Source organism: Sipha flava, unplaced genomic scaffold (assembly GCF_003268045.1).
Source record: "Sipha flava isolate LNK unplaced genomic scaffold, YSA_version1 522_pilon_pilon, whole genome shotgun sequence".
Classification (NCBI taxonomy): domain Eukaryota; kingdom Metazoa; phylum Arthropoda; class Insecta; order Hemiptera; family Aphididae; genus Sipha; species Sipha flava.
The window spans coordinates 539,484-611,572 of record NW_020273480.1 but is presented as its reverse complement, the minus strand read 5'-3'; the positions used below and the strand labels follow the sequence as shown (position 1 = coordinate 611,572).

The window sequence follows — 72,089 nt, the reverse complement described above, 5'->3', positions numbered from 1 at the left end:
TTTTTAGAGAGGGAGATACTTTGCGAGTAGCTATTCACTGAGTGATTCACAGACAACATATAGTTGCGAAAAACCTGAGCGACTGTTCGCATCAATCATTACTATTATCGGTCTGGCCCATCCGGGTCTAAATATACTTTAGTACTTAATTATTTTTCTGCATTAAATTAAAATATGTTATTCTTATCTTAATCTTGAATTATTGTTGACGTGATTTAATAGATGTTTGAGCGAGGTCCTGAATCCAAAATTGGTCGGAGTGATCACGCTTCAACTGGTGCCGGATATAAAATATCAAGAACAAAAAGTTGACTGTATTAAATTATATAACTGTTATTATAATCAATACGCGGCAACCACCAACATACATAAAAAATTACTAACAAATGTGACTTACGCGGAAACAACCAGCGTATACATAATAAACCCGAACATGACAGTAATAATATAATCGCACAACGGATTAAAATAAACTGTGTCTACCTGATGATGATGGCGTGAATTTATAGTCGGTCATTACCGGGTTAGAAGACAGGTAGAACGATAGGTCAGTTCTAGAATATTCGAGACTATACCTATGATAGATAAAAAGACGCACCTGTCCGTCTCAAATATTCTAGAAAATTTGAGACTATTCTCGTCAATTATCAAACTGTACCCAACAATAGATCTAGGTATAACCACTATAATTTATACATTTTTGTTCTTTTGACCAAAATCAAACAAATTCTTTAAAAATTAAGATTAGTTTTGTCAACGATTACATACATGAACACAATAATAATTCGATAGTATTGGTTTTGGTCTACGTGTATCGTCGTCTAAAATTAACGCATAAACCAGGGATGAGAAACTCAAAGTAAATGTTTGATGAAAAACTGTCAATATTTGAACACATACGTTTTATACAGTTAAATTTCATAATAAATGCATAATTTGAGCCCAAAAATGAAATGAGCATACTTAAAATATCATCTTCTATAAAGTTGATTGAATGATACATTCAGCAATAGGCATATTACATTGATAAAAACCTCGCAATGTTCTTCGCATAACGATACGTCATTCGATCCATTTTCTGGTTCTATGAATTAAAATAAAAATACCCGTACGGATGCGATATAAAATAAAATAGGCCGTTATGGTGATTTATTTATTTTCCATTTCGCCGTTGACGTGTCGGACATTAAAACCCAAAATAAAATTGCGATGCAGTCGGTTACACCGGATTTGCTCGGGATTTATGTGCATTCAAAATAGCATTGGTCTAGCAATTCGAATCGTTCATGTCTGTTCCATTCACAAACCATATAAAATATATTATATACATTATATACATATATTCGTATAAATGACCGTTTTTAAATTTCTTGTACTGTGATGATAAAAAATACCCCTCGCATTATAACTCAAATTTCATATTTTTCCAATATGCTTCCAACAAAAAATAATACATCATAAATAGATCAGTGTTTCAATAATATTGTGAAAAGTATCATTTTATAACCGAAATTTAAAAGATAAAAAAAAAACCACTAGTTACACGTCATTATCGTTGGTATAAATGTGTAAACAATAATATTTTGAAGTTATCGTTTAAATTAATGGACTGAAACTATTCAATAACTCGTAATGATTTGTGGCGATTTATCAAGTCGACGTAAAAAAATTCAAACTTTCGGACGAAAAAGTCGTTGAAATATAAATCGCAAGAATTCCATAGTGGTTCGGTACACTTTTCATCGTACATAATTTAATTCAAAATTTCAATAAACGTCGTAAAAACAATACTATTTTCACACGTAACAACAGTAACATGGTAAGTGGCGTAGACAGGATTAAAAAATGAATCATTCAATTTATTTCACTTATAACAACATTTGTATTTTTTTTGGCTTACTTGCTAATTTATATTGATAGCAGATATGTGAATGTGATAAGAATTAAAACAACTAACATTATTATACAATTTAAATATTAATCAAAATAAAGTGTGGAGGAGGTTGAACCCTAACCCCCCCCCCCCCGTGTCTATGCCTTTAAACATAACCAATCTTTGCGATACATTGAATGTGATCAAAAATTTAATAATATATGGTGCAAAAATATAAACTGCAGTGTTCGGTTGATTCTTGGCACAATAACACACCTATTCAAAAACCATTTTGTATGGATAGGGTGATTATGAGCGAAAAGAAACGGAATTAGTCCCTCGTGGATCAGAAACATGACTATCCATTTAGCGATCGTTTGTTCGCATATTATACTAAACGTGTGCATAAAACAGAACGAGTATGCATAGGTAGACGCATTACTCCACGGTCATCTAATATGCGATATTTCTACCGTCTAGTATTCAATACAAAAATGGATAAAATGATTGTCGTTCATATGAATGTACAAATACATAGTTTTATGATGCACTTTTAAAAAGCATCTTCGAATAAAGACAACATTTTAGAGAATCAAAAATTGACATTTTTCCCCCTTTAGTTCTATTGTTTTAACTTCATATCATCTAATTAACTTAATACCAATGCATAAGTATATATATCTTACTAAGAGTTTGCTTTTTTGCACTAATTAAATTAAATAAATACTTTGAAACCAACTGAATAATCAAAATTTACCTGGTCTTAACAATTGAACAATAAGGAAATCTTATGAATGGGTGTATAATATGTATAATATTACATTTGTATACGATTTATTTCAATGACATTAAATGTTTTGGTTGGTTATAAAAACAATTATAAAAATACATAAAATTAATGTTTTTTTTAATAAATGTAAATACATAAATTTATACTAAAAACCAACAATAATTTGTTATAACTATCGCCACCAGTGTTGTGAATTATTTAGATAATTTTATCCAGATGATTTATCTAGATAAAAACATTTAGCTTTTTATCTTATCTAAGTAATAATAATTTGAAGTATCTTTTTATCCATATTTTTAAATAAAATGGTTATCTAAGATAAATTATCTAGATTAAAAATATAAAAGATATTTTTTTTTTTTGTGGGAAATGAGGAATAATAAACACTTGGTATTACCGTATATACGTTTTAAATTTTAAATATACATATTCTATAAACGAAGAAAAGGTATTGAATAATTATTTACACAGAAAACATAAAAATGAATGTATTTCAAATAATACCATTCAATTTTATAACGATTAACTTTTTTTTCCTCTATATTATCGACGACTGGGCGATACCCGCTGCCCAATGTTTACGCCTGGAATTTAATAGACGTTTACCTAATAGCTAATATTATACTTATATAATAATAATATACACGATAATTGTGTTAACACATGGACATAAAACGTCAATTTTTGGCTGGAACGTTCCATAAATAACAATGTAGAAACTAAGATTAAAGTAATTAATAATAATAAAGCCCCCCAGTTACCATTGAATGGTGACCACGGCTAAATAGTATAGTTTATATATGTTAGTGTTAGTGTATACTGAGAATAGCAGCATGGTAACAATAATCACTAATTAGTTATTGGTAAATACGTACGGTTAAATAAAATAAATATACTGATTTATATGGAATAGTTTTAAAATTATGATATATTTAATCAAACTTGAGTTTCATAAATATAATATACATACATACATACATACATACATATATATATATATATATATACATTAAAAAAGATAAATTGTCCATCAGAGACCAGTATTAATAACATTAATAATACTATTTTTAGTATCCTACATTCATACTTTGCTACCTTAACGTTCCATCAACCATCATTGTTATTAGTTATTTTCGGCTGTTCGACATTAGTAACTATTTGTCCTTATATCTTAATTTAACATGGATAAATTTATCTCTCGAGAAAAGAAACGGATTCATGAAGATGATTCTGACATTTCTGATACAACAGATAACCCCAGGCTTGGGCAACTTGAGTCATCTAAAAAAATGGTTCTTGAAACGGCTGGATATATAATTACAACTAAAGAAAATATCATCATTGACGAAACATATAACTATCTGTTAGACGGAAAATTGTATAAAATCGTTTCAGTCAAAGAATCAAAAATGGTTGTTTCGTGTCAACACTGCCAAAACCAAATTGTCACTCATATATTTATATCATAATAGGCTTATTGATATACATTTTTACAAGATTCTTTGTTCATCTACAGTATGTAATCCCACAAAATTAATTAAGATTATTTTAAACCAATTAAATTATAATTAATAGGTAGTTAATTTTTTTATTCGTAGAAAAATAACCATTTTACAAATGTAAGTTCTGAATGATGAAACTGTTTAAAATTATGTTTTTATCTAGATAAATGTAGTTATCTTTTATCTATTATTCAGATACATTTTTAAATATTTATCTGTTATCTTATCTAAATGAATTTTTAATGTATTATCCGTTATCTTATCTAGATAATATTTTGGTTATCTTTGTACAACACTGATCGCCATTATAGTTTTTTCTATGTTTTGTCCAACCATGGTATTCAGAAGTTTGCAACAACGTATGTTATATGTTATTAAGATCACGAAGGCAATGATAGTTGAAGCTACGATTTTGTCGATTTCAAAATCCACTTTTATAAACATAAATAGTAATAAAACATAAATAATAGTATTATAATAATAAACATAGTAATAAACATAAAAAGTAGGAAATAATTTCCTCTTCCATTTTTAAAAATCAACCTACATACATAAGCCCGTATTATAAGAACACTGGTACACATGATCAATATTATAAAACATACTCGCCTAAAAAAATATAAAGCACCAATAACACCGCGATCAAAAACCTTTGTATGTGCAAATGAAACGCGATATCGTGAGTTATAATAATTTTGAATTATCGCTTGGTGACATAAATTCTTAACTTAAAATCGATAAAAACAAAATGAATGTAAAATGTTGTTTAAATCATTGATACGAGCTCTTACATATTACCATATGTACATTACACCATTGCACCTTTGTTTTTAAACTCAGACACAACCAAAGAGCTATTGTATTATATTGTAATACTTATTCACATTCAAATACTGTCAATTTATATCAAAACATGAATGTAAAATACGTCAATGCTTAATTTGAAACGAATAAATGACAAGCATATAACACATGTTTAGTCTTCGTTACAAATATATTTTGTACAAAGTATATTTTTCTATTGTAACAACTCAATACCTAACAGGATTCAATAAACTACCATGCATTGAAATTTAAATTATTTATGACTATTGACACGATAAGCATTATTTTATAACTGTATGTTTACTATTATATTAATGTTATTAATAATTATTATTATTGTTATTACCGTTATTTATGTTATTAATAATTAATTACATGATTACATTCAATTTTAAATAATTGTTTTTTTTTTTCTATGTGTATATATATTATAGTAATAATAATTGAATTCAAAATATTTAAACTGATAAATTAAGTCACATTGTCTACAATATGTAGACGTATATCAGACGTTTACAATAAATAGTTTACTGAAACAAGTGTAAGCACATTTTTTTTACTTAGGTTTACTTAAATTAAACATACCATTATTACTATCACTTTTACTATTCACGTTAATATAAACAATTATCTTATTTGTATTGAAATTTATTAAATCCAAATAAATTAAATAAAGTTAAAAGTAAACATTTCAAATTATTGTACAAATGGAGACATATTTTTCTTGTGGAATCGGGATATTCTGAAGATAAATTTTACAATAAAATTATTGATCGAAATCATAATACAAGTATCAAAAAACGACAAATATCCCGTAGATAATTTATTAACACGTGTGTTGGAAACAGAAAGCGTGTTCTGAAAGAATATGTAGATTGTTAAATAAAAGATAAATTTATAAAAAAAAATATAAATAAATAAATAAATAAATAAATAATAAATAAATAAATAATAAATAAATAAATAATATATTGTTAAATATTAAATAGCGTGCTCGAGAAGTAACTAAATCCCTACATCATGAAAAACATTATTATTATGGCAGATTAACGGAGTAGTCCCAAATCTTAGAATGAAAATGTTAAAATTATGTTCTTTCATTCAAAGCTTATTATATGTGAATAAATCACAAAACAGTTCATATTTTATGCATGGATAATTATTTATACCATAAATCGTTTTGAAATTTGTCTATATTTCAAGCTAAATGATAATTTTTATTCAGAACTAAGGTTTAGAAAAACTAATATTAAAATAAAAAATTAAAAGTAAGTTTATATTTTATTATAGCCGAACGAGTTTAATTTTTAGTATAAATTATTTACTCAAAATATAGATAAATGCCTAATATAATATATATTATATAGAATAACTGAGATTCAGGAAAACTCGATGTAAGAAGTTCATACTAACTTCACGATCAAAAATATATGGACTAGTTTGTATTTCAAATGAACTTTTCAATGTTCGATTTTAGAATCCATACAGATTTACGATCGTAAATACCTCGTATGTTGTGATTTGACGACTACAATATCAATATTATCGTAATAATAATTTGTTTTACATCTGGTCGAAACACTGATTTATAGGTTTCTTTTATCATGGGTTCGTATGATATATGTAAAAGATTAAAAAAAAAAAAAAATAGAGAGTAAAGAATATTTAGGACACCAAAAGTTCAAAAAACCTGTCATTACGATAATTATTATTTTACGGATGATTATGAAAATATGTCACATTAGGTATTATATGTAACGTTTTGTCGGTATAACATTGTACGAGTACTCGGCTAAATTATATTATTATACTCAACGAGTTCACAAAGTCTATAGCGTTATAGGCCACCCGGGCGGTAACAGTGGTAGCGGGCGGGCGACGAGTGCAGATACTTCGGAATGCATTTATCGACCCGGTTCTGGACAAGCTGACTGTAGCAAAAATACCTCTCCCCTGGATCCAGGGGCTGGTGGTTGCACTTTATCATCCCTTCTCTCGCAATTTCATATTTAACCACCACCGCCACCGCCATAATGTGCAGCTAAAAAAAAAGTCACAAGCGCAATGCACGTACACGTCTGGAGTTATTAGAACCGTATTGAAATAATACGTCGAGCTACAATATTATACGAGACGTATTCAGAACGTGACCGCAGGGCATACGAGGGGCTAACCTCATAATTTTATACGACCGATAACAAATGAAACGGTTAAATCGTGTACAACTAAAATATTATTACAATGACTTCTCGATAAATGAGTAATTTTTACTTTCACGAAAAATTCGTATGACGTATGATTCCTTTTTTTTTATTTCGTTCGCATTAGTAGGCACTGTTTATAATAAAGCTGTAAGGACAAGTTTGCTTTCCTATTAAATAATTCAAATAACGTAATGTATACTGCAAATAATGGAACTACTCTGGAAAGGAAAAACAAAATAGAATTTGAAAAAACGAGTTCGTTTGTATTTTTTGTTTTTACGCAAAATAATTCGTAATATTATTATGACAATGGACGAACACATTAAAGTAAAATTATGATCGAAAACGGGTGCTTACATAGTATGCATAAACATTATAAGGAGTGGTATAATAATAATTTCTGTATATTAACTATTTTTCGTTGTTATTTGCTCTAGAAAATCTAGAAAAGATACTTACTATTTCCATATTATGATTTCGTACTCAACAACTCGCCAAAATTTGTCTATCGTTTGAGTAATTATAGCTGAACATTTCTTTTATTCTATGTTTGTTTACGCGCATTCAAATAGTACAGAAAAACAAATAATTTTATTACTTCTTTGAGCAAGTACATTAATACAGATCAAACTGATGAGTATGGAGGACATAATAGTTTAAATGATAAATTAACGTTTAATACTAATATTGAAATTCAACCTTGATTAAACGAATGAATGTGAATATCGGGTATAAAACAAGTACTATAAATCTATGGTAACACAAAATTAACGCTATAATTATCGATTTACAACCATTCTATAATCTCTATTTTGACAATAATATGATGTACTCGTATGCTATAAGTATACTTGGAAACGAGGCATCCCTTTTTTCTAAAAAATATATTTTATTCCTAACCTGTCAAAGTTATAGGATGGTATGGAGTGCTAAATTAATTAAATACCAATACATTTTTTGGTCAAAAATAAATATTACCAAAAAATAACTATCTTCCTATCTTATTCATTATCCCTAATACTAACGATCGAATTCAAACACAATTATCTTCCGATTAGAGCTCAGTATCTACTGCAAAATTCGACAAGTGTTTGGACTATTTTTATCTTCCACCCCAAAAGTAATAACTATGAATGTCAATGTCTGACGTTCATAAATTTTTGTCCCGTAAACGAATAATTTTTAGTTTCTAACTTATCCTGATACTTAATTTTACATAGATCAAGTATGAAAAGGTTATGTAAGATTACTTATATAAATATTTATATTACATTTTCAGGATTTTGTCTTCTAAAATCAAAATTACGTTGACTGACGCAAGAGCAAGTACTTTGATATTTTAACAGTTATAAACTTTCGTAAAATAGAATACGTTTAGTGTGAATTCTATACTTTGCCGGTATAAAGAGAAAAGTACGCCAAATATAATGGGAGTTTAAAAGTAGGTCTTCATAGTATATAATGCCTCTCTGTGTTTTCAGTCGTATAATTTAAAGGTTTTTTATTTTACTTTCGATCGTCTTACAGTACATTTTATCTTTACCGTTTCAATATTTATGACCAGCTCACATAACTACAGTTTTAAAACTATGAAAACCCAACATTTGGTTGAACAATGAATATACTACACTAACTACAAATATATCTAAGGACATTTGAGTAAATAGAAATACTCGCTAATTCTACTATAACTATTGTTTTTCATAGATATCTGTGACTTTGTTTTGATTATTTTCACTTTCTTGTAATTTAAATAATTTTTAATAATCTAATTTCTTATTTACTTTTGTATATTATTGTTGAACCAATTACAATGATACATTAAAAACTCTATTTAAATTATGAATCTTATTCTTTACATCAAAAAAAAAAATCATAAATACATAAAATACAGTACATAAGTTAATAAAAAGTAAAAAAAAACATTTAGATTATTTTTTAAGCAAATTAAATATATATACATTAAATAATATAGAACTTTTTACTCTCTTTTAACTCTTTTTACTATGACAATAACTTTTTTTAAAGAAACCACCCCATGGTGCTAATTATTTTCTTAGTTTTTAGTTTTCTTCTCTTTATACGCCACAAACTTATTTCGGTTTATTTACACAATTCAGTTAAAAAGTTTTCTGCTTAATTCAATTTCCGAAAGCCCCGTGTAATTGGTGCGACTAAAAAGCGAAAAAAGGTACAAATTGGTCGCATTTGACTTGTGTCGGATTCTTTAATTAACGGCGAACTTGTCTCTGCTGGAATCTCAAAAGGAAACATTTAAAACGGAAACTTCATCGGAAACTTAGAACTCGACTCTCGTTAGAGGCGTAATTTGATTTCCAATTTTAAAATTAAAACAGAATTTATGTGAAATAATACTTTTAAAACAATCAAGTATTTTGAATTATAAATAAACTTATGTATTAACTAAAGAAGATAATTTCTGCCCAAAGATTAATTCTTACTAAATAACTTGACATGAACATCTAGATATGAATTCGTTTTGAAACATAACATCTATGTTGATATATGATGTAAATATTTAGATATGATAAACTATAATTACGGAAATAATATATAATTATGAAAAATTTTACTTTTCAGATTTTGATACATTTATTTCACAGATTTCATACAGACCTTGAATCTACATTTTTTCACGTCATTCTAACCGGGGTAGGTGTAATATTCCGTCCATACCCTCATAATGAGTAAAGAATTTCACGATAACGTGTTTGTATATGAATTTATTATTTCTGTGTATCATAACCCTATGAGTGCTTAAGGCGCGCGGGTACGTGCGTGTATGTTACTCGTTTCTTATAATTTTCGGCGGTTGTTCGTGTTTTTATCAGCTCACCTGTCGATTATGTGAAGCGAACTTATAAGACAATTTTGGCCACAGCGTCTAATGTCCGATTCGACCGATAATCAAAAACCTATATTCTATGACTCTATAAATAACAGTAAATTATATAGATTTTTATACGGTTCGTGAACCATTGACATCGATACGTTTTTGGCAGTCACTACAGTTTAGAAATGTATAAACTGCAATAATAATAATTGAACCGGGGATAACACCAGGAATTTAAACAGGAGAAAAAGAGCAAAATAAATACTTATATGTTAAAAGTGATCGTAAATCTAAAAATACAACTATTTGCACTGTTTGCAAATTTAATGATTCAAAATATACTAGGTATAATAAACATACATTTCGATAACAGTCATCTTGTTATTTTCAGTACAATGTTAAGAAAATTCTTACTACATTATTCAACAGTGTTTGAATATTAAATCGTTTTATTTTTTTTTAGTGTGTTTTGACTTTAAACAAAAAGAGACAATAACACGTGTATATTAACATAATATAATATATTAAATGTTACATAAATATATTTATTTATTATATATAATCTTATTCAACATAGCGGTTCTTGAAGTACTTGAGTTGTTCAAGTAGACGTTTAATTTACACTAAATGTTGTATATATATATATTAATAAAATTCATAAACCTCCTACTCACTCATTGAATAGTATACAGTCAAAACTATCATTCCTATTCTATTTAATATCCATGGAAATATAATTGTTATTATGCATAGGTGTATTGAAAAATAATTTTTATTAAATCGCATTTTCCAGTGTCCAAACGATTTCGGGTTCTGGAATAGTTGAATAAAAATTTTTAGTTTTTTGTCACCCAAGAAATATTTTTTATCTTTTAATTTATTTATTTTAAATATAAGCGACTGGATTTAATTAATATTGGATGGATAAATCAAAATAAATATGATTAATGTAAGTTTTTCAAAATAATATTATTTTTTTTTTTTTATATAGAAATAATAATTACCACAATCCACAATGGTTCTACATTGTACTATTAATAATAATTGTTTTCATTATTTTCTTCACTTATTGTATTATTATTTTATCATTTTAAACCAATTTAACCACACTTTGTCATATTATAATACTATTAAACATTTAATAATTATGCCTAAATTTAATACAAATATAATACTATTAATTTTATTTATTGTTAACAATAATATTATGAATAATATTTCCAGAATTAAAAACTGTGAAAAGCTTTAATGATTCATTTCAATTAATTGCAGAATTTGCACTTAATTTTTATAATTCTATTAATAAACAATTAATTTGTCACTTTGAAATATATGCATAAATGATACTTAAATGTTTATCTTTAAGCGAATTGTTTTATTTAAACATACACTAACTGCTGTAATAAGTCAACCATAATAGGGTAATATATATTTTTCAGATTAATTCCTGTTTATTAATTACACACTTTGAAATGGGATTATTCCTTATCGTATTTTCCATTTCGAGATAAATATTTATTTACCAAGAAAGTTGATTTTTGTTGCTAATTTAATTTCTTAATTAGTTTAATGACAATCTATATTGCGTGAACTTAGTCACGCACTGGTGTTTCCTTAACTACATTTTACCAAAAAAAAAGTTTTAATACACTTGTGTGATTATGAATTATTAAAGAAAAGAAAAAATTACAAGAAAAAACGATGAAATAAATTAATGAAACAACCCGCGAAATATTTAGAAAATACTGAAAAACCTATGTCAACAGCAAACGGATAAATCTATTTAACGTAGCTGAGTGATAAGGGATGGCGGCAGATGTAAATAATGTTTATGGCTGAACCGAAACTAAACCAGTATGGGTAACGGGACAAGAGGACGGGCAGTCGTAAATCAAGGATAACAGAAAAGATACTGAGGGAGAAGGGGTAACGAATAAATTTTCCAAAACTTCTCTGCTTCAGAGGTCTAAAGGGTCTGATGGAGATTTGTACTTAAAAACTTCTATAGACAACTTTATTGCTATATAGAGCTATTATGGATGTATTCATTAAATATTTTTTTAAATGCCTTAAGTTATATGTACAATGCATATTTAATCGAATTGAAATGAATAATATAATTCTATTTTTATACAGATTGATAAGCACGTTTATAACCGTGGCACTGACGCTATAGTGTTTCATTAGTGTACGAAAAGTGCATTTTTGTAGAACCAACAAGTAAATAATCTAAATACTTAAATATTTTAAATTAAATAAGAAATTTTTGAAAATTATTCCTGTAACACAATATCTAACCGACATCTCAAACAGATGAAAAAATATTTCAGTTCTACCTTTATGATATATTTTTTATTTTATTTTTACTTGGCTATAAAAAATTTATACTCTTACATTTTTGTTTTATTATAGTTACTCGATACGTGATTAATGTTTTTTCCGGATCTATAAAAGCATTTGGTATAAAAAGTTATCATATTCTCCTGAAATCATTCGAATTGTTTTACACAATTTATGATACAACCGTTTTTACAAAATGTAAAAAGTATTGTTCCTATGGCCAAGATGAGTACAACGCAGTTATAAATATATGACTAGCTATAACTTTTTCCAATAAGAATTATTTATAATTGTCCATGACACGGTGTAAAGAAGAAAAAAGTAAAAGATAACTAAATTGAAAGAATGTTTTCTGCTTATTTCGAATATAAATTAATTGAGCTTATATTTATTTCACAGAAATCAAATTATGTTTTAATGAAAGAACAATGATAATTATGAAGTTCTAAGGTTATTTGGAAATTTGGGCTTAGTTACCTACTATTTTTATTTAAAAAAAAAAATGATGTCCCAACGGTTTGGTTATGAATTTAAAACTCCGTGTAAAATAGGTACAAAAATTAAATTTAGTCTAAATTTTGATTTTTAAGTAAAACCTACAAACACTAGTACTGCATTCTAAAGACGATACTGATCTCGAATAAACTTCTACTATATTATACAGAATTATTTTAAAAATCATTACAGTGAAGTATTTTCAAATAAATTTAATTTAAAATAAAACGAAAACAATTTTACTTCACCAATGTTTTCATCATCTCTTAGGGCTCGAATGAAATATTTTATTCTGAAAAAAATTGGACGATAAATTATATATGTTCATCTTATTCATCTTTTTTATTGACAATCAAAGTTTATCAACATGATCTATGTATTTACCTTGATTTACCCTGAGTTGAAAACATGGTTTTGCATCCCACTTGTACGTACATACTATTTGACGAAATATAAAAAGAACAAAAATAGAAATAACAATCGTATAATACTTTATCCAATCCATACATTAATTTTCACAATTTAAAATGTACACACTTTATCACGTACTAAAAATCATGTACCTTCGTTTATTATCCAAAAATAAAATATTGTTTTAGAATCTAAATCAGACTAATGCTAACCTTTCATATATGGATAGAGTCCACAAGTTTAATATACTACCAATATCTCCCATAATGGTAGACAAATAATTTATGCATATAATACGATAATTTTCCATATACAATTAACATATAGATAGATACCACTATATTATTCAAAACGAATTTTTACATTTCAGGTATATTCCTATCCGATTGTAAGCTCGTAGAAAATAAATTATTGTGCACGACGATTCACGTACTTGGAAATTATAAGGTATCGACAATTTTAAGGAATTAAAATGCCAAACGTTAAATCAAATATCATGAGAGGATTAAATGACAGCAATACGAAAATTATATATTATTAGCTGAATCGTCCCCTCCCCCAAGAACAAGAGTGGAAAAAAATAGAACGTTATAAACAAGTGTGATTACAGTTAAGCTTAAATATACTTAAGTTGACGTTGAATTCGAACAGTGTCTAAATGTAAGATTGTACATAACTTAGGACTGGAAAGAATCCATATCCATGTATTTTTTTTTTTTTTAATTTCCAAAGAAATTTTAAACTCGGGCGACGAGCTGTGCTCGAGGTGAGCACAAAAAAGAAAAAAAAACAAAAATTCCGTGCAATATCAACAATGACTGCGAAAACCGCGTTCAGGGAAGGGTCCGTAAACCTCAGTTACGTTGTCGAGGAGTTCGAAGGTGGGCGCTGCGGCGTTGCGCAATATTATAACCGCTACCCCACGGCCAGGTTTCCGGCGTGCATTTAGCGAAAGGGGGTAGGGGGAAGGGCAGGTGAGAATATCGTGGTCATTTAGTGCTCGACTTACGGTGCAAAAGTTTGGCAGTCAAAACAAAGCGCGTAAACACGGGGGTGTGGGACGACTGGAAGGGACGGAGAGGGCGGAGGAGCAGGGGAGAAAAAAATCTCCGCGGTGAATATTAAAAACAACACGCCGGCTCGGTGCTCCGGGACGGTTGATAAACGCGGGAGCGCATCAGACGGAATGTGATTTCATCTGGGTAAAAGTCCTCGGTTTTTTTTTTTGTTTATTTCACGTGAGTGAGGGGACCAACTGCGTTCATCTTTCCCGGTTCACGCGGTTTTTCGTCTGGTTTATCAAACGACTGACGACAACATATTGGGACCTTGCACATTTTCGTCCATTAACATGTTCGACATCGATAAAATAATAGCGCGGCGGCCTGCGTTCAAATGTATTGAAATCGCCAAGCGAACTTGACCGCATCCCGATTAGAATACGCGTTACATTCGTAACTTAACAGGCGCCTCGACGTTCGCATTTTAATGACATACACCAAGTATTCTGTGAATCACGCACTAGCTATTGATTGCAATGACGTGCGTACGCTGAACATGGTGGAGCCAATATTCGTTGGTATACGTGCGTAGGTGGTGCGCGGATCGATGACGTAGGTTGCATAAAGTGCGTGTGGGTTGATAGTGATCTCGTGCTCACGAATTTATTTTCCTTGAACAAACTGAATTTGTGAATTGTGAAAATAAAACCCCGTATATGTACAACCAGTACTGCGCGTTCTATTTTTTAAACTAAATGGTAAGAAACATACACGATTGGTACATAATTTTCATTTTCACATTTTCATTGAGTAAGCCTTTGCTCCGTTTTTATATTAGTAAGTTTACTAATTCGAACACGCGAAATTCGAGTGATAAAATAACAAAATAAATGTAATCCTATTTTTACAATTCCCCTAGAGTGAAACAATTAAAGGAGAAAGTGAGTACCTGTACTAGTTCTTATACGGGTGTCTAACTGGATTATATTCAATAGCCTCACTGCAATATTTAAGAACACTCAAGTTACACGTAACGTTCAGTAGTAGTTCTTATCTTACACCATATTCACATTTCGGATTTATTCTTGTAAAGTGCTATAAAAATTGTTCAAGTGGCTTGCAAATGATAAAAATAAGATAAAACTCATGAGCATCTTCAAAAAACAAAAAAAAAAAAAACTGTAAATTGACATCATTTTAAAGGTTCTTATATAACTTATAAATATGAAAAAATATCGAACTAGACCGTGAAATTTCGTGGTAAAGTTAACAAACTAAATCTCTTTACACAATATTTGAATATAAATTAAATAATTTTGTATTTGTATTAAAGTTCAAACTTGTAAAAAAAAATGTTCTAAATCATAATAAATTATTATCATATTATTCGTTAATTTTAAGATAAATTTTAAACATGATTTTAAAAAAGTAATTTAAGAAATAATTTATTATTAATACAACAAAAACACAAATATTTTATACATAAAAATGATTTAGGTTTTTTATTACAGGTGTGATACAATATTTGTTACTTTAGTTTGTTTTGCATTTTTAAGTATTTGACCATTTATACTTAAAATATAAAGCTGATATAAAAATATTCCAATATACGTATAAGTAAAAATTTGAATTAGCAAAAAAAGTTTGGTGCATATTATTTTCCTTTACTATATAAAACTATCAAAAATGTTACCACATGCGACGAGAAATTACAAATATTAGTATTTTTATTATTATTATTTTTTTTTTTTAAATTTAAAAAAAATATCTTCATTTATAAAATAATAAGTATTTGTGTGAGTTAAAAAAAATAAGGTTTTATTAATAGAATAAATAACTAAATTAGTTAAGCATGATATGACAATAACTGTAATATATGACTTCGAAAACCTTCAAAAAATATTATAGTTATTAAACTTTTATGTTTTCATAATTAACATTCAAAATTTTCATTTTTAATAATAAATAAGAGAAATAATTTACATAAATCACAAAGTTCAATAAAAAAGAAAAATATGATAATTATATTTTTTATGTACTCGTAAACTGAATATTTAAAATACATTTTAAATTATGTTATCATTAAGTTATATTTTCAGATAAGTGAAGAAAATATTTGTTTTATAATTACCAAGGCACCATTTTGGCTATTTTTGTAACCACATATTTTAGGTAATAAAGCTTCATAATGTTTACATTTTTGTCCATAATTTTTTATTTTTTTTTGTATAATTCATACATTCAAAAATATTGTTTATTTTTATCATAAAACCATTTGAAAAATAACAATATGACTAACAATACTGCCGACAAAATATTGCATTAATGAAATTTTTTAATAACTAGAATATTTAGAATAGTTCAAAAACTTAAAATTTCGTAAAAGTTATATCTATTTTGTGTTTGATTTGGTCAAAAATAATAATTGTTAGAGTCTCGATCTATCTATTTTATTTTAGTAATAGTATATAAGCTATATCAGTTATATTATTATTTTGGCAAAAGTATGATGAAATCGATAAGTAATCATAATATATACTTGTTATAATATTTTTTAAACGGTTTCATTATGTTTTTAACGCAACGTTTACAAAAAATAATTAAAATGTATTTTAATTGCGCCATCATTGGCAACATAGAAATGAATCGTGGCTCTCGTTAAAATTGTATTTAAATTATATATTATACCAAAACTCAAGTATCATTTTTTTTTTTTTTTTTTTTTGTTTATCATTGCTAAGCTGTAACTTAGCTCTGAATGGTTTTCAAATAATGACTAAATAACTAACAATCTGTAGTTTATTCTTATAATACAATGTAAGCAAGACTTTTTTAAACTAATGTAAATATATTAAATATTAACCAAAATCGTAATTTTAAAAAGAGTGAGGTGATTTATTTCTTTATCTGTTAAAAAGATCCTTGGTTTAGTAAAACTTAAGAATTTATGGAGTAAAATTGTATATATATATATTTATATTAAAAATGTATATTTATTATTTTCAATAGATACTTACAATACATTTTTCTGTCATTCATAGTATACATTATTCTTTAACCCATTTATAAAAATTTAATTAATCTTATATTTTTTAAATATTAACTGAAAGTCTTTATTCTTATTTTAGAAAAGATTATTTTTCTAGAAAATTTGTTGTGTTACGTAAGGTTATGTTACGTTTTACATTAGAATAATGGTTTATTGATTAAACTAATTAAAAGTATGGAGGTTAGATAGGAACCACGGAATTATTATTTAACCTATGTTGTTTAAGATTATTTTTCACATAAGTAATAGTTTGTTATACTAAAATTAAATCATCTAATAATTAAAAAATTTAAAAAATCATAAACCAACGATTTTTTTTAAAACTTTTGAAGTTTAAATTTTGGAGAAGTTGATTAATTTTATAAGTTTATAACTTATTATATTTTGTAATTAAAAGTGTAATTTTGGTTTGTTAGTCTTAGCGTTTTATAAAAAAGATAAGTCATGTAATTTTTAACTATGAAAAGTTATCTCAAAACCATAAAAAATATTTTTTTTTGCGAAACGGTTAAAATAATAACTATAATGATTATTTTTAGTCGGTCAAAAATATTAATTGATAATTACTTTTAATATTTCTAAAAATGGTGGCCTCAAAATTTCAAATTTTATGGCAATATTTTCATGCAGATCGATTCATGCGTGAACGAAATATCTCAAAAAAGATAGCTAAGTAACATTTTTTTATGACCTAATCTAATCCTTTGGTGCCTCATCATTGTTCTCAAACATAAAGGAATATACCCTCAATGCGTCATTCACTCAACCTCTGTAATACCTAGTTGTAATTTTAGTATTTATTTACCCGCAATCATCTAAAACATACAGTTATAGTACATGATATAAAATATTATCACACATGGTTAATTTTGAAATTTTTTTTAATTTCGCACATGAAATGGACAATGCCAAAACGAAATTTTATACTGTATATTTTGTTCTCAGCTAAATTTACTATATAAATTCACACAGTATCCTTTGAGACCTGTGAATGCCCAATTAGTATTGGTAACTAAGGATGTGTTTTTTTTTTGTCTGCTCCGCGAGGAATTCTAAGTGGTATTATACCGCTTCAATGATAACAGCGACTGTTCATTCGAATTAGGTCACCACTTTATGAGTCTAGGCGTAAATTTATAACCATAAACCGTAAGATCGTTCGGCCGACCACTTCGAACTTCAAAAAATACCCACGGGGAATGCAATTCGTTACATGGCGTGCTGTTTTTATATTTATTGCAAACGTGCAATTTGTTGGTTTTCTGTCAGGCGAGGACATGAATACTTTAATATAACTGGCGAAAAATTATTAAAAATAAATACTTTTCCCACAAACATAATAGTATAAATAATATTTTATTTCCTATGTGTAGCATAACGTTATGTGCACAGCATGATACATAAATGATCTAATAGTTTTAAAAGTACTGATGTAAGAGCAAATTGAAAAAAAACACAATAATTCGCAAAGAGTATTTATTAGAATTATCCTAAACTAAAATTTAGTTTAAAAAAATATTAATTATTGATTTATTTCAATACCAAACCATCTGGAGTGACCGAAGTCAACTTACGTAAGTGATTAAGAAATAAGTTTTTTAATCCTACAAACAGCCATTACTCGATCATAACGATTCTTAAGCTTACATTTTAATTATTATAAAACATGTAATCAAGTTGCAGTATTATTTAAATCCTACTGAAACGAATTTACAAAGAAACAATCAAAGCCGTAAAAAACAAAGAAAAATATAAAAGTCTATACGGGAAATTTAACCGCAACAATCTTTCAGTGATATGTTTTCCTCGTTATATTATTTAATATTACGAATACAAATACAAGGCTATACGTATTATGTTTTATAATACAGTACTATATCATAAATGTTTGTATTAATATCAAAATTACCAGTAAGATTCTGGTTCCATTTATCAATTATAAATATACCATGTTTCTTTGTGTGCACTTAAAATCAATGATAAATTATCACAAAAAAAAAAAAAAAAAACACTTGATTTTACAATTTGACTTTAACAAAAGAAAAAACGATTGCAGTACAAAATTCAACATTTTTTCCAATTATTTTTGTGAAATTATCTGTATCATACGAATATTCTCAAATTAATTTCTCTATCAATTTTCATACATAAAAAGTTCGGTGCATGAAAATATTATTATAAATATACTACTGAAAAAAAATTGTATCATTGTACTTCAATCGGATTTAGCATCAAATATTTTATTAACTATAAATAAAAAATACAATTTTTTTTAAAAATATTGTTAAACTATTTCGATTTTCTGTTTAAATTTAAAATTCACAAGTATTTAACTATTATACAACTATTTATATTTGAATCTTATATTACGTACAATTTTGGAAAAAATAATTAAATAAATTTGTAAATTAACTATGCATAATAGACAAAATTCAATTGCTTAGGAAAAATTAATGTTTAAAGTTAAGATTTTATTTTGAATTTATGCATTTAGTTTTTAGAACACATGAGGTTCAATTTAAATAAAATTTAATTTTACTAAAAAAATCAATTATCATCAAAGTTTTAAAAATATTATTAAATATATAATACTTATATAATAAATAAATTTATATTATAATTTTAAATTGTAATTGAATCATTAAACTTATTATAATTAAATTAATTAAAATAAAGATTATTTAATGGATATAGCTGTTATTATTTACTCAAATTTTATTATTTTTTATTCAAAATGTATTGTATTGTTACAACTAAAAACATTGTTTAAAGAAAACAACTTTAAGCAACATTGCATTTACCCTAAAATCGATAATTCTTCTTGCTTAGATGTAAAATAAATGTGTTTCGTGGGATTTAAATGTGGGATAAAAAAATGAATAATTTAAGAAATAGGATTAATATTTCACTAAAAACACAACTTTACATAAAATATTATCAATTTGACTAATTATATTCATATATATAACTATGTATAACTAAACTAATATAAATTATTATTATTATATCGTATATATAAATGTATTAATTCATATACACTCTTTTTTCATCAACTTTCAAACCAATGTTGTTGTAGCTTTAATAATATAAATGATTAAATATTTATGAAATAATATTTATATATTATATATTTATTATGGTAATAAGAATTTCCTATTAACATGAAATTTCCAATAGGATTTTCTTAATAATTTGAATTGGTATAGATATGCACCCATTCGTGATTATTAATACATTTATTTATGTTATTACATTGAAAATAATTATAACTATACTTGAATAAATAAAACTTAAAATATTAGATTAAATCGATATAAATGAATATTGTTTATTGACGTTCATGTACGCTCTTTCTAACGCTCGTTTACGCAATAAACAATATTATATAACTTATGAATTATGATTTAGTTGGTGACCTAAAGGTTAGAATGTTTTTTTTTTATTTTTCAATTAAAAACTTAACTGACAAAGTTTGTTAATTTTAAGTTTTGTATCGATTATTGAGTAATCAACAGGAGATGAACATATGTCCAGCACATGTAAATTGTAATTTAATCAAAAGAGCAATTCACTAATACATATACTCTTAGCATTGGGTAGACAAGTTGTTGAAAAAAAATTTAATAATTTTGTAATTATAAAACATTTTTTTAGAACAATTCCATGACTGCAAATCTTATTCTATAAGATGAATATTATAAAAATCGGTTCTTATTTATTTTTCTATATATGTTTTTTAACTTTGCTTTAAAAATAATACGTTAAAAATAATCAATTAATACACTACGTAGTATCATTAACTTTACTCAAAAACTGATAAACAATACTAATAATGGTTAACAAAACTATATTTAAAAAGTTAACAGTAAAATATTTGAACACATCCGTGTCGAAGTTTTTGTCCAAAATTAAAATAAAAACACACGTTGTTACCTGTGTAATCAACATTTTGCTTACATAATATTATTATTTTATTTTTTACATCATATTTATAACATATAAATTAAATCAATTAAAAACTACCTTTCCTCTTTATAATTAATCAACTTGCACGTAATATAGATTGATTTATAACTGTTCGAAAATAGTTTTGTCTAGAATATTCTCTGGGTAGTTCGCGGGCACGTGTTTCTGGGAAAAAACCGGTTTGCGGGCGGCACAGCCGCGTAATTTCTAGAATTTTTAAGTTACCGTGCGCTACGGATATAAAAGGCCGACATGACCCAGACTCAACACAATTTTTTCAGTTACACAATCAATTAGTTGTTGTTGTAAACTATACAATTCATAAGTAGTGATCGCTAGGATCACTTTTTTTATAATATTTTTATATCGCGTATTGTCGCATTTTTATCGGCATCGGGCCGAACATTGTCATTTCGCGCACTGTTACATTTCTACCGGCATCGGTACTGTACGGTTTAAAGTTGAAATTTGTGAAAAATAGTTGATCCGGGTGCTGGTGTAACGTTACCGCAGCACCCGTAAAATGAAATTGAATTTCGGGGATGTTCGGGGGTTGTACAAAATTTAATTTTGGTTGTACAAAATTGTACAAAATAAAGTACATAATACTGCTTGATTAAAATTCATGATTTCGAAAGTGCGGGTGCTGGGTTAACGCACCTATTTTTTTGTGGTTTCGTAGAATATAAAGACGTATAAGAAAAATCATGATCTGCTAATGTTATTTGATTTTCAAATAGTTTTAAATTATGTAAATCCAACATAAGCTTTACGGTCTTAGTTAGAATTTGCAGCATTTCTGGAAGTCTTATATTCAAGCTTAATCTGGTTATAGCGAAGAGAAGAAAATTTAATAGTGAATAGACGTACAGTTATAATTGTTTTGTATATAATTTTAAATAAAACAACACAATAAATATTATAAAAAAATATGATATATAAATTAAATTGGCACATAGTATTTAATAAAGCTGTTGAGAATACGATTGTCAACAAAATTTAAAAATTTCAAACGTCCAATAGGAAACTGGACTTTAAATTGCTTTAAAATTATCTAAATAAAGTATTTTTATAAGTGCATTAAAAAAAACAAATCAATCTTTAAAAATACGAGAGAATAAAAAACATAAATAAATAAACAAATAATATGTAACTATAATATTTCGTTTTTATATTTGAATATCACGTGTTTAAATTGATGGTTTATAATTTTATTAAAAGTTCTTTAACACTTACTTGTTTAATTTTCGTTGTTGAAAAAATATTCTTCGACGTGTAAAAGTTCTTATGAATACTTCTCATCTGCAACGTAATTTTCCAGTGCGGTATGCTCGAGTAGCACTAAGAGAGATACCACATTGATGAATAATCTAGGTTGTAATCTTTCAACTCATCCCAACGCAATGCTCAAAGTACGATCGGTATGGCATGGTAATGAAAATAATAAATATTAATTTTAATATTTATAATTATTATAGTAATATAATTGAGAGATATTAGTATAGAAATAAGGAGTAAAATTAGTGGACTAATGAAGAATAGGAATTTAAGGAGAAGGTATTGAAAACAGAAACAGATATTTTTATGCTGTTGTTAATTAAAGTAGTTATGTTTGATAACAATTTTAAAATAATCGAGAAATTTGAAAAACAAGTTTTCAGGGGTAGCTGATAGTGGTTTGTTGAGATTTTTTTTCTGAGATTTGCGATGAGTTTTTATATTCAAGACATAATTTATAGAACGCTGTGTGTGGCTTTGCATATAAAACGCACTTGGCAGATTTTAATGAAGATTTTGTGTAATCTATAATGTAATTATTATTTCTACTGTTATTACATTTAACTATTATTTTTGGCAACTTTTAAATCAATTCAATATAAAGCAATGGATATTTTTTGATACTATGTATAATATATATATATATATATATATATTTTGGATGGATTGATAAAATGAAGTTATAATATTTTGAGTATGGTTAATTTGTACCCTTTAATTTTATAAAAGAAGATACAATTGAAAAATGTGTAGTTGAAAAAGATTTCACGCTGATGAGTATGTTAGAATTGAAATGGTTCAGGGACAGAAGGACGGTTAGAATGATGCGAATGGGTGGGAAGAGTTTAAACACCAGCTCCTGATGAAAACCAACGTCTTCGGAGAGAAAGGCATAGAGATTTAGTGTAATGAACACTTTATTTTTACTTTTTGTTTTCACTGATTTTGATGAAGATAATGATAATGATGATGAATTGCGTTTAGAAGAATCCCGAAACATGATCGGATTTACGAGCTATTAGTGGAATAAAACAATAATAGACGAACACAATAAACGTTTTTTCTTGTTGAATAACTACTGTGTACTGAACTTTGTTTTTAATTACACGGATAACACGATTTAGGCTTAGTATACTTTCAATACGTCTATTCATCATTTTAAAAATCATTAAATATTTAATCACTTAACAACAAAATATTAGTGAACAATATAATAATATGTATATAATATTCATATAATATTCAAATAATAATATTTTTAATAAATATTATGTATTACTACATAGTATATAATAATTATAACAACTGTTTTCTAATATGGACTTCAGAATATATAAATTATCTTTCAGAGGCATTGAAAATCAAATAAAATTAACAATTTAGTAGTTTTTATAATATAAACACAATATAATGTCCGATATCTTAATGTATGTGCTTAATCAAATCTATAACTACAACATTGAATTTGTATTATTAATATAATACTATGACTACAATTACAATATGTTATCATATGATAAAATGCTAAAGGCATACGTATAAGTAGCTAACAGATGAGTTTCAATTTATTACATTTTACTATTATTATTATCATATTATTAAACATTATAATAAAGAACTTGAGGAACTGTTCCAAAGACCGAACATCGTAAAGGAAATTAAAAAAAAGTGTTTTTTTTAGTGTTTGCATTTATTTCTTTAGGTAGAATAAATTAACTTGAACATTCATAAAACTAAAATACTATAATGTTCTGCGTCAAAGGCCTAAAAAAAATAAAATACATATTACAGTACCTAAACCATAATCTATAAATTCAATAAGATCATTAGATTTATACACACAAAATGTATTATCTGGATAAAGTCGATTAACGCTATAAATTCGACGTGACCAGCATACTCGCAATCTGTGCTTGTAATGTTAATGTTCGTAATCATTATAATTATAAATAGGTAATTTATACGAAAGATCACCAACTACAAGTGTTTTATACATTTCCCAATTATTTATCACTAAGTTAACAAATCTTACTCGAATATTTCGATATTTTTCTTTTGTACCATATATTACATATCCCTCAGAACGAAATAAATAATTTCCATTACCTAATATGAGAATTAATTGATATTCCATTTTTTTTGTTTTCTGTTGTCAGTGCTGTACGTGAAATGACGAAATCGGAAATATAATGTTTATAATACATAGAATCAGAAATAGAAATGCCCGATGCTACTCTAAATCTAAAATTAACTATAGTAAAACTAACTAATAATAACTTTTACTAACTAATTTTCGGACTTTTTTTATTAGATTGTTCACCTGAACACCAAGTACTTGAATTTGAAAAAAAAAAACACGAAACTCGGTCAAGTAGAACTTCAGATATAGCTGTCCAAAGAAATCGCCTCACGTTTTAATAATATATACGAGTATATATATAAAGATAATTTGATGCATTTATTGTCCAAGGTTACCATTTTAAAATCGAAAGTTACTGATACTATTTTAAAATCGATGACGGAGATAAAATATGTCGGGTATAAGACCATGGAATATTATTGAGCGAAAGATGTCTAATAATAATAAAACACACATCACTCATATTTTCTTAGATTTTTATCGATGATTATCGCATTAAACGTATCACTGCTCTGTGCATGTGCTTAATATCAAATGAAATGTTAACGTCGAAACCTCCATCACTTTCAATGAAAGTCCACATTTGATCCAAGCCGGAGCTGTCTGTCAGCAAAGCTTTACAATCCGGAATCACTTGTACTGCCTTTATGTTGTTCTATAGCATATATACGTAAACTAACGGCTATTACACTATGTATGAATATATTACGTTTTTATGCACTCAATATATACGTCTAAAGAATGAATCAAACAACATCCCCAGAAAACATGTGCTTCAGAATTTCGTGATTCAGCTTGTAATGATTGACCTTTGTATCGATACTTATGATTAAGTCTTATTTTGATGTCATGTATATGTATATATTACACATGATATAATTTTCGGTGTAAATAGTTAAATCGAAATGATAATATTTGTGTTAATTTGGAAACATTTTGAGGGAAAGAGGTGAAACAAGTAAAATGTATTATATTAGACTCTAATATAATGTACTTTACTTGTTTCTATAATTATATATAATATACAGGAGAGGAGCACTGACTACAACTGCTTCGGACACAAACATTTTGTGGTCAGAAATTTGCTCACTTGTGAATTATTGGACTTTTAAAATTATTATTTTTTTTTTTTTTAATAACAGTATCATAAATTAATGTTAATGTAATCAATATATTAATATATATTATTAATGTATTTATAGCAATACAGCTATCGACGATCCAGAATATTATTAATATACCTAATATTTGTTGTGATAATGTCAATAAACATTAGCTATTTATAATAACACGGCGTATTATGTTATCGCGTACAGCGTGCAGTGGCATGCCTACTATACAAAAATAGAATTGATTTTAGAATATCTAAAAGGTTTATAAGGATCTATTTCCTATATTTTCGGTGGGCAGGCCCTCCAGAGGGGCGCCAATTTTTTTTTTTTTGCGCCGGGGTGCAAAATTTCTAAATACTGATAGTATATAAGTATATAATTACATACTTGTAACTGTAATAATTAGAGTGCAGAGTACTCTGCAGACCAATTGCATTTGAACGGTTAACACGAAAAACCAATAATTGTATATATATAAATATATATATATCTTTACGTAAACAGAGTTCACATAGAAATATCAACAAAACAGAGTCGGGGGTAACATAAACAATAATCACTTCAGCGGAAGCCAAAATATTATCGTTTCATTTTTTGCAGAAGTTCAACAAAACAAACAAAACACAAAAATGTTGTGTGTACACCGAGAAATCCACCATGAACCACTTATATTCATTTTTTTCACACGTGGTTAAACATTCACGGATGGTCTGCAGGTTCAGAACTATACTCATAATACTCCGAAAATAAACTGTTCTCTACATTCTTATCTATTTTTTCTCTTCTCGAAAATATTGTATAAATATACATATATGTCGTATGTGTGGAAATAAAAACATTGAAAAAATTATGTTTGCTGAGTACATAGTCCGAAGTGTATCACAAGACGTACAAGGATATGTAAACGATAAAAAAAAAACCGGAAGAACGACTAAGAATATAAATATTAATTCATATTTACTAACGCTACATAACGTATCGATAATGCATGGTTACCGTTAAATATGTTGGTTTTGTATGTTTTCAATCCCGTAAGAAAATATTCGACTATATTGGTCTATAAAAATTTCAAATTGAATTTAAGTATGAACTGATCGGAAACCATATTGAATTTATTGTGTTACACGTCTTATGGTTTTACCCGTTTGTAATATGTACATAATAGAATAATCAAATTTTCGTCTACATTTCGTATACGTCGGTACTTCTCCCTCCCCCGTATTTTGGAAATTATTTTCTTCGCTTGCCAGTTCTTAGTGCAGCTGTACACACAGTTAGCAGTTATGAACCAGTGTACATAATAGTATTAGAAATTAGTAATCAGGGGCGTATTTATAGGGGGGCGTAGGGGCCCGGGCCCCCTCCGAAATGAATAACTCCATTGTTAAAGATTGTTATTTTTAACATGTATATGTCTTAATGCTGGGGGTTTCCGAAAATTTGTCGCGACACTGAGAATGTTGCTTATGCGATACCTAATTTAAAATTTTATATTTATAAAATAGGTATGTTTATTCTTTTAAGAAAATATGTAGTGAATTTTGAGTGACTCTAATAAAAAATTTGTTTATCACAGTAGTTTTTATACTTTTAAAAAATAATAAATTATTAAAAAAATTGAGTTTCTTATTTCTCTGATGGTGTAAAGACAGTCGAGAAGTCTTATAGTGTTAAAGTAATTTGTTTTGTAATAGTGTGCTTCCTCCTTCCCTTTCACTCAAAAATCAAATACATAATCACCCCCCCCCCCCCCCCCCGAAATGAAAACCTATATACGCCACTGTTAGTAATCAATTGTATACATAAAAATACAAATTTCGCTCAAAAAACAAATTATTCGTACTTATAATTTAAAACTTAACATCATATGATAATCAGTGTTCGAATTGAGAAAAATTAAGTAGAGGAACTCAGTCCAACGATTCGATAACTGTGTTCCACGTGTGCAATTATTTAATACAGACCCGTAGGTGGCTTCGTCCCTCACCCCTACCCACCGCCAACCTTACATATATTTTGAATACCACATTTCAGCTAAACAAATATTTTAATTCCAAATATAATATATATATTGATAGCAATACCAACATCCTATATGTTACAATAGAAAATAAAAATAAAATAATAATTAACATAATTGTAGGCGATCAGGCAGTTTCGTGAATCGAATGATATAATCATATATTTGGTTTTTATTTTCATCTATTTTTACTCTTTAGTGCGAGCCATGGCCGAAGATTAGTCGTAGTGCGGGCATTTATTTTTTTCCGAAATGCCGATATCGTCGATCGCCAATATTAATAACAAACCGTACAATGTATAAAGTATAATACACCAAATTCACAGACATTGCTATTTATATTTTTCCAGAAATGACGACGTTGTCATATTATCATAACCATCATATAATCTTTAATTATGAAAATAGTTTTGATATTATAAATCGTAAAATTCGTTTTAAAATTGACGTAAATTGAAATTCACATAAAAATTATTTTGGACATCAATTAGGATGAACGTGGCGTCCCCCCCGTTCCGGTGAAAAAATATAGTTGGGTACGCAAAAAAAAAAAATAGTAGAGAAGCTCCGTCCCCCTGCGCACCCCTCCAATTCAAGTACTGACAATGAGTGAGATGAACTGTTTCAATTAGCACAAATAAATAAAGTTGTGTGTATTTTGATGTACATTTTGTTAAAAGTTAATTATATTATTTCACAAATAGTTATAAAATCTCTAAAATCTCTACTACCAACTAGCAGCGCTGACGTAGCATATAAACGAATACATAATACTTGTAAACATATTTGTATTGTATAACGGTAAGCTAAAGTGAATCTACGTTTGATATACTGCATTTAGTTTTTTTCCCCGCTTTACGTTCCATCGAGGAACTTACCGCCAAAACTATCTCCTTAAATTTCTCTCTATCATATGCTGATATGATATATGGACATCTCAGTGCTATATTTTGCAAATATGTTTCAACGTTTTGGGCTATCTCATTCCATGTATAATTTATGCTGTCTATTCATCTTTTTCGCGGTCTACCGATCTACGTAGTTAGTAAAATAAAACTATAATAACTGAAGCATTCGAGAAAACTTGAAAGTGTAATGCTTTCTACGCAAATTTAGAATAATTCTTATGGTTAAAATCTTAAGTTTTGGTTTTATCGTTATCGAAAGCCGAAATAAATAATTTGCCATAGTGTCATTGTTGTATATACAGGTGGCATTAACACATATTTACAGCGGCATTTACTAATTGGGTACCGAAGACCCTAATTTAGTCTACTTAGGTTTCAGTATTTTGCAGGTAGTACACTAGTTGGGTCCCACGATTTTACAAGTACTACTCTAGTTGGATCCATACAAAAAAAATGTCGCTTCTCATTTATTCAGATTTAGAGGACTGTCAATTACCTATAAATTAGAATAGAGGTATCATTTTTTTCATTTTGAAATTAGAATACTGGAATATGGTAAATAAATAAAAAAAATTATTAAAAAATTTAAAAAATTACATGATTGGCAAAAATTTAAATGATACAGTCAGTCATATATATATCATCATATATCAATAGACTCAAATCTATTAATTTTTTAATATTATCAAGTGTATCAATACTTTTAAGTATACATTTTATTGTTGTAGTGGTCGGGCCGAACTTGTATGTTATGAATTTTATAGTCGGACCGAACTCATATGTTATCAATTATTTGTTTACCTTTATTATAAATATTGTCTGAGACCGAACTCGGATACGCCCATTTTATTAACTTTGTATACCTGATGATTAAGTTTTAATTTGAAACCGGTCGTACTTTACAAATATAATAATACTCCAGAATAAGTTTTATTTATTTATTTGTTAATTTATTTATATATTATAATATTCACTGTGGTAAACATATATTTAAATACTTATAAAATTATAGGTGCTCAAAATCGTTAAAATTTTATTTTTTAATTTAATTTTTTTTTTTTTTGTTAATATCAAGAAGCATTTCTGTATACTTGTTTGAGCGAGTGCGTGATATCACTCTCAACCAAAGTTTTTGAACTTATATTCGTAAAATATTTAATCGTATAGTTTGTTTAAGCAACTGTCATTGTATATTAATTAATAACTATACGGGATAAAATGTTATTAATGTTCTTTAAATTAAAATTATGTTAGCTTAAAATTATATCAATCTCATAGTTAAATATTCACGTTTAACTTTCATTATTGTTTTTTAAAGATCTATAAAGTATATACTCATATTGAAAACAATATTTGTAAAGTGAAATTGATTTGAAAATAATATTTTAATGTTATAATAATGTGATATTCGCTTGAATATATGTTAATAATATGAAAAATATTTTTATATATAATTTGAAAATTATATTTTGAAATTTTATTTTATTTTAAAAGCAAATTCGGCAAGATAAATTGATAAATTGATTTAACATAAAAAACAAAAATTTATGAAATTTGATAGTTATTGTTGGCGACTATATCCGGGTTTAAGATTTGCGGGTGTATAGAACACCGTGAGAGACTGGTCAGGTAATAATAATGTCGATAAAACACTGAACCAACACAATTTTATGAACTAAAAAGTGGATCTATTTTAATATATTATGTACTTTATTTTGTACAATTTTGTACGATCCCCGAACCTCCCCGAAATTCAATTTCATTTTACGGGTGCTGCGGTAACGTTACACCAGCACCCGGATCAACTATTTTTCACAAATTTCAACTTTAAACCGTACAGTATTATGTACTTTATTTTGTACAATTCTCAAACCAGAGGCGCCTCGTGGGGTTCATAGAAATTCGAGTACATAAATTCAAATATTTCCCCTTTATCCATTATCATAGTTTACCACCTTCAACTTCTGTTGGTAATTCATTTAACTCAATTCTTTATGATGTACTAAATTATTTTCCGTTTTTTATAGGTTAATTCTATATTCTAGAACATCTATGTTAATACTTTTTATTAAACTTTTAGATTCTTAACGAAGTGATGAACGTGTTTATTTTACAATGATGTATGCTTTTTTTTATTTTATTTTTTTCTTGTGTCTGTCATCACGTTTTGGATGGACACGGACATTTCGGCGCGACCGTTTCGGCGCGAGGTATGTTTTGGCACTGGATTACACTAATCTACATAATACACAAATTTACTTCTATAAAATTAATATTATAATTCACTTTTATAGATATTGTCAAAAAATTTACAATTTTAATAAAATATCAATATGTCCTGTTTAATAAATAAAAAATATAAAATAAATAATAAAATAGGTCTGTTATGTTAAATGTAGTTATGACAATGTCGTACTTAATAAATAATAAATATAAAATTAATAATACAATATCAATATGTCACTCTAATAATAAAATAAATATGTAGTATATTAATGTTTTATGCTTAAATTATGAGCAATACTTCTTAAAAATGTTAATATGTCCCTATTATTATAATTGCTAACTATTTTAAAGATTCGCTTATCAACATCCAAACATTTTTTTTGTTTTTTCGGTGGGCTTTTACCAGCTTCTAACTGGCAATAAAAAGTATCCCGACCACTCTGTATTTTTCTTAAGCAAGATATAAAAGCCCATAGTGTTGGATTAGTAACCCTCATTTGAACATTAAGTCATCTATTAGTGGCTTCGGCATAATTATTAGTTCTATCATTTTTATTTAAAACTCGTTCGTGGACATTCCACAGATTTGGAGGAAAACGTGCATTTCGACGTCGATTTCTATGAACTCTACCGATATAATTTTCTTCAAACCAGTCTAACAAGGGTAAGATTTCTTTTGGTAATTCATCCAACAGAATGTCCATAATAACATCTGGCGCCGAAATGTCCTAGATCGCGTTTTGGAGTAGTAATAGTGCTTTGATTTTTAACTTCAGCCCCTCTTTAAAAAGGAAATTTAATCTAGTTTATACTTTGGTTGGTTAATAGTAAAAAACTAATATAAAATACCCTGAAAAAGTAACGGAAAAACAGGAATTTACGTATAACTACTTAACTACTTTTCGACTAAATCGATTTTTTGATTTTGCTGTAACTCAAAAGCGAATCATTGTAAAGACTTGAAATTTTAACCAAATGTTTATATTAGCATTATATATTTATGATTAAATTTTCAAAATATTTATAGACCATTGAAATTTTCGATTTTTCTAATTTTTTTTTTTCTTGAAATACCGATAAAAAAAATTTGGCTCCTAAAAAAATCTTTAAAATTTAATATAAGATGTTTAAGATATACTGCCCCACTGCAACTCAACGAATCATTAGGTATTGTATTTTATAACCAATTATTTCTGTTTATAGTATTTTCCGTTTATAATGTTATCGGGAATTTTATTGACAATTATTTCTGAAAACTGTTTCTTTTCATTTTAAAATTAATATCATACAGTACAACAAATAACAATCTGGCTAATAATACAATCATTGTTTATAATTTAAAAGTAATAATTATTTTCGTTATATTTAGTTTTGGTAATCCAGTTGCAGTTGTGTGTCGACTATCGAGTTGTTAGTGCGTTAAATATTTACGTAAATAAATATCAAATATAATAAATATTGTGTCCGGAAAAAATAAGACAAAATGTGTGATTATTATGATATTACCATGTAGGTGGACAGTACTGCTATAGCAGTGGTCAAATCACTACTGCTATAGTATTAATATTTAATTGCGTTTCTGAAGGTTCTTAAGAAAAAAAAACCAAAATTCAGAATGCCCATCAATGTGTTAACAATAATATTGTAGATCAAATTTGCATAAAATAAATTTTAAATCCAAAATAAACATATTATATTTTTTGGGAATTACAAAATATACCTAATAAAAAACAAAATTATCATGGATACAACTCTATTTCATTTTATATTTTTATTTTTTATAAGTCATATATTGACTATTTTTAGACTATTTTCTAAAAGAAGAAATCTTTTGCTTGTGTACATAAAATCAATTTAATTAATTTAATTGTAGTAGGTAGTAGGTACCTATTATAGGTAATTGATAAGTTTAAAATGTAGATCCTACACATTTAAAATGATTGAATAGATACTTACTTTAATGTATTAAAGCTGCAGGTATGTTGAACCATACATTGCATATATGTATATATGCATATATTTATATTATTTAGATACCTTTATTAAAACATTAATACTATAGCCATCCAAAGTAATTTGATCTTTTAAATTTAAAATTTCATCATCAATATTTTCATTTAAATTATTTGGTTTTCTTTCTCTATTATCGTTTGCCATCACTTATTAGAGTCATACACAAAAGTTTTAATTATATTTTAATATAAAACAAAAAAATTCAAGGAAATTATACCTAATACACGACATAAATGTAACTTATTTAAATGATAACAATTTTGAAAAACAGAAGTACATTAAGACATTAGGCGATAGGTACATTCAAGTTCATATTAAAACCATACACATATTATTATAGACAAAATTATAGTAAATTACTAAAATAAAATTAATCTATGAGTCAAAATATTCGATACATTTTGTTGTAGAAGCGCAATATTATGAATAGACGAATTAGTCGACAATGTTGAAAGTAGCAATGTAGCATAATGCCCACGTACGTCGTACCAACTACTTAGTATCATTGTTTATTGGTTATAAATAGTATTTATTACTGTACAACCTAAAATCAGATTGTATTAGACTATTTTTAGAAATGCAATATTATATTTTTATTCTTAACATTAAGATAACAATATTAAATTACAACTATGATGATGACAAGAAATTGGTCAGACAATATTAAAATAATAAAAACTTTTACGGTATACTTACGGCATAACAAATATAAAACGATGTTTATTGACATGTATACTGCCCTCCTAAGCCAAAAGGCAGTAAGCAACAATGGAGTAGTTTTGAGAAAAATTAGTAAAAAAGTAAGATTAGGTATAGCTAGTTGAATAATAATTAAATTGACGATAAAAATAACTCATTATAAATTATATAAATATAACTGATATTGGTTAATAGTTGGTTCATCGATGTCAGTAGGTGGGAATCATCGGTATTTGTAATTTTAGTTAGCTTATTACTCTTCTTAAACATATTTATATTGTTTATATTAATATATATATATTTTTTAAGTATTTTATAGACACATCGAGCAGAATGAAACGCGTGAGTACGTTTTGTATTTTACTATACCGTTCTTTATTATTAATCACTAAAAGTGTTATAAATGACGATTCTGTCATTTAAATTAAAATAAAATGTATATTCAAAAAAATATTTAACATGCGGTCTTTGAACCTTGTTTATTTTTTACACGTGTTAAAAAAGTTACCAACAGCTCAATCCTAGTATCTAATACCTAATCGGCGTTGACATTCTTATGTTCACTGTATTCAGTAGAAACAAAACATATACATGTACCGATGTACCTGCATATAATGTAGATACTCTTCGATTTTTTTTTGTTATTCTTATCAGAAAATAAATCATTCATTAACAAATGTAAAAATGTAATATGATATTAATATATAAATATATAAATGATTAATTTAACTATTGTTAAAATAATGCACCTACTTAATATAATTGACATAATTTTAAAACTTGATATCTGAGAACTTACCTAATATATTCTGTTGATTCTTTTTGAAATATATAAGTTAATCAACAGCAACTATTCCTACCTAAAAGGAAGTACTGTATCATCGATACAAGTATCTTAGATAAAATAATGATAAAAGATACGTGATAACACCAGTAAGATGAAATTGAATATCAGGGGGGGGTTTGAGGGTTGTACAAAATTGCACAAAATAAAGTACATAATAATGTACGGTTTAAAGTTGAAATTTGTGAAAAATAGTTAATCCGGGTGCTGGTGTAACGTTACCGCAGCACCCGTAAAATGAAACTGAATTTTGGGGAGGTTCGGGGGTTGTACAAAATGTAATTTTGGTTGTAAAAAATTGTAGAAAATAAAGAACATAATACTGCTTGATTAAAATTCATGATTTCGAAAGTGCGGGTGCTGGGGTAACGCACCACAAAAAAACATATATATTTTATTAAAATGAAGCTAAAACTAAAGTGATTAATTCACAAAATAACTAAAATAACCAGATACCTTAATATGTAAATATATTGTATAATGTATAATAATAAATGTATAGTCACGCACAGATAGATATAAAAAAAGAATCACTATAACTGCAACTAACGAAATAATATTAAATTATTTTAAAACATTAGATTCAATCAAATGTACACATTAAACTAGTGATCTTAAGTATAAAATATAACCTTAATACTTACTTTGAATCAAAACATGATTATTTCATTAATATCCAGTGAACTGTATCAGTGGCGTATACAAGGGGGGACGTGGGGGTCAAATCCCCCCCCCCATTAGCTTTTTATTATTTAATTATTTTTTGTTTTTCCTTATATAATATAGTATGCACTATAAAAAAAATATTTTATTATGTGAATCTATCGAGCTATTGAATTTTGACAATTTAGTCAACACTGAAAACCATTATAATTTTATTTTCGTTTATTTATAGCAAAGTAATGTTTATTTGGTATTTTGGTCGAAATGCCAATGACGACTATAATTATACTTTATTATAGTTTATCTTATAATTTATAGAGACAATACTATGTATATAACAATATGTATGTAACCTGGACTTTAAAATATTATCGGATACTATCGTTGTTATGAGAAAAGAGAATGAGATCATTATCGTTACGGATTTAGTTCACCGCGTATACATAGTACATTCTCTTTATTTATCTGAAACCTAAAAAAAAAAGAAATTCACGGGATAATTGATACTTTATTGAACCTATCATGGATTCGTGGAGAAACATAGTTCATAATTGTACCCACATTTACAAAAATAGCAGTGCCGTCAGACGTCAGATTGTTCCTATTGTTAAATATTTTACTATCTAACATTTTTTAATAAATTATAAAATAGTAAAAAAAATTTGAGAGGATGAGAGATTTTTTCAATTTTTCCATCCCATTTAGTTATGTCGTTTTCTTTTTTTGATCCTCCCCCTTTCAGAAATCATGTCTACGCCACTGAACTGTATTGAAAATGAGAAGATTTAATTTTCGTAACAGAATCCCAGACCAAGATATATGTTTATTAACATACAAATTACATAGCGTTAAATTTACAACTAAGTATGAAGCTGCAAAATAAATGAAAATGATTAAACAGAAAAACATTATTCTTTATATTGTGGAAAACCCTATATTAAAATCAGAAACTCATGGTTAACTATAACTGTTTTAAAATCTATATTAAGTTAAAAAAGAACCAACAGTTATTTAATATTCTTCGACTGTTTGTTATATACTCGTATATATCGATTTTATTCTTGTAAAAATAAGCATCTCCGAAAAAAATGTATTACCCGTAAAATAAATTTTAACATGATAAAATTTGCTTATTTTCTATAAAAATAATCATGTGAATTTTGTTTCACGAATAATACTTTTTTTCCTAACGGAAAAGAAAATTTTGTTCACATTAAAACTGGAATACGAAAATTAAAAATAAAATTGAAAATATTGATAGGAATAAAAATAATATAATAATCACAGTCGTAGCAATTTTCCTCCAAAAATAATATACCTTTTTTCTCTACTGTCCATTTTCATCCAAAAAATAAAATAAAATAAATGTTCATCATTTTCACCAGAAAAAAATTATGAAAAAATAATAGATTATGCTTATGTTTAATACAGATAAAATAATCGGCAAAAATGAATCAAAAATAAAGTTTAGATACCTATATATTTTTATAATTGTATAATATTTCTACAACGAATGAATATTTGTTTAAAAAAAGAAATTTTAGACAACTCTATAATTATTTTACTTTTTACTCGGTAATCTTTAGATTTTTCGTCAGATGTATGCTATTCATTTTACAATAAATATCAGTTTTAACACGTTTTATAATATTTAGTTACATAAATATATTTGTTTTTTCTCTAAAAACATTTTCTTTAAAATGTGAATAATATGACTCACAATTAGACTTACGATACGATTTTAAGGACTGTTATTTTCATTTTATAATATGGTACAATATGGTACATGGTACTACAACATTGGTGTCGGCTTTTTATTTTACTATTCGGAAGAAATTGACTTAATTTATTAAAAAAAAAAAAAGTTTGTAGGAAAATGGAATCCAACCTTTTTTTTTTTTTTTGGGAGGGAAATAGACACTGAAAGAAAATGGACACTCCTTTTTGGAGGAAAATAGTCCCATCCATAATTGAATCATTTATTTGGGAAACGACGTAAGTTCATAAACGGTAATTCAAAGAAAACGATAAAAATCTGTTTTCACTCTACCAATGATACACGGTGAATAAATTATTTACAGTGCCATCATCTTACAATTGTATTTTTTTTCTTAGATGTTCATACATAATGAAACTATCATTTATTAATACATCTACTGCTTTAACTAAATTTGTGACATTTCGTAACTTACGTCGTTTCTCAAATAGGTGGTTCAATTACGTTTATGTAATAATGATACAAAGTTCTGTTCAAATAGTATAATATATAATAATATATATAAAAATTAGATGTTTGACGTTTTATGCTCAATGGACTCCAATATTACTTAATTTATTTAATATTATTTTAATTCGAGTAAAGTATGATTTCATTGAAATTATATTGTAGGATTTTTTATATCTCATTTAATGTTACAAATTAAATGTTTATTACAAGACAAAGGGTCGTAATTATCTATAAGTTCTAAAAGTTTCTAACCGACAGTGTTGGTTATTTCATTGACACTTTCTTTATTATTAACTTAGTAACAATATACTTTACTTCAAATAATGTTTTAAAACGTGGAAGTATTATTGGCTTGCTTTTAATTTTATGATTCCTGTTCTATTCTAATGTCGCCAAAAAAATATAACCTTCACAATCGGAGTATCAGAGTGGCATGACGTAAACGTATTGAAAAAGAACTTCAATCGGCCAAGATCTATCATGGCAAGAAACACAGCTAACAAAATCAAAACAAGAGAGAGTCATACACAAGTATCACGAGAACAGTGTGATGAATTTCTGCGATAACTAATATCGAGAACAAGTACAGAGTGCAAACAGTACATAATCTTGCAGTATGCCATGAAAACAATCAACGTGTAAATTCACTGAAGCAAATGTTCTCCAAAGAGCACTTGAACCACTGTAAATAATACTAAAAAATTTTTTAACAATAGATCAAAAACCTGATGTTCAAACATTATATGCTGATATTTCATGTGATTCCACATGGTCATCATCAAATACATTACCAAAAATATGCAAATATTATACTTATAGCTCTCATTTTAACTGGAAAGTTTAAAGGAAAAATTGTCTTTTTTCCACGTATTCTATTGATACCGTCAGAATCTCAAAAATTGAGATTTGTAATTATCACAATACAAAAGGTTTAAATTTCCTATTCATATGGTTTTTGCGATGATCATAAGTAGAGACCAAAATTATATGCACTAAAAATGTGACAAATATGATGCAAATATGCAAAGAAAAAGGGTCAAAATATGCATTAATATGTACAAATAAATGAAAAATATGCTCAAATATGCATTATAAATTTATATTATTTTATCAACTACAATGTAGTATATTACATGTGTAACTACATTTTATAACATAACAAATATAACAAAATTAGAGTTTTGGACCTTTTAACATCAAATTTAATCAACAAAATATTTAAATATAAAAAAAACTATTATTTTTTTGTTTTCATAACAATTAATTACAATATACATTTCCATATTTTGTGGGGTCATGTTGGTTCTTTTTCAGTTAATATCATTTTGTAAGTACTAAACGACTGTTCAACGTCCACAGATGTTATAGGTGCATATTTCATACAAGTACTCATCTTGGGTTTAAAATTTGGGGGTAAAAAACTTTCTTTTTTCCCGGATAAAACATCTGATATTTGCTTCAATATTTTAAAACCACCATTTTTGTGTATTAAATCAGAAACTTTCTCTTTAATAATTTTTCCATTATTTCCGGACACCATTTCCATGTTTAAAATAGTTTCATTAATAATTTTTGTCGCATCAAACAAAGGTAAATTAGATGACTCTAATTTTTTAATACTTTTAACAAGTATAAAAAAATTAGTTTTAATATATATAAGATCAATTTTAACAGACTCTAACTTAAGCATATCTTCACATTTTTTTATACTGACCACATTTTTTTCTTTCAATTTTTCAATGATAATTATTTTTAGCTGTTCAAAATTATCAGCACAAAAGGTGGCTGCTTCAATCCAAGTACCCCACCTGGTGAGTATAGGTTCTGGTGGTAAGGCTACATTTGGCAAAACATCTTTGTAGACTTCTACACGATGAGGAGCTTTTAAGAGCACTTTTTTTAAATTATTTACCAGTGTATTAACATTTGGAAATAATTCTCTCACTTTTTCACCAATTCTTTGAAACATATGCGCTAGGCATGTAACATGTATCATGTTGGGGAAAAATACATTTAATGTTTTACCTACCTTTATCATATATGGGGCTGCATCTGATAATAATAGCAAAACTTTTTCGTCATTACCACCACTTGGCCACAAAATCCTTAAGCTATCATTGACAAAACGTGCAATAGTTGAATGATTTGTTTTTTCTAGTTTTTTACTAGCAATTAAAAAAGGATTGAAAGAGTTTTCACTACTTAACGCACCTATTAAAAGATTAGCTATGTAGGTACCATTAATATCTGTTGTTTCATCTACAATTAAAAAATATACGAATCCCCTACTTTTTCTCTTATGTTTTTTATTATTTTTTATAACATGGCTTGAGATAAGATTTTCGAAGTAAACTCTCGTCTGGTATATGTTGATTCGTGTATTTTTGCAAGAAATCTCTAAATTGAACTTGAAGTTTAAACCATGGTATGTTGGCAGCTACTTAGCTCAAACAGAGATCTTCATTAAAATTATTGGTATTAGATTTGTAAACATTTCTCAATAGCATTTGTTTTTTTTATTATTTAAACTTCGTTTCAAGGAATCAGTATGAAAAGATGTATGAACATGTTGTGCGATTTGAAATTTTTTATTACACGGTACTTGGCGATTGCATACATGACGAATAGACTACGTTTTCATCAGTTGTAAATACAATTGTGTCTCTATTATATGGTTCAATCCACTGGTTTATCAAACACTTAATATTTTTTCGTATTTTAGACATTTTTTCAAATTGTTTTTAATTTACGCAAAATAAGAATAAAAACTTTACTAAACCGTAAATGAAACGTGATAATATGTACACCACTACTAGTTACTACACATGACAAAATTGTCAATATTGTCATGCTACTACAATAATACATGAAAGGGTAAAACATGGTGAATTTAAATCAGTGTACCACTTTTCAAATTTTCAGTGCAACCAATAAATGAATATTAAATTTTTACACAACTTTAAGAAGTAACTTTAAAATTTATTTGTCAGATAATAGTTTATCAACACGGTATTGAACTCGAAAAAATAAAATTCTATACCGTTTTAATAGTAATTAAAAATTTCAATTTCCAAAATTAAAACATGAAATAATTTGATTATTTACTATGATTTTAAAAAATATATACATTATATGCACTTATGTAAAAATATGCCATTATATGCAAAATTAAATTTGATCTATGGAATCAGTTGGTTCGGAATCGCCCACATTTCGAATCCTTGTATAAGTACATACACTCGGTATGAACATGCAAATGCATAAAATTCCGGTCTCTAATCTTAAGTATGACTCATGGCCAAACAATGTAAATTTGCTTGCTTGAACTTGGAAAATACATATTTTTGTCAGTAGCATCTATATGTTACATGCTCACGTGTAAAGAATCCATCGAATCTATTTGTGTTAGCAAAAAATAGGTAAACTAAAAAAAAAAAATACATCGATTAACACTTAAATTAAAATTATAAATGTTTGTACTTTAAAATAATAAAAACAGTTTTAAAAAATAATTAATACCTAAACCAAGTGAAATTGAATAAATCAACTATAGTATATATATACGTTTAACATTAGTGTATTTTATGATAATCATATTTGTAACAAGATAGGGTGTATTTAAGGAATATATAAATAAATAAAAATATAATAATAACATCCTACTATAACCCAAACAAAGATGCAAAATTATTTTTTTAAAAATATTTAAAACATCTTAGATTTAGTTTTTTACCGTTATAAATTATTTCATTCTTATGATAATCAATGTTTATGCTACACGCTCAACCAAATAACTGACCTTATCTTCGCTTTTATTTAATATTATATTTTTTATCACAATAATAATTATATAATTTATTATCAATTTTTTATTACAATATCGAAAGCCGTATCTTCAATAATTCATGGTATTATTGGTATTTGTAATAAAAATACTACATATTTTCTATTTCAAATGTATGAATACAATTAGTTTATTTTAGGAAGAACTCACAGAAGGAAATTAATTTTACTGTCGTAACAACGTTTTTTTTTTTATTTACTATATTGATCCCAATCTCAAATAAAACGCGGAGTGAAAAATGAGATTTTCTTATTTCCTTATAAAATTAAGTCAAACATGTAAAAAAAAAGAAAGGAACATTATGACTTCATAGAATAAAAAAAATGACAGTGATTGATGAAAGAGCATTTTGTTAGTATCTTTGCATAAATTTATAAAGTTATACATTAGGTGATATGCAAGATCAAAGAGTTAATTTACAAGATTAACAATGAAAAAAAAATTCTCAATTCTGTCATTGTTTTTTTTTTTTTTTGAAACAACGCAGTGGTTTTTAAACTTTTATGACAACGACTAACTTCAAAAATTGTTTTTGTTGAGCCTCCGTGTCCAGTGCCTAATATTACATTCCGATTTCACAGTATCTATCATACACTTTTTAATTCAATATTATTAGTGTCGATTGATGATCAGCCTAAAATAGTAACTCCTAGAATTTTCTTCTTCATGCTTTTCTCCCATTGCGTGATGATAGCGTATATTAAACTCGTAACAAACATAAGAAAATAATATAAAAGAAATTTTTTGGTATTTGTATGTTTTATATCGCAAAACCATTATTTAAACCTGAGGGTCAGTGGAATACACTTTAGTAACCAATGGTCAAATCGCCGATAAGTGTAGGACTTTATATTTTCAAGTAGTTAGAATTTTCAGAAACACATCATATCAGATGTTTTCAATAAATAATACGGATTTGAATTTTAATATAAATATGATCAAAGTTATGGTTTGATTTACCAGTAATCGGAAGATTAAATTAATTATCAAACATTTAAGCGAAATTTAACGAAAAAATAAGTATTACAAAAACATAAATATTTACCCTGAGTAAATAAAGAGTCTAAAACTTAAATTAATAAATAATAATTGTACCTATATACAGGAAATTCAAACAACATAGTAATGTTAATTATTTTAAAATTTAGATAACGATAATGTAAAAGCACAAATATAGATAAGAAACTTGTGTTTACCGTTACGGATGCAAATCTTAACACTAAACGGTTTAATCCACTATAAGTACTATCGATATTAAATATATATGTATCAATACTTGAAACTAATGTAAATACTGTATAACATTTTACCAGAGAAATATTACATTTTGACTTATTTACCGACTATACCGGAAATCGGTAAGAAATTTACAAGATTATTTATGACAAACAGTTTTCATCTTAGATAGCTTTTAAAAATGTTATTAAAAATTTATTTAAGACCCGGTTTACAATAAATATTTCGAGATTATAACTACGCATTTCATGAAACTTCTTAACTAGTAGTAAAAAATAATATTTTATTATTTGGCTAAGCTATTTATTGTCTATTTTCAACCAAGAAATTGATAAAAAAAATACCATTAAAGTACAGAAAAAAGATTATAATTTGACATTATAAACCATACATATGTGTTTATTAGATTTCAAGGTAATTAAAAATTAATTAATTAAATTTAAAATTCAAAATTTTATACACGAATATTTTTTATTTGTGTTACTCATTAAAAACAAACCGAATTTCCTGATTATACGTTGGTAAATCAGTGTATTAATAAATACGAAAATTTTATTAATTTATACCTAGCAAACATTTTGTTATACACAAAAATACAATACAATATGGATTAAAAATAATATAAATTAATTAATAAACATTGAAATTTTGCTGATTTCTATGAAAAATCGTAAATTATTTATAAATTATTCATATAAAATCTATGGTTTTCGACCAATATTTCCATAAATAATACATGGATTACAATAAAAAAAAAAATACTATAGGAAACAAGTTCTTTATATTACCGCCTTGTTGATTTTGATTTTTTAATATACATAAAATTCCTTACCGAAGACAACGTAGAAAATAGTAAACACAATGTCATGATTGAAATTAATTTTCCGATTAAGAAGATTCGATTTTTATATGTTTATCAATTACTAAATCCATATCTCATTTGCCTCTACGAGTACCCTGAATAAACGGATGATTTGTTAACCACTCCCCGTGCGTGTCGGTTCAGATTATCATCATATTTGAGACTTGCTGTGGATTTATCGTAGGATACATAAGAATCTTTGATTCTCAATTCTTTAATGAACGATATTAAACCACCTCTAAAAGGTTTGCGTTTAAAGTAATCCCTTATTCAAAACCTGCAGTAGGACAGCAGTGGATAGGATAATGATCTATAATAATATTAAAACCTCGTTAGGCGTGCAATGTTGCAGAGTAAAATATAGATTAACATGCGTGAAGTGAATAAAATACAATACATTTACGATTTACCGATGGTCCAGGTGCCACATACACAGTGCCGCAACTACACTAACTTGAGCCTGTGTGTAAATAAAATTAATATATCCCCCTCCCCGAATCTGCAGGGAAACCGTACCTTTAATTAAATTTGACAAAACTATTTTGAATTTCGATTATACAGGTCGTAAAATAAATGTTGATGTACAATAATGCTTACAAAACAAAATCAATCAATTATTGTTCAATCTCCAAAAATAATTATTATTACAAAATGGTTTCACTATCTTGCATTCAACATATTTTTCAAATATTATCATTGATCCCTATTATAGGCTGGGGTTATGGGCCTGTGTGTTTGACACACGCAATATACCCGGTTATTGCGGCACAGTACGTACACCATACTATACTACAAATCAGCGTTTCTCAACCAGGGGATCGCGAACACCTTGACTTGGTCAAAAATAATAAAACGCTGATTTACAAAATGTAAATTCAAATCATATGTTTACGTAATATAAATGGAGGGGGGTCGCTAGGGGATTGACCATATTTTATACCTATTTTGGTGGTCACGACACTAAAAGGGTTGAAAAACGATGCTATAATTGAACAAGTTGATAAGATAGTGTGATTTTTTTTAAATTGCATTATCTACTTAATTTACATTATATATTCTATACCTATTTTAAAAGAATAATGACGTAAGCTTAATAACTATACATAGAGTTACAAGTAATGTATATTATTGATTTTATTTGGTTCATCATAATTATTATATTCCATCGCATTTTAATATACATTGTCAACTCGATTCAATTATTAAATGTATTCTCGTCTGTATTAGTTTTTATCATTTTGCCCATCACACAGTAATCCAGAGTTGAGCGTTATTCGAATAAAATATTCTTTATTCGTTTATTTTTCATTTGATTATTCTTGATTTTTTTATTTGTTATATTAATTTTTACGGTAGTTCATTATTCTAAACAATTTATTCACATTGTTTGGTTATTCGTAATTCAATTATTCGTATATGATTATTCTACATAGTTATATTTAACTTGAATGTTTTGTACATAACTTTAAGTTTTAACTTATTAGAATCTACTTGTTCCATATTTATAACATATTACATAATATTAGAAATTAATCTATTAATGTTATTGTTATTATTATGAATAAAAACCCATATGACTTGATAAAGCTATATCAAATTATTTCTGAATTCAATATTTACATATTATAATAGTTGAATATTCTAAGCGGTTGAAGTAGTTTTCGGTTGAATTGCATTTTAAAGCATTTGTGGTTTATTTGATATCGACAGTTCATTATAATTTTTCAATATGTGCGTAAAATTAATTATAAGGTTATGGATGCTTTAAGTATTTCAACTAATTATTTGAGGTAATAATATAGGCAAATTTAAATTATCAGTAATAACATAGAAATTAAAATTAAAAACAATCGTTATTATTATTTTTATTATTATTATAATGGTCATGATCGAAATCGTCAGTGTTATTAATATTATCGTTATTTTTATTATCGTTTTTTAATACAATTCAATATTACAAGTATTCACTAATTAAACTATTTAGAATTTTTTTTTTCATATTCGAACTAAAACTATTTAGAATAAAATATTATTCTTTATTTACAAAATAATCAGTTATTCATGATTTTATTTTACATTTTTTATATTGCTGAACTCTTTAGTGAGCTTACATTATATAAAATATTTTTCACACCAAGTGTAACTGTGATTTAAAATTTTCTATGAGACAGTTAACAACGAAAAAGCAATGTTTTGAATATTAATGTAATATTTAAAATTTAAATTTTATTCAGATATAAATTCATTACAAATAAATTACTGATACTAAATTGTTTATAAAAATAAAACTTTATAATCTGATTACATAAAATATACTCATGATTTTGTTAAAAAACAATACAATCAACATAAATATTAACTGATGTCAATATTTTTGTATTAAATAATCTACTTATTTGTAGGTATAGTTGAATTGTAATACAAGTATAACTATTTATTTTTAGCAAAATAACATTTCATCTGTTTGAATATTTTTTTCTATGTACAATTTCAAAATTATATTTTTAAACGAGATTACGGAATTAAAATTATATTCTATAACATAGAATATCTTTAGAAATTTAATAATAATTGAGCTGAAAATGTATTATAGGTTTCAGAAGTGCAAAATTGATTTACAAAAAAATAAATTAATACATCTTGTCCATTCAAACAAAACAAGTATTGACAAATTATAATGTACGATGAAGCACGTTTTTGGATTACATTAAAGTAAATAAATTCTTTACAAAATTAATACTTGAATTATGTTTTTAAGACAAATAATCCCGATTCAGTCAAATATGAACATCTGTAACCAAATATTTTTGAATATGTAAACAACGAATTTAGAATTACAATATCCTCTTAATATTTTCTTACTCGACAGTTTACGTTAATTGAAAACATTCCTTTGGTATAAAAGTATAATTCATATAAAACGTATACGATCAGTTGTTATGGCATATTATTACATTAAATGTACATGAATGTATACATATATTTATATTAAATATTCACCAACATATTGACATTTCAGAACTTACCTTCAACAGAGTCGTCCAATGAGGTAGCTTACAGAGTTGAGGTGGATATTTGAAAAATAATATTACCAAAAAATGTTCATTCCTAACTTAGTCACAAATAAAAAACGCACACGGTGATCGACGAAACGCGCACAACTCACCATACATAACTGCTGTAAAACGTCCCTAGTTTGGACATGATCAGAAATTAGTTCTAGTCATGTAAAGTGGAACCAAATACGTAAGAGCATAGAGAAAAATGTAAAAAAAAAGAATATAACTATCGGTTGTTACTATTAAGCATAATGACACGTCATATTGTCATCGTCAAAATGCAGTTATAAGAAATTAGACGACACTATGACGTTGAGAAGATTTCAATCTAATGGATTTTGCTGAATTCAATAGATTATATTCGTTTATTCTAATAGTATAACAAATCACATATATCTATAATACTTGGTAGTATAATTGATTTTTATATTTTTCTACTATGATTTAATAACCATACTTATTTATTTCAACTTCCTAAAGTAATAAAATTCGGTTCAATGTATTAATTTTATTTACAATTTTTTCAAATAAAAACTAAATGTACAGTTATCTTTAAAGTTGATAAACAAATTAAGTCAATATAGTAGAAAGTAACATGAGCATTCCAAATTTAATTTTAAAATAAAACAATACATTCTACGTTTCGCCCTACTAAAAAGATATCAATCAACATTATCAAATCTGATTGAATCATAAATATTATAAATAAAATAAAACTGGCTACAAAAGAATTTTGTTAAAATAAGAGTTTCTTAAAAAAAAATTTAAAAGTACTCTATTTTTTTTTTTTGCGATAATTTAAAATAAATCTTTAATAAATAAAATAATATTAATTAAAATAAAAAACTTTTAAACCATTGCATTGTTTTTATAATATTTTAATTTACCGAATTAACAAAAACAGATACTATGGGAACAAAACTTATTTGTACAATGTCTACGCCATTATTAATTTCATGAACAATTTCCTGCAATTCTACAGAATTACTTTTGTTAGTATTCAGAGAAGTGATTAGTCTATCTTTTCGGGTGCATCCGATAAAAATAACAGAACTTACATGTATGAATTGTGAAATTTTTAATTACTCGTCAAAGACCGTAACCAGCTGTTCGGAATCAATTTTAGACAAAAATTATAAGACGTACTCCTATCGTAACGCTCAAGAATCGTCGTCGGACCCATTATCGATGCGATTACAACGTACTTCATACATGGTACACTTACGGTTATCCATGAATATAGAACGTATAATAAATATTACGATCGCATACAAAAATCGTATGTCACACACTGGTATGACATATAACAAATATCTGCATAATCACAATAATGATTATTTTTATTATTTTTTTGATTATTTACTATGCACTAAACTTGAAAGTTTACAATCATAAAGCACAAAATATAAACATTCATTCATACGTGAATATATGACATATATATTATATATTTAAATATTTATATTTATGAACATTTTATTAAAATCAATGATAACAGATAAAAATATATAGTATAAATAATAACTTGATACATCACTCTTGTCACACATTATATTCTGAACCAAAACATTATATGCATGTAACCAATTATGTTTTATGCTTACAGTTTCATAAAGGTCAATTCGGTTATCACCGAAATCTGCGACTCGTTCTCCGTCATGTTTCAGTAAAATAGTTTCTAAATGTCGGCTATATTTCTAGTAGTTTTTCTTCAGAATTATTTTTATTGATGAGTCAAAATGACAATTCAAAATATAAAATTTTCAAATATTACAACTTAACCGGTCTAAACCATGAATTTCAACCTTCACTCTAAAATCTGTATATGATATAATCGAATAATTTTATCCCAAATTTTTTTAGTAATGACCGATTCCCTATTTGTATAATTAATTTAAAAATTAATAAATATTATAATTAAACTTTTAAGCTTATTGTTATTTATAATGAGCTATAAACCATAACACATGAATTTGTTATATTCAATTAAAAATAAGTTTTGAGATAAAAGAAGTCATTTTATTTTACCCCACATTATTAAGTGTGCTACTTAAATGTATTATACCAATTTCAACAGGCTATTTACTATATTTCATTATCATAACACATTAATTTATTGTAATACTTGTACAAAATAATGTAAAACAAAATTAATTTGTTATTTTTGTGCAATTAAAAATTAAATGCACTAAATAGACAAAAAAAAAAGTGTTACACGAATAAACGCTAATCTTAGGAACTTAAGTCTTAATAACACTAAATTAATAATACACGAATACCATTCTGAATTCTTGTATGTATAACTCTTTCAAAAATTACACAATTTAGCCTGGACAATTTATACATTAACTTTTTTTAACTTTAATTAACTTAGTAATTGGGCCATTGCAAGGTAAAAACATTTAAAACTTTAAATCGCTCAAATGTCTTGTTAGAAATAATTCACGTATAAAAATATAGATTTGTCTGTAGACGGCTGGTAAAATTTTAATACGAAATCAATATAGCAGTATATTTATCGAATTTAAACTAAAACGATATTTTATACTCACAAAATTGAAACCGATAAAATAATAACCATTTATAACTGATTTACATCGCTACACAAAAATAATATATATGCTCCGAAAACAATTTTTATTTTCACTTTATCTCTAACACACTAAGTAAATTTCGATTCCGCACCGTTCATTGTTACACGTATTATCATTGAGATGTCTGCACACGTATATAAGTAGGAGAAACGATAAGCCTTGTCTTTGAGCACGTATACACTCGGAGCTGTCAACGAACACGAATGAATATATTTTATTTTAAAAACGAATAATATTTCGCAAAAACCGCAAGTCATCAATCACAAGTGGGTAAATGCTAGTAGTGATGTAGTGCCACAAGTAAAAGAGAAGTGAAGAAAAAAAAATGTGTGTTTATATATATAAATGGAATGATCTTGCCATCTGCTTGATACAGTTCCAGTCAAACAGTTTTATCACTCCACACTACATGACGTGTTTCCTCATAAATCTACAGCTATAAAAATTATTATTATTTTTTATTTTTTCCCTCTTATCCCTGAATATAATTTTATCATTTCGAAAATGAGACATGATTGATTTCCGTTGTTGTTTCAATCATTTTTTGAAAATGTCCGCTTTTTCTCTCGCACACACACACACACACACACACACACACACACACATAACGGAAATGTTTAACAGACAGTTAGTTCAGAAGAAGTTTAGACCTAAAGGTCCAGTCGTTTTAAATGAATATATTATGTAAACTCAACTTATATGTAAACGGTTGAAAACAAAATCACATGAAGATATTATCACACAATGTGTTGATTAGTAAAAGCCAAAATTAGCTAAATAACATTTTATATTAAATCAAAACTTGAGTAAATATTAACATAATTAAAACTAATAGTAATTATTTCAGATTTAACAGTAATATCTACTAATATTATGGCATTTCATTATAGAGCCTCTTCTTTAATTGTCTCTTCTTAAGTTTCTTCATCTTAAGTTTAAACTGGTTCATTTCCAACAGTCTTCATCTTTATCGCCCAATTAAATCAAATAATCATATCATATCATATCACATGATCTTATTTTAAAATATTCCCAAAATATTTTTTAAAAATATTAATGGCAATATTAAACTATTTATTGGAAATTTTAAAAATGTCAGTATTGTTAAAATAGTATAATGTTTGAAAAATGTGTATTTCTAATTGTATATAAAACTTCTATCAAATATTTTATTTATAACTAACATTATAAAAAGTAGATAAAAATAGAGACCAAAAGCTATGGATTTGTCGTTGGGTGAACACAATATTCATTAGTATCATTTGTAACGAATTATGGTAAATAAATTAACTATCTCATTACTAGTCAGAGGAACACCAAGTTCTTGTATAATTAAATGCTTTAACTTTCGGTCGTACCGTTATGTACACCATGTTGCTTACCTTATTTTCCCTTTTTCTGCTAAATATGAGAATAGTGAGAAATCTTGTTTATGCTCTTCTGAAAAGTAGTAAAAATGTCACTTGGCCCCTTTTTCCTTTTACCAGTCGATGTATGATCGGTACAGGCAGTAAAAAAACGAATAAAACAATATTAAAAAGAACAGAAATAAAAACAAAATTAGTTATATGCGAAAAATGCTCACACATATTCATTGATTGTACACAAGTATAATTATTATACAATTTCTATAACATTTCAATTCAATCAAAATCACAAATTAATGTAATTTAATTAATTAATTTCACATGGAATTATTTTTAATTTCTAGGGTTATTTTAAATACAAATACGAATTAAATAATAGTTAACATAACACATAATATATCTATACATATGAATTGGAAGGTGTACAAATCAATAATAAAATAATATAATTTTTCATAATACCTAATAACTATCTAATGGTCAATATAACACGTACAATTCTAAATAATAACAATTAGTGACTTTTGCAATACGACAGATTAATGATACAATTGCCTATGACTAAAGTGGAGCGATTTTGAATACGTCTACAGATCATTAACGGAAAAAATATAAATTCAAAATTGTTCATAATATACAGGTACCTACCATGAAAACATTTGAATCGTTACGAAACATGCTTTGTTATTTCACATAATAATATTATATTACTTATATAATTATGATAAGGATAAATTGGAGTTTGTTAAAATTTTGATAGATCCACATAAATATCTAACTAATTTTATGTCCTTGTATTTTTACAAATTCTTATTTGTTACAATTCTAACGAGTTCACAAATTAACTTTACTATGAAATGTAAAAACATCTGAATTTTAACATTATCTACGGAATAATCAACCAACAGTTTATCTAACAGTAATATTTATTCAAACAACTAACCCTTAACAACAATATACAGATAAACAATGAACAGATTAAATATTTATACAAATATTTTTAGACAAATTATCTATTTTCATATATTATAAAAATATTTAAGATTAACATTTATCAAAAATACAAAAAAATACTTAACAAATATAAATACTATTGAATACAATTACATATAATATATATTATATATATTAATATATTATAACATCACAGTGTGATATTAAACACTTCACAATAAAATAAATGCATCTATGTTATTTATCTATAATAGAATTAATAGCATTATGCTTAATATTTTAAATCTACCTTGACATGATTTTTTATTTTTCGAATATGTCCACATTAATATATGTCAAAGGATTTCAGTGAATATAATGCACCTAATAACCTATCAAACGCTAATTATCATCCGATTATAATAAATTAATTTAATATAAAAAGTTAAGCTGTGTATATAGTGTACAGTACTATCAATTGAATATGCATAATTTATTTTATAGATTAATGACAGCCTGAAAAAAAGCATTTAATAAGAGTGTAACGTTCATTCGTCACCTTTAATCTGCATTAAATTTAATGAAAGTAAATATAAAATTTGTAACAATAAATTAAATATATTTTAAGATGATGATCGTATAGTGATGAACAATTTTTTTTCTTTCGTTTTGAACCGTGAATACATGAAAAATTCAAAATATTATAGTTACAATAATTTCAATGATTGTTGGTAAAAACGTATTTAAGATCGACTGAATGATTCGTATAGTGTTCACTATTTATATATATTTTTTCTGATTATAATGTTTTCACATATTATTATAAGGTATCATTAGATATAGATTATTTTCAGATTTCAGAAGCAATATGGGTGTATGGGTGCCCAAACAATCTCAAATGTTCTCCAAAATATGATTCCACAGCCTGATAAATGTTTTAACGCGAAAAACATCAATACACATGCCATAATATACGTCATAAAACGTTTTAGAATCAATTATAATGAAAAAAAGAATTACCACGAACTCGACAAACGTCTATGATTACTATATTTGAATTAAAAAATTAAACTTTCGGTCAACTTTAAACGTTAATATATTTGGTTTATAAATATATGATTTATTTTTTATTTTTATTATTATCATTGATAATAATGTTTCGACATTTAAGGTCGTTAGCCGAACATTTTAGATAGGTTGACTTAATAATATGTAAGTAAAAATTGTAAATAATATCTGTGTTGACTTCATTTAGTGATTCCTCCTTGTTGGTGTTTATGATGTATAGTTCTTCATCATAATCCAGAGTATAGACATATGGAGGTGTTTGTTTGTCAGTGTTTAGACTGTTTCTCAAGATTGAAGAGGTAAAAATGGGAGAAATGCGTATGGCCTATTTTTGTTCTAGTGGTATAAATGTCTTCTTTAAGGGTTTTGTTGGCAAGGTAATGCCATTTTTTAGGGTTTTTAATATTTTTATAATTTTTCGTTTATTTTCCTTTTTAAGTTTTCGTTTTTAATGTCTCAATTAGATAACGTGATTGTGTCACTATCGCACAAGCGTAAGATAGGTCAACGTTTAAATAACATCAGTCACGCGTAATAATATTATTATCTCTAATCGAAGACAACTTATTTTAAAAATAGTAATTTAATAAACATGAGTTTTCGCATTCATCAAATGAGTCAAATCTATTACCGTTGCCGCCGCAGCCGTAGTAAATGAACTCTATGCAATCGTCATTATTCATGTCAAAGTAGTATTTTACTTTTAAGGTAAATTTATTGATTCCACAACTACCATCATCTGGTGGCAAGTAACAGTCATCTGTAAGCATAAAACATTAAAATAAAAATTCATTAAGTCCACATATTCCACATATTTAATTACAGCTCAATATTGCAAGAGTATAATAATTCATCTCACTATTATTCAGATCGCACAGAATAACCATAAAGTCTCCATTGTGTTTTCATAAATTAAAATATTTTTATTTAATTGTTATAAAAGCTTATTTCAAAATAAATTACTAATTAGTGATCAAAATTAATAATTATATTGTTAGTGTATTTTAAGTAAGATTAATTAGACAATATTACAATAAATACGAGTTATAGCGATGAACCTTAAACGATTATCTCGTATGTAACTTATGCATAATTTTCTTTATCTTCGTATATTAAATCAAAATCATTAATAATCAAAGAGGTTTATTTAGACGGTTTTATAATTCGTTTGAACGTTGTATTACTTTATTTTATCAAGATCAAAAAGCTCTATATTAATTATTATATACCTACGCAATTCAGTGACGTTTAATTTTATTGATATTAAAAGTTAATCGTACGAGTATATCGGCAATTAGTATTAGCTTCGATATCATAATACGAACATGTGGCCAATTATTGTGTTCAACCGATATTTATCGATTAATGTAACACTTTATTTTAAAATATTGAACAAAATTTACCCAGCTTGGAGCGTTTAATTCTTATGCTCATAACAAAAACGTAAAGATTTATAGTCATATTTCATTTTTAAACCAATGGTATTCCACTATCTGTAAAGAGCAATAATAATTATTAATTATGAGTAAAAAACATACATACATAGGTATTTAAATATGAATTTATTTATATTAAAAAAGTTATTTTTAATAAAACACCAACATTTTTTTAAACAATAGATTTGAAGTTGAAACCTTATTTTTAAGGATCTTATGCAGAAATCATTAATTTTCATCACAATTTTACTATGATAATAAATAAAATTATACATCTATACTGAAACCCTAATGAAAATATAAAAAAATTATTCTTAAACTCGTCACAATTACAGTATGGTATTATACATCGGTCGGAAACATGGCTCAAATTAAATATTTTTTAGTCCTAAACTATTCCATTTCCTAGAAGTGGTTTATAATGTTGCAATGATTAATTACGAACAGATCAAACATTTGAATATTTTTTTTTTTTTTTGATCAATTTCAATATTGATTTTTGACACGCCATTTAATAGATGAGTTCCAACTCAAACGACTCGCAAAAAATCAATGATTAGAAATGTATTAATATTTCTTTTATATATTTGGTTAACTTTAAGTATTCAATATCATAATTATATAACCTATACGAAAAATATTAACCATGAATAATTTGTATACATGAAAATACTAATTTTTACTTTTTTTAAACAATATTTTAAGAAATTATTTTTCTCTGACAACAAATAAGTATATATTTATTTATTTACAAAAATGCTAATGTCATTTTAACTAATTACTCGGTAAGAATAATGCAATTCTCATTATGGACGCAAAATAGCCATTGTAAAATTTGGAACTCTTGTGATGAAAGCGTGTGATTTTTTTGTTAAGCTAGATATATTTTGATGTTAAAAAAAACACATAAGATCGATATTTTTTTAATTAAAAAATGTGTTGGTTATAATTTTGCTTATTATCTATGTAGTACTTTGAAACTTAATTACAAACTTGAAAGGTATGTAGACTACATAGTGTCTTACTGTACTCATGAACCATATCTATAATGACATTTTTTTTAAATTTTTTCTTGCCTGTAATATTACTGTGACTATATTTTGAACACGTATGGTTGTATTAGAATTTCAATTAGGACCTTCTCCATTACTCACTACCACTATTTTTTTTTAACCGTATCTACGTTATTACGTGTTATAAAATGATAACTTTGTGAATTATCGTTTAATTATAGTATAGTATTTATGGTCTATATACGTGATTTACTCGCGCAGCGAGGTTTTAGGTTCACATACAAAGTAATACATTTTTAAGCATTTTTAAAATTAAAGTTCAAATTTTTTGAAAAAAAAAACCAAATAACTTTAGTTACGATAAAAGATCAAAACCAGATACCTTCTGCTTCGGGTTAATAGTCATTAACCATTAGACTATGAGTTTAATTTTATTTAGATTAGATTAAATAAGATACAATTTTTAGAGCAATAGATGAACATTTATCGAACGGTAGTGAATTAACGGAAAAGATACTTAAATTAAAAATATTTGTAAGGTATTTAACGTTTGAAATGTTAAATACCAACCGATACAAGTTCGGTTGGTCATCAGGATACGGAAAAAAGTGAAAGTACTCTAATAAATGACCTTAACATCTCAAAAATCACTTTTACAAATGATGGATAAGATCGAACCCAGATAGATAAGAGAAGTTTTTGTGGATTTCATTTAAATAATAAAAAAGCAAACAGGTTACTCTATGTTCAGTTTATCATAAGTAAATCATAACGTAACAGTAAAATATTCAGGAGTAACATTAGATCAATCGTTATTATTAAGGAACCATATTGAGAAAATATAGAAAAAACATAGAACAAGAGTAAACCTAGTACCGAAACTAGCTGGAATAGGATTGAGGAGAGGTGACAGATGCTACTTCTCTGAGAACGGCAACAATCTCGTTAGTTTTATCCACAGTAGCTTCGGTTTGGTCAAATAACGTGAAGTCAGGAAAAGTGGATACGTTTTAAACAACGCCATAATGTTAATGAGCGGAGTGATACAATTAATACCGATCCATGGTTTTTGGTATTTTCAAATAACAAAAGCACCACCAGAAACCAAAAGGAATGAAGAATTAATGAAACTATTTATTAAGACCAATATCTACTCAATAAATAAGAACTCAATCATCTACAAAAAGTTGAAAAATACACCTGTTATAAAACTAAAGTCAAGAAAAATACCATGGATCAAGGCCAGAAAACTAACTCAGTCACAGTTCTGCAGTTCGGATAAATGAAAGAAAGAATGACTGAATAGTACGGTTTGACGTAAAAATTTGACAATAGTTTACCACATAAAGAGTAAAAGGGTTCGAACTCTCACAATAGGATTGGATACTTCTTAATCGACTAAGAACTGGACACGGAAAATGCGGACATATGATGTATAAGTGGAAACTGAAGATCAGTCCAAATTGTAACTGTGGAAATTTCACTTGGATTATAAAATATATCACAGATAATTAAATATTATATGTATTTTTATTAATTTATTTATACATTTATTTAAAATTTGTGTGTTGTTTTTGCCATACGAATCTGCATACATACTAAAGGTAAGTAACATAAGACTAAAAATCCACGATAGGTCATACAATTTAAAAATTATTTCGAAAACAATTAAGTTAAATCGATAACAAATCTTCAAAAATTTTAAAGTTTGGTCAAATTTATCTTGTATTAAAATATTTATGTCCAAGCAAAAAAATAAAAAAACGGATGGTACAAACGTTGCAGAATTATAATTAAAATGTTTGATTCGCAACACTACCGCATTTTTATACAAACATTGTCTCTATGCTGTCTAATCAATTATATTTTCATTAAAAAATATTTTCGCTGGTAATTGAGTTAATATAAATAATGCGAAAATTGAATTGCAAGTTATTTTATTTATTTTTTCCCTTTTACCTTACTTTCTGCGCTCTTTAAGTAAAGCCAAACAATAAAGTAGTAAGTACTCTACAATATATTTAAAACGTCACCAATTATAATAAATCATAAAAAATAATATATTGCTTATGGTGTAACTATCATATGATATAGCAAATATTTCTTGTTAAAATAACTATTGAAATATATTAAAATAATGCTCATAGAAACCATTTTATTGTATAAACTAAAATAATTATTCATATATTAGTATTTATGTATTAAGTAAATGTATGTGAATAATTTATTTCCATATATACATTTCGATTAAAATAATAATTTATAAAACAACAATTTCTATAGCCATGGCAACACTCGTTGTTTAAAACTATTGAATATGAAATTAACAAGTACACAATGGTACATAAAGTATTCTTTATGGAAGTAAAGTAACCGAATTTTTATAATAAATATAATATTTTTCATAAATATTATAAACAATAAAAAGTTAGTAATAAAAGTTAGAAATAAAAATATATTTTTTATCGATTATGTTAAAATAAATCCATATAATAACTATGAATTACTAATTAAAACCATTTATAAATGTTCATAAAGAAAAAATAAATAATCAAATTACTATTAAGTAATTTTTTAATATAATCTAATGGAAAAAACTTTTATTTAAATCTTATTTTGGTATTAAAATACCATATTTTATCTAAATAAATGTGCTAACGTAAATATCGTCATATTATTTAACATATTTTTTGCAATTTATTATCAAAATATAAAAAAATAAAAATAATTTATGTAACCAAAGATTCAAATTGTTTTCAAAATATTTAAAAATAGTATTTGTATATTTTATTTCGTCAAATCAGTTATTATATTTTAATTAATGAAAATTTAAAAAAAATATTATTATATTTAATCACCATAAAATTAACTTATTTATCAAAAATGTTTATCTTGAAAACAGAAATCTTAGTAAACATCGAAGAAAACATATAATTTTATCACCAATATTGTATTACATTTTTAGTCCTGACCTAATACTTATATTTTTAACTATTTGAATTAATATCTTTGTAAAATTAAAAATGTTATTTTGTTTTTGCAATTACAAAAAAAATGTGCAATTATCAAGACATCTTCAAGAATATATTAATTTATGCATGGTCATATACTCAAAATGTACACAGATTCTAATTAGATTATAAAAAGTAAAAAAAAGTTAGTACATTTACAGTTAATATAGCTTGACGTACACTTATTTCAAAGATTAATTTAATAAATTTACTTCATTGCACATTGTTGTTGGATGATTTCATGTGATGACAATTGAAAATTGTTGTTTTTTTAAGGTTTTCTCATTAGATTTTCGGTTTTAGACATTATATTTTCACCATACTTGATTTGTTGAATTATTATTATTCGTGTAACTATTATCATTATTGTTTTAATTTATTATTTATTTCTATTTTGAAAACGGTCTCTTGCAAACAATAGCACAAAACTAAAAGTATTTGTTATTTTAGTTATGTACGTTCCGTCGTCCACCTCTTTTTTTTCTTTTTTTTTTTTATCTATTTCTTTTCGAATAAATCTGTCGTCCTTAAGACATTATAAGTGATAACAATTTGTTTCCGTATTCCATGGTCGTCGTTAAATGATTTATCTTGATCGTACGCACCACCCTTGGCGTGGGATCGCGATATTCCATTAATGTATAACAAAGACAAAACGAACAGAGCGGAAGCGAATAGCGTCGCTAAGCAATCAGCCTTCAACAATAAAAATAAAAGTAAAATAAAAAGTATATAATGATTCGTATTGTGAGAGCTTAGGGCCGGAATTCCAATGGGAAACTATCGGTTATGGCTTTTACATTATAGTACTGCGTGGCCAACCAATCATGGCAGTTTTCTTTGTTTTTTAAATTACTGTTGTGATTTTTTTTTTATGCTACAGTATACCCCCGGTCTGCTTCGTTTCAACGGTGAAGACGTGAGGTCCGAACGAATCAATTACAAAAGTTCAACATATAAAATATCGAATTACGATAGCTGATAGTGGTCCGCGCGTATTCAGTTTTATTTCGAAAGATGGCTAAGATGGCTAATACAAATGTATAAATATATTTACCTTAATATCAATCAGCATAAACTATCATAAATAATTATTGTTTATTAACGAAATCATAGCACACATTTTGGTATTAATCACGTAATATGTTTTTCTGTGATAATTCAGTCGATATTTAAACATGTTTGATGATGAATTACAAACACTGTTATTTTTTAACATTTCATGCTTTTATTTCATATTAGGAAACGTAAAAAATGCACTGCACTTCAAGTGAGTAAACTGTAGACGATCGTTTATATACGTGATGGAAACCAATTTCATATCTGCTCAATGAAATAACAACATTTTGCTATGAGTGAATTTTTCAACGACGACCTTTCTTGGTGAAACTACCTGTACTGTATTTTATAACAAACCAATAATGTACTAATTTACGAAACATTAACTAGGTTGATTAAGAATAGATACCTATAACGATTTTGTGTGAGGCTGGGGAAAAAATGTAACCAAAAATAAAATTTATAATGAATATGGCACACATCAATCATAAATCCTTAATTCAATATAAATATGCTACATAATATAATATAAAATAAATATATAATATATAATATATATATTAGACAATATAATATAAAAATAAATTTTTTTTATACGAAAAAGATCACTATAAATATGATGATCATAACTTGATTTACATTGAGCGATGAAATAAAGATGCATACACAAAAATGTCATCATATCAAGGCGTAATGACATTTATTCATTAAAAATACGTCTAAATCACGAATATATGTTATATACCTAATTGGATTAAATAAAAATAATTTATCACTTCATGATGGATAAATAATCACCTTATATTTTTAACATTATATATGTATATATAGTTATTTATGTATGTGAACAGATATTATGTAACATGAAACATTTTTCCATGGGCTAAATTATAACTCATTTAGAAAAAATAATAAAATAATAACTTCGATAAGCGCGACTAGCGAGTATATTACTCGTTATTAAATACTTTATCATAAATAAGAATAGTTAAAATAGGTGAGTAAGCTTTAATATTATTAAATTTTTGAAAAATTTTATCATCATATCGTATGCTACAATCGTCTTTACAATATTATCAAATAAATTAAATTATTACGTCAACTCGAATAAATAAAAAATAAATATAAAAATATTGATGATAAAATAAGTAATTGAATAATTGCAACCACTGAAAAGAGAAATAAAAAAAATTATGAAATATAATATTTTTTTTCCAATATATAATAACATACTATATATATTATCGAGCATTCGAAAATGATGCGTCCACACACGTTTAACTCGGGTACTATATACTTCATTCTTAGATCAAGTGCTTTCACAGATACAATACTTAAAGTTAAGTAACTTATTATATTTAAAATATAATGTGCTACACAAATGTTTTCCGACAGCCATGTTATGAGGTATTCAATAAACGTTTATATAATTATTATGTATTACTAACGATTATAATTTCTTTTACGGCCATATAATGACGAAATATTTAAAAAATTATGTACTATGAAAATGTACAATAATTATTATAAAATGATATACTGCAAAATTATATCATTATGCACATTTAATCCACATATAAAACAAAAAAAAAACAATTGTCAACATATTACTGAAAATATGTAAATATTGATTACTATGCACATGATGGATGACATTGAAGTTAAAGTATTAGGTGTATGTGAATGTAAATATACCTGGGCAATTATGGACACAGCCATAATTAGTAGCATAGGTATAGAATATATTTATTGTTTTAAATTATTTTATAAAATTATCATGCAATAAAATTAATCTACCTTCACGACTTATGTATACATTTTAATTTAATCACATTATTTATCTATTATTTTTTACTAAAACCATATAGTTTTATATTTAAATCATGAAGACAGTTATATAACCGTCTTCATTATTTAAATCGAGGGAAACATTGTTTCGATTAAACATTTTCATTTAATATTAGTGCGTAATTATATTATCATATTTAATTAAAAATATAAGATAATAAATTAGTAAATTAAATCATATATTATTATTGTATTGTTTAATGCAACTATCATTCATATTTTCAACATTTTAACACGAATTAAAGCTTTAACGGATTGAAAAATTTAGTAGTTCTACTTAGTACGTAATAATAAATATAATCAATGAATTGTGATTGGTTCATGTACATGTTTATAGATAAATCATTTAATAGTTTCGAATAGTAACATTTTAAAAACTCAATACATTTTAACCCATATTTTAATTGATAACTAAACGGTAAAAATTACTATTATTTCGAAAAATGCAACATTTTTATGAATATAATATCAAATTATTGATCGTACAAGATAAATGCAATAATATGTAACTATAAAAGAAATTTGTTAAAAATCTAATTTTTAAAATATATACCTTCAAGCAGAAAATATACAATTAGCGTAAAAATATCACTTATTAGACGATATTGTTGTAATATTGTAATTGCTATGCAATTATATATTTATTTTATATTATAAAAGTTTGCATATAGAATTAGAATTAAGGTTTTATAATTTCATGAAATTGATTTTTTTTAAATATTTCATAAAATTTTTACGAAAGTTTTCATTTTGATGAAAGTAAAAATAAAATTATGAGACACGTAATAAATATCTAATTGCCTAAGTAGAAAATGATGTGTAAATTTTATTACACAATACTTATACAAATTACATAGTAATTTATTTAAAAATAAAAATAAAGCTTCAGAACTTATAAACATTTCATAACTCATGTATAATTAATATTCTATAATTATTAATAATATATAATAATAATGTATAATTATAAATAAGTGTTCAATAAAATAATGTCTTCGGTTATGAACATTATGATTATTATTATTTTATTTTTTATTTATTAATTGTTTTATATTTATCACTATTTTTTTTCTATATATATTATGGCTTTTTAAATTTAAATACAATAGTATAATTATTATCATAATTTATAAATTATAACTTATAGCAAAAACATCCTATTTATTTATTTATTATCATTAATAAATATCTACTAACAATATTATTTGTAAACATCAAAGGAAAATCAAATCATATTTTGATACAAAATAATGTTTATTTTATTTAAGTAAATAATCAGTACTTCAAAAAGGAATTTTTTCACAAAAAAACATAGTAGATTATAAATTATAAATGATTTATCCTTATTAATTCTTAGTAAAGTTCTTTAAAAAAAAAATATTTCTAAAAGGATGAAAGTTTCAAGATTTAAATAGTTAAAAGTGAAAATTTCAAGTAAAATATTTCATATTCATAACCCGAAAATTATGATCTAAAGTAAGCAAATTAAAGTTAGACAATGAGTTTATTAAAATTACATAAATGCATGTCTTGTAAATACTATTTTATTAAAAGTTTATTTATTTAAATTAAATAGTTGATAGAACTAAAAATATGAAAGGCAAATAAAAAATAAGTTTTAACTTAAAGGAGTTTTATATAGGCAATTTTATTAAATGTTTGAAATTAATAACATGTAAAGTTTAATAATTTTAAATCACATATCAACAGTCAAAATATGTTAGAAATAACAAATTCTTGATTATTAAGAAATTAAAATTTCTATGATTGAATATGAACTTTAAATTATAAACTACGGCACACGTCAAAATATAAAATTAGATTAAGATCCTAAAAGTACTGATTCAGTGGATAATCAAAACTTAATGGTATTGAAAGAAGATATAGAAATTATAGAATTTACAGAATATAATTATGTTTTTATGAAAAACATATTTTTGTAATAGAAAAAATGTATGCAAATAATACATTATTCTTTTTGGAATCAAAATTGAAAAGAAGTATTAATTTTATAATAAGGTTGCACGTTTGGTACAGAAAAATGCCATATTTTATATTCATATATTATTAGAATATTAGCCAAAGAAATGCTTCGTGAGTGAAAAAAAAATGTTTGCATTATTTCCAGGCAATAAAATAGTAAAATTCATACTTCGAATAATGCTGACAATATTTTGTTTATAGAAATGTTTTGAATACATTACACTTTATAGTGCTTAACACTTAATGTAGTTAAGTTTGAATTCATAAAAACTGTAATAAAACAAAACTCTATTATGAAGTATTTCGAAACAAATGTTGACCAAAAACAACAAATATAGTTCTGAATACTTAAAATACGACATTGTGAAAATAATTATAAAAAATTGTACATTTACATATGTATCTTTCAAATCACAGATAAGCCATACATTGAAACTTAATGTTTTCAATATAAATAAGCAAAAAACAAATTCATATAACATTATTAAATCGGTTAAATATTATAAACTATATTATCTTCACATTACATTGTACGTAATAAGTAACTGTATATTTTATTGTGTTATTGCCGAAAATTAAAAACTGACTTTTACCATAAAAATATGTTAGTAAATTATGCAATATTATAACTTCATTTCAATATTTACGGACATAATGGATGATAATGATTACCTCTGGTAAACGTAGTGACGGGCGTGCAGATGATTAAGTCCCAAGTCGCAAAAAGGATGCACACGATTACCCAATAGCGATTGCTGCGTCGCCGATCCAGATACATATTATTAAATTCGCAGATACAACAACACGTATACACTGTCGATGGTTGACACAGGTATTATTAATACACGTGTTATTCCTATTGAACACGGCTGATGAGTAATTTAAATTATAATTATTTAATGCTAAACGTGTTGTAATATTTTTATTTTATTTTTATTTTATCCTTGTTTATTCGTCTTAACCGATGGGCTATAATGATATTACAGACGAATTACACGAATGACAAGACGTACAGACGGACAACGATTAATAGTAAATTATCATAATGTCGAGAAAAAGTCCGCGCACACGTAACGCATTCAAATGTTGAATGTTCTAATCTTGAAATGTAATTCGTTTATATAGGCATGTGTATATTCGGTTTTTATCTATGACACAGTCCCGCGGACGCCACGGTGGCGTCGCGAGCGCACGTTGTCGTACGGAAAGGATCCCGAAAAAGGATTACGTCACCCAATTTAAGGATCTACTGCACAACATTCGCGCCTATAACATTATTTGCGTGCCTCTCGTTCGCGTTTATCAGAGAGTTAAAACAAAATTTACACGCCATGTAGTGCCAGCCAAAATTTCGTAAGTAATCTAAATACATTTTTGTGTTTGATTGACAATAATAGTGCAATAGTCATGAATTTATTAACTAGAATACAGCTATCGGGTTTGAAGATTAATATATTAATTATTTGAAAACCTATTTTTAATAATAATAGTTTTAATTTTTTATAAAATTCATATTGTTTCTATATTTATTTTTCTGAATATAATTAGTTTTTACTGATCTTTAATTATCTAGATAAAGCAAATTTATCAATAAATAGCTATTAAAAAGTAATAATTAAAAAGTAGGTTATACATAAAATTTGTATTTTCAATATTTTTGATACGATTTATCGTATCAAATATCGTACAATTTACAATTCAATATCGGAAAAATCTAAACAATAGTAATGTACAAAATTATATCATTGCCCATCACTAATTATAATCAACTGTGCAAAAGAAAATTTTTTTTGATGTTGTGTGCTCTATTTTTTTTTAAAAAAATTAGTTTTTTTGGAAAATACAACATTATAAATAAATAAACACTCATAAAAATTGATAACATAGAATACAATAAACTTTGTTATAATAAATACAATTTTTACACCAGAAAATGACTTGATCCTTATTTTTAATTCTAATATTCCTTAACATCATTGTGGTTGGCTAATACTTGCATTTTCTTACCTTCTAGACAGATTATTTTATACTTAGGTATATCGAATATCTCATCTCAATAACAATTTCATATAACATTAATTGTTTAGTGTTTATAATCAATACTGTAGAAATGTCACCACCCGTCTTTGATGCATGTGACACTACTGACAAGAATTATTGTTATTGAAATAACACATTGTATAAATTTTACTTTATTATGATATAATGATACACTAGTTAAATAACAATGTCATATTATTCTCTAATATAATATCATTAGGATACCGTAAAACACATAAGTAAAAACTCATTTAATATATTATTCAATAATCAATAATTAATATTGACTAATAAAATGATTCTGTTCCAGAATACAAAACAAAAAATTGAGGTTTTCTCTGTCAATATCACTGTGATAAAAATGAACTTGTATACCATTAATAATTAAACCTATAAAATTAAATATTAATTTTATAATATAATGTATGGATTTTCATTTTTATAAAATAATGCTATTTGTATTATCTTAAAAGACCAAACAAAATGTTCACTTTAAAAAAGAGACACCCTATTTATAAATACTTGATTATTTTTAAATAATTAATGACAAGCAAGGATTCTAAATTGTTTCTAACACCAGTCAGTTCATCTAAGTCAATATAGAATTAAAATAAAAAGTAACAATTTTCATAGATAAACATTTTAGTTTTTAATATAACAAAAAAAAACCTCCAAATATGAATATATTTTAATGAAACTATAATAATGTTATAATTATTTATTGTTAATTAGTTCAACATTTAAATTTTATAATCGAAATATATAATACATTTGATTGAAAAATAAGAGTCAAAAAATATGTTTTACACTTTTTTTAAAAAATATAATATCAATTTCAAATTAATTTTTTTTTTTGTTAATAAAATATATATCTTATTATTTAAGAAAAAGTATAATAAAAATATCATATTTAAGTGACTTTCTATCTAATGTCAGTAAATTCAGAAGCAGCTAATTATATTAAAATTATGTTCAGCTACACTATCTTATAATATTACATAATAACCTTGTTGTTGATGTTAAAATAAAGTAATAAAAAAATATCATAATTTAATTATACGTTTATAGTAATCCATCTCTTCGTAGAAAATAATACATAATAAATTATTATGTATTGTTCTAAATTATTCATTTACTTATTTGCTACGTATTCTTCATTTATTATGTACTAAACACCTCATTTATTTCTATTCAATTGAAAAAATATTCATATTACTAATATTATTATACTGACCATCTTTACAGAGTATACCTATAGAATAATATAATTTATTTGAAAATTATTCGCACTTTCAAACATTTTAAAATTATCCATATTATCATCGAGATATTAGTTATTTATTAAACATGAATATTTATTACATTCTTAAATCAAAAATAACAAATCGATCAAACCAAACATTTGAAACTCAAAAGAATTAGCTGATTACAATATATTAAAATCTTGTTCTATATACACAAATAGAGTTATTATTTTATTCAAAATATACCAATTTTATTATTACAAAATTGACTCTTTTCAATCAAAGTCTAAAATTTATATTTGGAATAAAATCATTGCATTGTACAAAAAACCAAAAACATCAACCCTAGATAATAAAAACACGCATAAACCATTAATTGTACTCATTTGTGTTATTGTTCAGATCTACAAGTCAATAATTGTCAGTACCTAACTCATAGTTATCTCATCTATTTCGAGTGGATAAGCACAATGACTATGAACATTCTTTTAGCCAACTAAACTTTATCTTAAAAAAAATATTTGCTAATGGAATATTGAGTATGATATATATAACTATAAAGTGATTAACATGCGCATCACGTACATAAATATACACGTGAACTACACTTATCAATATTTTGTGAAAGCTAATAAAAACTCTATAACCTTATGAAAAAAAAAAAAATCATTATTATCTGTAAATTATTGTGTCTATATTTTAAAATTACAAAACAATAGTAACTGGTCAAACAATTAAAAATTATAAATTTATTCAAAATTGTATATGCTGATTCATAAATTTAAAAAATGTATTTATTATAGTTATAATAGTGGTGTAAGTATTTCCAAAAATGTATCAATTTCATATTTATTTTCTTTTATATAATAATAAGTATAAAGTAATAACTGCGTATAATTTTAATGTCACATTATTTTTAACTACAAAATTATTCATATTTCTTGTGAAACCATAAAACCTACAGTCATAAAACCAATTTTTCCTTGGTATGTATAACATATTTTAAAGTTAAATTAAATGCTGTCAACAAAAGAAATCCATTATCGTCAACTATTTTAACCTAAATTATCTTGAGAAGGTTAGGTATTTAAGTGAAAATCAAAAATGGAACTGAATGATGGCCATGAATATGCTAATAATATTTTTATTCTTGGAGGATACCCGAAGAAATTATTCAAACAATTTTTGCTCTCCTGCTATTCTGTGAAATAATGGGTTTTGTATATCAACGAAAAAGAATCTAAATGCATATTTGAATCGCTAAAAAAATAAATAAATATCTTATTTAACTAAGTTAAGTGTGTTCAGTAGTTTCTTTAGAAAAATAAATGGTTTAAAATATCTGAATAATAAGATAATTTAAAACACAAAATTAATACAAATCGATACACAAACAATATTTGTATCGATAGTTGAATTCAATATTAATACGAATTAGATATCTAACTATATAAATCAAATATTTTCTGTATATTAAATACACTTCTATTTTTCTAAATTTTTAAAGGTTCACAATTGTTTAATGATAGATAAAATTAAGAACGCTGACGTTTATATTGAACGTATAAAAATAAACCAATGAAGACGCTTTGAACACTATTAGACAGATAAATAAAACTTTGTTTTAGTTATGAAAATAATGTGATTTGAACGTTTCATAATCCAGATAGATTGATTCAAAAATAAAAAATCTAAAGGATAACAGCCGGAGTGCTATTTAGTAGTATACAAAAGAAGCACTGGAAGAATTTAATGGGAGAAACATTGGTTCTGAATAAAAAGTTTAAACTGTTTATGATAATGATAAATGTACAAGATATTATCAAAATCCTATATAGATTTATTTTTATGTAAACACTCCACTATTAATAATAATGAAAATTGCTTATTTTTAAAACAACGCATTATTCAAAAATAATCAATTATAGCTGTTTCTAAATATTTTATTTTATTTTTTGTACTTGAATTTCATCATAAATTTACAATTTCTATACACTAAATTAAACCTAAAACGTGATAAAAAGATTTGGTTGGTTACAGTTTGGCCGAAGTTTATCAGAAACTATAGTCCATTTAGCTGAATTTAATTATAACTAGTGTAATCAAACAAAACAAATGCCGAATATGGCAATCATTTTTTTTTTCAGATTTTTTTGTGTTTTAAAGTAGAAATTAATTAAAAATAATAAAAATAAATTATATATTTTGCAAAAAAAATGTTCACTTCATATTTTATATAAATTATTGTAACTACTTTTATTTTTGTTCAATGAAATGCTTTTAACTTTAAATTATTAATAAAATATGATTTTTATAAATCGAATCTTTAAGATTTTTATCAAATTAATAAATATGTCTTTATTTTAATGCAATGTATAAATTTTTATTTTTAATATATTCCTCTTATTTCTATTGGTATTAAAATTACTTAAGTTTCTAGTAACAACTTTTAAATGAAATTGTATATATTTCAAACATGAAAAAAATCATTTATTTCATAAAATTCTTTGTCATATGTAATTCATGACCAAGATAGAGTATTGAAGATGAATGGATTAATTCGTTAATACAGTAAAATCTAACTTAGTTTAATCCACTATAATATATATATATATATATATATATATATATATATATATATATACTATAGTACTAGTACAAATTTAGTTAAAATGTGTTGAAATATAAATATGTTTTTTTTTTATTAAAACATGCATTATTAAACCACAATAAGTTTCGATAATAATCGAAAGATTATAAACAGTTAAGTACTTACAATAATTAACTTCACTGCTTAAAAATAAAATACAGGTAATCCCATTTCTTCGATAAATCTTCGTTACATATTTTAATTTGTCTCTTGGACGGATAATTTTTTTAGGCTTATCAAAATCAACGATGACACAACTTCCACTATATCACCTGTTTTTTTCAGAAGTGAAATGTCCCAAACAATGTGATTTTGATGGTAAAATTAATGCTCTAATAAACCGTTCAGTCCGCCTTGATGTGCAAGGAGACGACTCGACAAACGTTCCGCTCTACGTCCTTAAATATCTCTGCTATTGTCTCTTATTGATAGCTAGTTTTTATACCATGATTTTTATTTTTACGTATTTTTTTTTTTTTTTATCATTAATGATGTCACATTGCCTAAACTATTTTTTAGCCTAAATTACTATCTCAATTATATTTATCGAACCAATAAGTTAATTTCATCAAATTTCAAAATACAATCTTAGCTTCTAGATTCTATACCATCTATGTTGGACAACGCTGGTCTGAACTATGACTGGATAAACTACTTTTAGTTTTTCAACATAGGATCGTTTTCCCAAATAATGCGATTTTTACCCTCAAAATTCATAAATAATCGTAACAAAAAACAAAGCACCGAATACATCGTATATAATATACGTGTGACACTAAGCGCTAGTAAATAAATTCGGTTCTCTTTTTATTGCACTATTTGTGTCCATATTTTTTTAATTTTTTCGTGCACGCTTAGCCACTTTTTAATGTATAAACATCCTGACACCATGTACAAGTCCAGAAATTTGATATCTTGTTTGCAGTTCCGAAGGAGTTCGTTTCCCGCTGTTGTCACCGTTAAGTCCAATCTGACGAACAACGTCGCTCATCCTTAGAAATGGCCGTGAAATAATTATACATCAAACGCGCTTGCGGTCGGACGTACGATCTACAAATGAGTAGAGAGGAGGAAGGATCGCAACTGGATTATTTGACTTGCGCACCTGGCCAGAGTCATGTATTTTGAGACGGTTTCGTGCACGCCAAAGACGTGCCCCGACTTCGGGGTCAATCCCATATCACATAAAGACAACGTGGTTAGGGTAAGATCCCCCGTTGCATCGGATCCACGTCGTAGCCGTGCGACGAGTGAGAAAGTCTGTGCGCAGCATCAGTCGAATATGGTATGACGGGAACAAATTTCTGACACGGCGTGCTCACGGTTTGGGTCCAACAGCAAACGAGGGGCCACCACCACCGCTGGTGCCGAGCAGTGACTAACCAAACATTGCGTCCAGAGCGAAACTTCAAAATTCGGCCTTATGTATTTTTAATTCAAAAATATTATGCTTGTTAGATATTATTTTCAATGGTCGCTTTAATTAATATGAAGGATGTTAAGGATTTTGTAAACAAAATATATGACATTGGCCGATGTTATTTTTAACATTAAATGCAAGATTTTAATTTTTGCGCTCTCGCAGGAATTGCGCCCAGGGCGTAGGTACCTCTCACAACCCCGTTGCTATAGCACTGGTACCGTGTGTCCCCCGGATGGTTCATCCCGATTAAACCTCTAACGCAGTAGAAGACAGTGCACTAGTTTTTTGTCCCAGATTGACTTAGGTCGTACACTGGCCGGGTCCTCTGATACCAAGTTCGAGTACACTCATCCCTACGAGCACTCACCAGTCTATAGCTTGCACGGTTTCTGACTGTGTTTAAGTTAAATTTCGTTTATTGTGTTCAAATATTCCATATTCCATATTCTATTTATATTCTCTATCCATATTCTTGCTTTATTGTATCTTATAGGTATTACATTGTAATCTATCGAATTAACTTTTTCGTCATGATTAATATTATATTTGTACAAGAAAACATGTTAAGTACAGTTGAATAAATAAAAATTTAACTGACTTTATTGATGCACACTGACGTTGTAGATGATGTTTTAGATTTCAAAAATGATTTCATTTTATGATACGAAAAATTAATCTTTTTTTTTTTTAGTCATATAAATCTGCGATCCGACACAATACTAATCCGGATCACTAAGAAGACCACTGATTCAACTTTGCTGTATTACTCATTAATCACGCTAAACAAAGAATATGATGAGTTAGAAAAGGTTATTCCAACGCGTTACGATAAGTTATGTCACTGAGTAAACATTTTTTATCAAATAAAAATAAAATAATATGGATGATTTTTAATTGCTAAAATGTAAATTAAATAGACCCACAAAGACGGTTTTATAAATTAAAATAAAAAAAAGTTTTCGATGATCGTTACGTTTGAGATTAAAATTATTAAGTGGTTATCACATTATACCTACATTATTAGTACTTTAGCTTTATTAATTTGCATTTTATGATTTTATTATTCTAAAGATAACTTGGTTTTTTATATTTTATAATGTTTACTTTAAATTCAACTATCTACGTAAATGATGTATACGTAATTTCACGTAGAATCTCATCATGATTATATAATTACCGAAAACAATAACGAGATCTATCACTAACCTATTATTATTATATAGTTTTTATGGTTTTTATGTTGTTTGAGATTCGATAATTGAGTGTATTTTTTTTTTTTTTTTTAATTATAACAATTGTTGTTATAACTCTGGATATCCTCCAAACGATGTTTCTCAGAGAGGCCCAGTATTTTTTATAAAAGAAAGTACAAACAAAATAAATAAATTAAAATTATTTATTATTGAATATTTTATCAATCAAAATACATTTTTAATTTATTTAAAATGATAAATCTTAGAATAAAATAATTTATTATTTAGTAATAAAAGAATAATATAGTTTAAGATAGTAGTATTGATCAGACGATTATATTCATGAACATGATGATGTAATCAAATGACAAATTTAAGATCCAATGACATATTATACTTTTATAGTTTTTTTCTATATAAACTGATATGTTGTTTCACCTCTTTTAAACTAAATTATTATAATATAAATTTAATTTAAATTTGGTATCCATGGAATTTTTCGAATTTTTTTAAATATGGAAATCAGAAGGTTTTTTTATAAAGAGGTTTTTTTATTTATGAAAGAAAAAAATTAATTATTTAACAAATATAACCGATTGATTTTTTTTCTTGCTTTTAAATCTTCAAGAAATTCAATATAAATAATATATAGGTACGTGATTTAGATATTTAATTACCTAGAATCATCTGAATGTGATGATTTATTATCGCTTTCGAACTAAAATCGATTTCATTACTGAAGTATCAATATAAAAAAAGAAACCGAACGACGGACACTAGTCGTGT

At 26.0% G+C, this 72,089-nt stretch overlaps 2 protein-coding genes and 1 pseudogene across 3 annotated transcripts; all 3 read right to left on the bottom strand.

Moving 5' to 3' along the window:
* Positions 1-31,260: 31,260 nt before the first annotated feature.
* LOC112690852 lies at positions 31,261-31,698 on the bottom strand (annotated as a pseudogene).
* Positions 31,699-38,734: 7,036 nt separating this feature from the next.
* Positions 38,735-40,166, bottom strand: LOC112690851. Its single transcript, XM_025564951.1, has 2 exons — positions 40,102-40,166; positions 38,735-39,059 (listed from the first exon to the last, which is right to left on the bottom strand). Exons 1-2 carry the CDS (start codon positions 40,164-40,166, stop codon positions 38,735-38,737), a joined length of 390 nt encoding a protein of 129 aa, XP_025420736.1.
* An 11,850-nt stretch (positions 40,167-52,016) lies between these two features.
* Positions 52,017-63,825, bottom strand: LOC112690839 (trypsin inhibitor-like). 2 transcript variants are annotated; one of them, XM_025564930.1, is made up of 2 exons: positions 63,426-63,825; positions 52,017-53,163 (listed from the first exon to the last, which is right to left on the bottom strand). In XM_025564930.1, the coding sequence occupies exons 1-2, from the start codon at positions 63,529-63,531 to the stop codon at positions 52,973-52,975; spliced, it is 297 nt and encodes a 98-aa protein (XP_025420715.1). In that variant the 5' UTR covers positions 63,532-63,825; the 3' UTR covers positions 52,017-52,972. The 2 variants fall into 2 exon arrangements, with proteins under 2 accessions (XP_025420715.1, XP_025420716.1); XM_025564931.1 differs by lacking the exon at positions 63,426-63,825 and adding an exon at positions 53,807-53,893.
* Between the last annotated feature and the right edge of the window lie 8,264 nt (positions 63,826-72,089).

Coding starts and splice junctions, on each gene's coding strand:
- LOC112690851 (XM_025564951.1), bottom strand. CDS start 40,166: ATGTCTAAAATACGAAAAAATATTAAGTGTTTGATAAACCAGTGGATT. Junction 39,060..40,101: donor ATTGAACCATATAATAGAGA/CACAATTGTATT, acceptor ACTTGTTAAAAG/TATTAAAAAATTAGAGTCAT.
- LOC112690839 (XM_025564930.1), bottom strand. CDS start 63,531: ATGTATCTGGATCGGCGACGCAGCAATCGCTATTGGGTAATCGTGTGC. Junction 53,164..63,425: donor CGTCACTACGTTTACCAGAG/GTAATCATTATC, acceptor TTATGCTTACAG/ATGACTGTTACTTGCCACCA.